This window comes from Adiantum capillus-veneris, chromosome 25 (genome assembly GCF_014529385.1).
Source record: "Adiantum capillus-veneris isolate H3 chromosome 25, ASM1452938v2, whole genome shotgun sequence".
Taxonomy (NCBI): Eukaryota; Viridiplantae; Streptophyta; class Polypodiopsida; order Polypodiales; family Pteridaceae; genus Adiantum; species Adiantum capillus-veneris.
Genome location: NC_140955.1, coordinates 50,154,335 through 50,226,423, shown reverse-complemented (window position 1 = coordinate 50,226,423; position 72,089 = coordinate 50,154,335). Strand labels below are relative to the sequence as shown.

At 42.9% G+C, this 72,089-nt stretch overlaps 2 protein-coding genes and 1 pseudogene across 2 annotated transcripts; all 3 read left to right on the top strand.

Moving 5' to 3' along the window:
• Positions 1-25,391: 25,391 nt before the first annotated feature.
• LOC147424856 (proteasome subunit alpha type-4-like) lies at positions 25,392-25,948 on the top strand (annotated as a pseudogene).
• Positions 25,949-31,964: 6,016 nt separating this feature from the next.
• On the top strand, positions 31,965-35,572 carry LOC147424855 (uncharacterized). Its single transcript, XM_086500259.1, has 2 exons — positions 31,965-32,103; positions 32,769-35,572. The coding sequence occupies exon 2, from the start codon at positions 32,890-32,892 to the stop codon at positions 33,466-33,468; it is 579 nt and encodes a 192-aa protein (XP_086356385.1). The 5' UTR covers positions 31,965-32,103; positions 32,769-32,889; the 3' UTR covers positions 33,469-35,572.
• Positions 35,573-44,050: 8,478 nt separating this feature from the next.
• LOC147424854 (uncharacterized) lies at positions 44,051-44,774 on the top strand. The gene is made up of 3 exons (XM_086500260.1): positions 44,051-44,284; positions 44,378-44,479; positions 44,581-44,774. Exons 1-3 carry the CDS (start codon positions 44,057-44,059, stop codon positions 44,623-44,625), a joined length of 375 nt encoding a protein of 124 aa, XP_086356386.1. The 5' UTR covers positions 44,051-44,056; the 3' UTR covers positions 44,626-44,774.
• Positions 44,775-72,089: the final 27,315 nt, after the last annotated feature.

Genomic DNA, 72,089 nt, shown 5'->3' with positions numbered 1-72,089 from the left:
TGATATTGTACCCCCAAAGAATGTGAAAACATAGCCTCTAGTGGACCTTCTATTGTCCACATTCTAGCATCCATGTATCCTTTTACACATGCCTCCTTGTTTCCAAAGCATAAGTGTTTGTCCTTTGTACCGCTTAAATATCTCATCACTCCTTTCACTATGTCCCATTTCTTCTTACTACGATAAGACATATATCTACTATTTACTCCCACTGCAAATGCAATGATTGGACATGTAGCCATCATGGCGTATATCAAGCTACCAATAGCAGATGCATCAGGAACTTTGGCCAATTTACCATTTTCCTCCTCTGATTTAGGACAATCAATTTGGCTTAATTTTACATATGGAGATAGCCAGCTTCTGGATACCTTTTCCCTCTCAATATTAAAACGTTAAACCTTAGCAAAGCATTTTCTTGCTCCTATCTCTAAAAATCCGCATACCAAGAAATTGATTGGCTTCTCCTATATCCTTCATATCAAAATTCTTGTGCAAATTTAATTTCAATGCATCCATCTCACTAGTACTTTGCAAGATCAATATCAAAAGACTAATATCAATAGCCCTTTTTTTATGTGGAGGTCATGATCTTTGCCACTCCTTTTGAAACCTTGAGACCTCATAGAAGCATCAAACTTATGATACCATTGATGGGATCCTTGTTTTGTGCTATAGAAAGTCTTTCTAAGTTTGCAAACCATATTTTTTATTGCCTTCAATAACAAACCCATTTGGTTGTTGCATATAAACATCTTTATGAAGATCGAGTGAAGATCCCCATGCAAGAATGCCATCTTGACATACATTTGGACAAGTTCCATATCCTCAATGGCTACCAATGCAATCACTAAGTGAAGAGTGGTCATCTTCACAGCTCGTGAAAAGATTTCATCAAAATCAACACCCTTTTGTTGCTTAAAACCCTTGGCAACCAGTCTAGCCTTGTACTTTGGCTTATCATCAATGGAACGGATCTTCATTTTGTAGACCCATTTGCAAGGAAGAGCGTTCATGCCTCTTTCAAAGGTACTAAGTCCCAACTTTTATTCAAATTCAAAGAATTCATCCTAGATTGCATAGCCAATTGCCGCTTAAGCTTATCATTTGTCGACATAGCTTCCTCATAGCATGAAGACTCACTGCAATTTGACAACATTACATAGTCAAGAGATAGAACAAAACGTTCACGAGGACGCAAAATCCTAGTAGATCTCCTTAACTCATGCAACTTAGGTTGTTCCACTCTTTCCTCTAACACAAGAGGGTTTTCCATATGTTGTGGTTGTTGTTTAGGCATAGTATGTTCTCTGTTATTCACTATCCCATCAACTTGAACCACCACATGTCGAATATCAACAATAGGTATAGGTTTCTTATCCATCTTTTGCTCATTGAAGTACACATCATTAATTTTGAACAATCTTATTGGCTTTGTGATCCCAAAGAGGATTTCCCATCTCTCTAGACTCACCATAACCCAAGAATATACATTTTCTTGACTTGGGGTCAAACTTATTATGCTTATTCTTAGGACCATAATAAAATGCATCATAGCCAAAAACTCAAAGATGTTCATGATGAACCTTTTTAGATCAAAGCATATCTGGAACCTTCTTGTCTAGCACACAATTAGGTGACCTATTGATCAGATGAACTTTTGTAGCAACTGTCTCTGCCCAAAACCCTTTGGGTAGGTTGGCACTAGACAACATAAATCTGACTTTCTCTAGTATTGTTTTGTTCATCCTCTCTACCAATTTGTGAAGGACTGTAAGGAGTATTCAAATCACCTTTGATTCCCTTTGAATCACAAAAGTCTGGAAAAGACTTTGAAACATACTCTCCACTATTGCAAGTGCGTAAGCACTTAACCTTCTTTCCACTCTACTTTTCAACTAATCAAATTTATTTTTGAATGTATCAAGCATTTGATCCTTGTGTTTAAGAGGATAAACCCAAACTTTGCAAGAATAGTCATCTATGAATGTGGCCAAATAATAAGCACACCCAATGAGACACTAGTCATATGGCCACAAATGTCACTATGTATCAACTCGAAGCACTCACTTCTTCTATTATAACTTTCTTTGTGAGGACTTTGTGTTTGTTTACCATACAAACAATGCTCACACACCAAGGTAGAATAATAAAGACCTAGTAAATAACCCAAATGAGACAATGATTTTATACCCTCTTCACTCATAAGATTTAGCCGATAATGCCACAAAGAGGTAATTGACTGCTCAGCTAAACATATAACATTTTTCTTAGTACTAGCTGTTATGGAATTGATATCTTATTATTTATTGCAGCTGTGACAGGTGGAAAAGGCTTGACCAAGCTAGGCTATTGCAAAAGGATATCATATTTTATGTACATTTTATTATTCAAGTGCTCTTTATGAGCTTAGGCCATTTATGACCGGCCGGCCAGTTTGTAACCAATTTGAGCTTAGGCCATTTATGACCGGCCGGCCAGTTTGTAACCAATTTGACCATTCAAGAAATCTATATAACAAATACGTGCAAGAGGGAAAGGGTCACTCTTGCACGGGGGGAGATTGCACCCAGTGCTTGTGTACTTCTTTCCTCTCCCCTCTTCTCTCTCGCCGTGCTGGCGTAGCACTCCGCTCTAGGAGGTGTGCCTACACGCGTTCTGTCACTCTCTCCTGCTCTCTATCTCTCTTTGTCCGTGTATATTGTCGATTATGCGTCTATGTGGCTGCCTGGTATGTCGATTAGTCTATTCTATGGTTTATAGTATGCTATTTCGGGTATTTTGCAGGGAACTCCATGCTTCCGGCTGTAGCAGTGGTATCAGAGCATAGGCTACAGTCAGATGTCTACAGTAATCATCACAACGACCAGAGCTAAGTCTTTTTGTTTTCTTCTTGATATTTATACTTGTATATGAGATGCACAAGCATGGCTTGATTGTTTATATATTTTTGTACTAATAATTGCATGTGTATTTATGTTAATTAGTTTTAATCATTTTAACCATATTGTAAATTATATATATAATAAAGAAAAGAGATCCTTTAGAGTGAAAGTGCTATCAAACGCACAAAAGGTGGTGAACTTAAAATTTTGTGGCTACTTCTTGTCGTAAGAAACAATCGCTTGAGAATCTTAATAAACATGTTTTACGAATAGTCAAAAGAGATCTTTGACGTCAAATCATTGAAAAAACTTATCCTGGTGAGAAACTACGCCAATAAATTATTTGTGGCTCAAGTTTACTGTGTCAAGGGATTAATGTTGGTCTGGTCCAAGTAGACGATGTTGACCAAGAATGATTGCCATGATGGGTGACGACACTGTGCATACCTGCAATTGCAAGAATAAGTGCCGAGTTTCCTTTTTGCATGTGCATCGCCTTCAAGAAGTGGTGATGAAGGTGATAAATCAATAGGATGAGAAGCATCCAGATAGTGGATATACTCGTCTGCATGACTGAACTGAGTTTCGAGGCCATATAACGAGTGTATTGTCACCGAGTGATCGAGTGAGCAATCGCTGCCAGTGAGAACCATTTAGTACTGGAAGAAATCAGTCCTATCCAAAAGGGCAAGCTCAACCACGACTAAATGCGTGTGAGACTTTCCGATGCATGTACTGAGAAGGTCATTTTGCTTACAGACGAAGCTAAGCTAGTGATAAAGGCATAGCATGACAAACCGCTAAGCTAGTGATGCAGCACAGAACCAAGGAGGAGTGCCAGTTACAAGATTAGTTGAGGGCGGCATGCATCAGCCCAGCCTCACACACATTCTTTAAATATATACATATATATAGTGTTCTCAGCCAGTTATTCCGACAAGCTGCACCTGCATATCTCTCTCTCTCTCTCTCTCTCTCTCTCTCTCTCTCTCTCTCTCTCTCTCTCTCTCTCTCTCTCTCTCTCTCTCTCTCGCACGACGGTGCCAATCTGTTGTAAATCATTGCTACCCGCACCTTTCTGGACGCAAATGCCCACCCTTACCACCTCATGCCACCAAAGCATGCTTTAGCTGCCTTCATGACCACGAGCTTCGGGACACCCACAGTCGTACACCACTTTCAGTCCTCCAACTGCCCCCTCCATCCCTTACGCATGCAGAACAGTAGCCTCACTCTCTCCCTCTCCTCGGCTAGTTACCATGCAGCATGCAGTTGTGGCCGTGCATTAATGAGCAACTCTCGTCACCTCACAGCCACACGTAGGTGCATTCAAACTCTCTCTCTCTCTCTCTCTCTCTCTCTCGGTCGCTTCCTCAGCCTGTAACCTCTCTCTGTCTCAGTTGTTGGACACACCCGCACCCCACGTTACTCTCTCCCTCCTCAGTTGCTGGATGCCAACACTGGGCTGTGCATCACCCCGCCATCATCCAAACTGAGGTCTGCACCTTGCTTTGCTCATGGCACCCACAACCACACACCCACAAAGGGCATGCAGGCGGCTAGTTGCCATTTTTTTTGTCTCTCACACACTCTCTCTTTTGCTGCGGCCGCCACACGCTTTCAGCTCTTGACCCCTTCTTCCAGCTTTTCTTTTGACAACCACCAGTTCTCCCTCTCTCTCTCTCTCATGTGTTCGCATGGAGCCATCCATCTTTCTTCCTCTCATCTTCAACCATCCCCCGCCCCACTTCTCATCACTCGGTGGCCGCATGCAGTCTCCAACCACTCCATTGTGGCTATGATCATCTGCCAACCCACCCTTATCGTCCCGCTTCTCTCCCTCAATTGATGCAACCACTCTCTCTCTGAACGAGTCAGCCAGATCCACACGAGCTCTCTGCTCTCCTTGTTGGCAACAAGGAATGGGCAGCACCACCTTTGCTAGTTCCTACCATCGAGAAACATACGAACTACTTACAATATTGTTATCACTGTGGCAGCAAGCCTTCCATGGCGCGCGCTGATCGGCTATAAGATCGACGCAGCGTAAGTACGTGTGACCACCAGAGACGTAGCACCAAGCCAGGGCACCTCAGATTCGCACGCCTCGTCCACTAGCCGCTAGTGCTCATTCGACAGCTCCGACAGTAAAATCATGGCCTGGACCACTCTCTATTACTACAAAATGCATGGCTTGGTGCTCCAAGGGTTTCTTGTACATGCAGCAGTGTGCGCTCCGAAGCTCGATCTAATTTTTTCTTTGAGAAGCCCTTTGTTGTTGATCTTGCTCTCGAAGAACTTTTACAAGTTGCCCAAGTTTCTGAATCCTTGCGGGTTCCTCAATCCTTCCTATTCCACCACAGGTGATCCTCTCGAATGTATTGATCATGATGTTTATGTCCAGCGGTTCCCTTGCGGCAATTGGCCCTACACCTACGGGGCTACACTCCGAGAGTACTTGCCACACTGGCCTTGTCATCATGAATTCTCCCTCCCTTGTTGAGACCCTATGGATGTGGAACGCTGGGCAGAAATGTTCCCTTCCATTATCTCTGGAGTTCACCCTGTTGAGATCCTTTCTACTTATGGCGCCATTCAGCTGATGTACTCAGAGTTTCAGCTGCATACCCAATTGGTTTCCACTCGGGAAAACTACTTCTTGAGATATTCGAAGCGCGTAGGCCATCTATGGGTTGTTGCAGATGTTTCGATCGATAGTCTATGTGGGAACCCGCCCACGTGCAGAAAGCGCTCTTCTGGCTCTGTTATTGAGGAGATGCCCAGTGGATATTCCAAGGTCACGTGGGTAGATCATGTGGAAGCTGATTCTAGAGGGGCTCACAATTTGTACCAATCGTTTGTTAACTGCAATATGGGATTTGGTGCTCAACAGTGGCTATGCACATTGCAAAGGCAGTATGAGAGAATTGGAAGTATCTTAGCAAATAATGTACCAACTGGAGATATCAATGGCCATGTGTGGAATACACTAGTCATAACTGCTTCACTTATTTAAGAATGTGTTCATTGACTAACAATCGAGGTATTTCTATAAGCACTCTGAAACCTATTGCTAACAATTTCGTGCAACTACTTCTTGCGTAATCAAAACAATACCACTCACAAAAGAAAAATCTCATTCTATCAGCAATATCGGTCAGTATTTCATTTAAATTGAATGATTTTTGAAACTGGCTAAGCAAAACCAAGGGTGTTTGATGTTGACGCTTCTGCATTTTCCTACGATGTCCCATCTTTTCCCCTATTCTCTAAATTTACACCGTGTCTCACAAAATATTGAACGACATTATTGGTTTGTCCAAGCTAATATATATTCTTTGTAAAATCATCTACAAATGCACCCACATTCACTACTCTATTCACTCCAAATTCACTCCAAGTCCTTACAGGGACACGATACTTCATAAGAAGCTAATAATTAGCCTTCTATCATGTTTGCAAGACTTTTTTAGATATGTAGGTCAGTTGTTGTCACTCTTCCTGTTGTAATTTTTCAACCGTTGTATAAGGCTCGCAACGCTAACAATTGACAGCTAGGTATTCTCATTTAGGACCTTCATTATTCTCCTTTTTGTAGTTAAACTCTCCCACTTTCAATCCTAACTTTGCATCCGTTTTACTATTATCAACTTTGACAATATGAATGTGTGGTTTACTTATTTTTGGCACCTTGTCTTTTAGTAATACTTTTGCAGATAACGTTCAACTACATTTCTACAATCAGAGAACCTCAAGGTATGAATTATGACTACGTCCCTCTAGATAAATTCTCCCTGGTAAGTAAGCTCCCTCCCTATATAACTTTCCTTTGAATGCAATATTACCTAATTCCCCACCCCAGTCCTTATTCCACGTACTTTCTTATTCAGGCATCAAAAAAAAAAAAAAAATCACCTTTTCCTTCATCTCCTTATCTAACAATCCTCCAGTATAATTTAGATTGAACAAAATTTATACTTTTTCAAGTTAATGTCTTTTGAGGGATCACTTTTACAGATATTATCATACCCACCCACCTTTACAACAAGTAACTTGGGTATCATCAGACAATTTTTGACAACAGAGCTCTTCACTTATTTCAATTCTGTTACAAGTTTTCAATGTACTTATATTCATTGGAACGTCATATATTGACATAACTGATCAGACAGCTACTTAAATCAGTCCTGTTGTTTTGGGATATTGTTTTCATTTGGTTTAAACACTACAGTCTACTCCAATTTGATATCAAGCAGGTAATTTATGATGTTGTTTTTTTATGCTTGGTCTAGTCCATTGGTCACGTACACACAGATCCGCCGATTTAGGCAATGTGAAAATGCTCATCCTGGTGCAGATTCGCCGATCTAGGCAGCACAACAAAAAACTATAGATTTACACCTTTTAAGCAATACCAAATGCAGATTCGCCGATTTAGGCAACATTAGTGCAGATTCGCCGATTTAGGAAACACCAATCACAAAATCATACTGCAGTGGCTGGCCACTACTGAAACTGGTATGATTTTGTTACCCGGGTACATAATGAAAGTGCTTTTGGATTTGGATATTTGGATTTTGGATTTGAAACGGATATATGTTGGTAAATATTTGGACTTGAATTTTTGTGAATTGTCGCGACAATATTTATGGAATTGGATTGAGATTGATGCGAATTGATTATGATGAGTGTGACCAATGATATCCTGATTCATCAGGGTATGACATATACTGCTTATTCTAGTGGTATGGGACACCAGAATAGGTAGTATGTGGATGACGACAGGCATAAGCTAATGTTGTTTAGTTTCATAAATTTTTCTTTTATTATATGATGTTTTTGACACAACATACTAATCACTGTTTTTGACAAGTATTGTTTGTATATTTTTATCTTCGCAACTGAGGACAGTTGCTTTCCAACGGAGAGGTATTTTATGGAATTGATATCTTATTATTTATTGCAGCTGTGACAGGTGGAAAAGGCTTGACCGAGCTAGGCTATTGCAAAAGGATATCATATTTTATGTACATTTTATTATTCAAGTGCTCTTTATGAGCTTAGGCCATTTATGACCGGCCGGCCAGTTTGTAACCAATTTGACCATTCAAGAAATCTATATAACAAATACGTACAAGAGGGAAAGGGTCACTCTTGCACGGGGGGAGATTGCACCCAGTGCCTGTGTACTTCTTTCCTCTCCCCTCTTCTCTCTCGCCGTGCTAGCGTAGCACTCCGCTCTAGGAGGTGCACCTACACGCATTTTGTCACTCTCTCTGCTCTCTATCTCTCTTTGTCCGTGTATATTGTCGATTATGCATCTATGTGGCTGCCAGGTATGTCGATTAGTCTATTCTATGGTTTGTAGTATGCTATTTCAGGTATTTTGCAGAGAACTTCATGCTTCCGGCTGTAGCAGTAGCAACATGTAGAATGTAGAGAATTCCATGTTTGAAACCATTTTCCACAATCAAATAACCCTTACAATTTCCAAGAAGCATCTTCAAAAGAGGTATGATAACCTTCATCATTATGTTTCCTAGTGCTAATCAAACTTTTGTCAACTTTGGAACATGTCTCACATTCTTCAAAGTGAAGTTACAACCATTAGCAACCACTACAACTGCACATCATCAGTTCTAGCTATGTCACACACATAAATGTTTCCAAGATGGACCACACACTTTCCTTAAAGCATCATAGCTACAAAACCATTCTGTACATGGAGTAACATGAAATGATACACTAGAATCAATGATCAAGTTTTGAAAGGTAGTAGTGGAACTTGCAACTAGAACATCATAGTCAAGAGATGATAAGAACAACACATCTCCATGTGATTCCATTGTGTTTGATTTTTCAACCTTCATAGACTAATCTTTCTATTCGCCTCTGTCTTGAACTTGCTTACCTTTATCTTTCCTTTTATCTCTCTTCCATCTAAAACAATCCTTTTGTATATGACTAGGCTTATTCAAATGGTAACACTTTATGCCATGACAATAATGAGATTTTCTTCTTGATTTTTCTCTTTGTACGGAGTCCTTTCTTGATTGTGATCTAACACAAACATTAAGAGGAATAGAATATTTTTCACCGTCATTGTTTTTCTTATTCATCTCTTCAGTCAACAAAGAACTAACCACCTTTTCCATGGTGGGTTCATAATTGTAAGACTATTACCAATTGTGGAAAGGAAAGTATCTTAACTTTTTGGAAAACTGATCAATAGAAACATAGCTTTTAGGCTATCAATAAGAGGAACCTTCTATGAAATCAACCAGCAAAAAAAAGTATTAAACTTGTTTAAGTGATCTGACATTGAACTTCCTACTTTTATGTGACAATCAACAATCTTCTTTAGCCAATAGACTTGTGATGCAGCACCAATCTGATCATAAATATTTCACAAACGCTACCATAATGCATAAGCACCTCCTTCAACATATTCCACATTGTAGTACATAGCCATAGATGATGATAATTGAATGGTAGGATTCGCTAGCTCATTTGACTTTTCCCATTCTTCCACATCCATGTTCTTGGGTTTGACATCTTAAAACTTGATGAGCTTAACTTGCTTCTTTTAAATCATGACATTCATGATTTGCTTCTTTGAATAAGAAAAGTTGTTTTCATCAAACTTTTCAATGTTAAGCAAAACAAAATTCAAAAAATAAGAATCCATAATACTACTAAACAACAAGAATAATCCTGACCAAAGTTAGCGGAGTTTCAACTATAAATTAGGTGAAATCTCAACCAACAAAACCAATAAAAGCTGAAGAGAAAAAACGGCAAGGTAAAGTGATGTTTAAGCAATCACACCCATGAAATTCAGAGAAAAGTTTGGAAGAATTTTTTGGGTTTGTGGCCTTTGGCCTAGCATCGACAGCTTGTGTGAGAACCATCTCTTGTACGGTAAGCAGTCGAATAAGCATGTAAGCATGTGAGGGCACATGGCTTAACACATGTGGTAGATCAATTGCACAAGAGTCCAAATGCCACCCCAGCCAGCATGGCTTTTCCATATTTTATGGAGCCACTTATGACCTTTGGAAAGTTGTCCCTTGACCCATGGGAAAATGTACCTGTGCCCTTGATAGGTGCATCTAGCCATATGAGCTACTATATAAGTAGCAAGCTCTTGTACACACTTTACAACCTCAAACCTCAACCCAATTATCATTTTTCTAGTGTAATTATTAATGCTATCAAGATGAATGTTAGCCTTGTTGATCCACCTTAGCCCAACAAGTGGTATCAAAGATTATGACTTCATTAGCATTCTCTAATTGTTTTCCCCTAATTGTACGTCTCTAATTAGTACTCTAATTATTTTCTAATCCAACGAGTTTGGGCACGTTCATGGCCTTTTCATAAATCCACTACCCTTCTTGACAGTGTTGGAAGAATTAGTGTATGCTTGCATAATTAGTATGCTTCCATCTTTGATTTCCCATCTAATAAGCTCTCTAATTGAGCATCATCAATTAGGCTACTACTTTTGTATTTAGGTTGCATTTTGTGTGTGGTTTGCTTCTTCAATTAATTTCATCAAACTATTTTTCTCCTTGCATCACCGACATCGTTTTGAAGTGCTCCTTGATAGCTTCCCATAGAGCCCTCTAGCTCTGCAATCCGAACCTGGGAGCCCCCTCATCTCTATCCCCTATGTTTTACTTAAAAAAGGGTGTGCGAGAATTTTTTTGGGTGTGCATTCCTTGCTAAGCCGAGGATATAAGGATTTTTTTTGGCATCCTTGAATGAGCAAGTGAGTTGGTCCACTTAGCTAACCCATCGAAAATAGAGCATGCTATTGAAAGGGGGAGGCACAACTCAAAACTCCCATTTTTAGATTGGGGAATGTGGATGGACGTAAATTTGGTGCACAATTTAAGTGAAGAGATCCATTGGGTCTGCAAGAGGGGCTCACACAATGAAACGTGCCCAACCACCTTTTGACATGTGCCCAAACTTAAGACTCATCAAATCGGGCTCTAGGTCTTTTTTTGGCTCCGCTAGTAGCCATTCCCGCCGCCTGCTACTCCTGTGGCACTGTAAAGCCAAGGAATCCCTTTGCCTCCAACCTCTTGTGAGGAGGGCAATCTCACGGCCAGTTTTTTGGCTTATAGGAGGCATATTGCATGCATCCTATCACACCAGGATCTCGTCAAGGGGTTCTTCAAACATACAAAGAAAGAATTTCTAAAGGAAAGTAAAACTTTAGAAGCTTCAAGGCAAGGCATCAAAGAAGGAAATTTCCATACCGAGCATCCAAAAAGGCTAACATGAAGCTAAATCTTTTCCAAGCCTTTATATCTTGAGCAAAGCTCCAACAAGGGACTTCAAGGCTTCCCAAAGAACTAATTGAGTTTACAAAGAAGCTTCATCAAAGGGATCAAGAATTCAATGTTTTCTCAAGCTTCAAAGAAAAGAATTTTCTCGCTCTCAAATTCTCTCTAAATTATTGTAATTCAAAGATAGATTTTACAAACCGAGCACAATAATAAAAACATTGTATGTCTACACATCCATCATCAAATATATCATCATGTGCATTTGTAGGGATCATGGAGTTCAAACACTAGCTTTTGGATCAATATCCAAACCCTAAAACCAGTCCAAGGCACAATGGGAGAGGAAAAGGGAAGATTCACTTTAAGGGGAGGAGTGGCAGTGACATTGAAAACTTGTAGGAAAATCATGGGAGAGCCCCCATTTTGGACTCATCTCGGTGGATAGCTGTATCTATGCCATGTCCTGGTAGACTTATGTTCAAGGGGAGGCATCTTTAGCCTTCATGGTACCATAGTCCAACGAGTCATTACAACATATGTGGTTTGGTCTTCATGTCAATTGATCTCTTTCTAGTTGGTCACTTGTCTAGTCCAATTAATTTCCAAGAGGAGGTTTGTTGGGTTTGTGGTCTTTGGACTAGCCTCAGCCTCTAGCCTCAGCCTAACACCGACAACTGGTGTGAGAACCACTCTTGTACAACAAGTAATCTAGTAAGCATGTGAGGGCACATGGATTAGCACATGTGGAATGTGAGTTAAAGAAGATTCCAAATGCCATCCCACTCAACATGGAATTTTTACTATTTACGGAGCCACTCTTGACCTTTGGAGAGTTGTCCCTTGACCCTTTGGAAAAGATACCCGTGAGAGTGCATCTAGCCATATGAACTACTATAAAGTAGGAAGCTCTTGTACACACTTTCCAACCTCAAACCTACCCCAATTATCATGTATGCATCCTGTCATTTTATCATTAAATCATGTTATGATTTGAGTCTACACACATACTCTCTCTCTCTCTCTCTCTCTCTCTCTCTCTCTCTCTCTCTCTCTCTCTCTCTCTCTCTCTCTCTCTCTCTCTCTCTCTCTCTCTCTCTCTCTCTCTCTCTAGTTACTAGTGTAATAAATTATCAATGCTATGGAGGTGAATAATAGTCTTGTCGATCTACCCATCCCAATAGAATTTTCCTTATACAAGGAATAGAATCTCAAATCCCAAATGTCATAATTCACCAGAATCAGGAGTATCTGCTAGTATCTTAGCAAGAAGAGTCAAGAATCACTACATCTCTTGATGCATACATATCATGAACACATATGTCAAGCACCTATCTCCACTATCATACATGTCCTATGGTGAAGCCATGATAAGAAAAACTCAGCGACCTAATCCTTCTTGCATTGGGTGACCCGGCCCCCAATGTTTGGCTTCAAAAAACCTCACACACCACCCTCACAAAAAGCTAAGCCAATGACATGACTATAGTCAAGTTTCAAAAATGACTACCTTTTAAGAGCCAAGTTTCAAAATTGGATGGGATTGCCAAACTAGCCAAGCTGGCTCCACAAATGCGTACATGAGTAGTGTCTAGAAGACCATGCATCAAAGTAATCGACAATGTGCATTAGCAAGCAGAAAATTGCAAGATGAGCTATCAACCATAGATGTGCTCAATAAACATAATTTGAGCGCACATGTTTCTTTCAAAAGACACATATAGATTTTTGGCATGTATGATCAAAATCTTCAAGAAAATCAGCCACGATTTGAACAAATGAAGTATGCAATAAGCATCTCACTTCCCAAAAACTCCTTACAGAAGTATCTGCAACTTTTAGAAAACCCTACAACTGGTCAATGGATATATATCAAACCGTATAGAATTTGCAGAAATTTCCTTTGGCAAAGCTGTAGATCACAAAAAGCGGTCATATATTGTTGGAGTGGGCATGAAACAAGCTATTTTTACATGTCAAAATAGATCTATCAAAATCTGCCAGCTGTCTACCCACGACCTGCAAGCAATATCAAATGTACATTAAAATCGATGTAGAATTTGGAAAAAAATTTAACTGGAAAGTTATAGATCACAATGTTTCCAATAAGGATGGAGGGAGCCAAGTAGAAAGTTACCTTTTTACTCAATCATTTTTTTGCCGCACAACAGAGCTAGAAATTTTGCATCTTCACTGCATTCTCTGTCGCTTCAATGATGCAATGCCTTCATTTCGGCTCTGATACAAGTTGTTGATGAGTTCATAATGTAGAAGGGATGCAAGGGATACAAGATTAGGGTTTTGAGAAGAGAGAGAGAGAGAGAGAGAGAGAGAGAGAGAGAGAGAGAGAGATACGCTTTGGTGGAGTTTCTTCTCACATTATATGTGAGCTCCTTATTGTTCTATATTATCAATGACAAAGAATGCGATTAGGGCTAGTGAGTGGTTATTATGTGATAGTATTGGCCTAATGGCATTTATACCCAATATACACGAGGCCTTTGTGTTGTATTTTGATGAGAATCTTGGTAATATGCTGGTTGTGGCCAAGGATCTGACTATTTGCTGGGGGCTTCCTCTAGTAAACTCTAGCTTTCATTCGATAAGCTTGTATCTGACCACAGCATGGTCCATAAGTTCTTGGAGGAATCCTAAACCGCGATCGAGTTTCACGAGCAATCCTAAAAGCTGAGAAAACCAAGGAAAAGTAATACTTAGAAAATTACGAAGCATTGAGAGTAATTTCACTACTTGTGAGCACTAAATTGAGTGGGTGAAAATTCGTGTTTCTATATTGAAACATCATACTTTCACATTATAATTTCAATCGTGCCATTAGATTGTGTATGAAGCTTTGCACTAATAGTTTACGTTGTAACATCAAATTCTAGTAGGCCTAATATTTTACAATGTAACATCTTCTTCTTTTTATGCTCTCTCTCTCTCTCTCTCTCTCTCTCTCTCTCTCTCTCTCTCTCTCAAATAAAATCTTGAAATCATTAGGAAGAGAATTGGGTCTAAGGGGGCCTCTTTATTTTCCATGGGATTAAAAAGGAGATTATGGAAGGGTAAATGGGTGGATGCCATGTGGACTAAAATGGTGGGTATGGTAGGGCCTAAAAGTAAGTGGTCAAACTTCCACTCTTTTATATAATATAAAGAGAAAATCTCTTATAAATTCAAAAAACTGAACTTTTCTCTAAATATCCGGGTAAAAACCAATCCTTTATCTCTCTAGTGGCTGCCAGTTTCTCCCCCCTCTCTCCTAAAAGGGGGTCCCTCCAACAACGTGCTGATTATCCCTCCCTCTCTCTCTATTGTACAATCCCTCACTTCTCTTCACTTCACCTTGCAACTTGCTTCTCTTTCCTTCCTTACACTTTTCCCTCCCAAACACTATGTAGTTTGAATCTCCTTTCTATCCTCAAGCTTACTACATTATGCTCAAGTTGAATCTCTTTATTTCTCCATGAGTATCACTAAACACCTCTACCTAAAGCTGAAGATCTGCAACATATCCTTCTGCGAGATCATCCCTCTTTCTGTCCTCAACAATTTTCCTTCTCCTTCTCCATTAATCTCTATAGAGAGGATCTACTTCCCTCTCAAGCGTTGCATCATTATCTTCCCCATTAAGCCAACAAGTAGGTGGATAAGTATAACAGTAAGTGGCATCAATCGTCTTTGTGTACCATCAAGAATCTTGTTCTCTATACAACTGAGAACATGGATTGTGCAATTTCTAATCATAAGTGCTTGTTTGTAGGTTGTGCCACTATTCCACATGGCATCATTAGGTAGTCGATGATCTAGGAGTATCATCGACTCCATGCAACAATGTACAAGATGATAGTGGATGTTGGGTGATGATGGAGTTCAAATAAATGATGTGGGGTGACAATGCAATCCAGCTCAAGAGGTGCACACAAGGTCTCAAGGAGACATATGGCTTCTCGACAACACCATTGGAAGGGAAAAATCATGGAGTTCAAGCAAACAAAAGACGAAAAGAGGCTTGCGAAGATGAAACATGTGTATGCTACTTCACAAACTGAAGCTAGAGGCAGTAGTGGCTCCATCAAGGTTTCTTGCAAAGTATAATTTTACTCCTCTAATTTTAAGTTTTTAGATTGTCTAATTTGGTATTTCTGCCATGTACATTACTTTTGATGACTATAAGATCTCCATTGCTTGTTCATGTTTGCAGATGTTTTTCCATCCAATTTTGTAGAGTGGGAGCCAATAGAGTCCTTCACAGGAACTTTTGAGGCTATCCCACGCTGACCTTGGCAAGTTGCTCTATGCTATCTATCCATCCTTTGAGCTTGCCTGGTGTGATTTTTTTTTTATAATCATACTTATGTCACACCTAGGTGAAATGGGTATGGTAATCTTTCTCCGGTTCACTCCTCAACCTTGGAGAGTTTGGAGTGGCCTAAGCTAGACAGCTCCTTGAGTGCAGCAACAACCAAAAGGAGAATCAAGGTGAATGTGAAAGCAACAATGAAGTGCGCCTATGGTTCTCGCGTATGGTTCCCACAAAGCCACGATAACATGGTTTATGTCTCTTCATGTGTTTGTGTTTATCTTTTGACTTCAGAGTATTCATAGGACACCAACAATGTAGACTTGCAAAGGGGAAAGTGCTATCAAAGGATTCCTTGTAGTTGGATGCAAGACTAAGGTGGTCAACCACAAGGGAAATAGAATCAAGAGCTATGTAGTTGCTGAAAATGTGGTGTTCAGATATGATATTGTGAAGCAAATCTTGTCAGTGGTCTTTCCTTATAGAAGATGGAAGCTGACAATGGGAGAATGGGAGGCACTAAACTCTGATGTTGTTGGCTAGAGAATCAATTCACCTGAAAATATGCCTCCATGAGGATGTAGTGCATGACATTGAAGTGAATAACAACTAGCACCTCAATCACCTTTGCGAGTATCTTAGTCTCAAATATATGTTGTCACGAGTTTTTTGGATCAAGGGATTGCACATATGTACATACACATGCATGGTGCATCCAATCAAGGATTGCCCATTTTCCATAGCCAGGTGGTTACGTGGGGCCCACATGTGTACAGGTGGGATAGCATGTACATAGTGCATCGATTTTCATCGTCACCAGTACCAGTGTGTTTTTCCTACAATAATGAGGAGTTGGTAGCGTGTAAAAATTCTCGATGAAGCTATCCGCGGGCCGACGACGTGAGGTAAGCAGGTGCGTCAGATGACATCTAGTGGCGTATGGAGGTCGAATGGGGTCAATACTTGCACGTGGATGAGTACAGACACAACGTGGATGTTTTCTTGTGATAATTATGTAAAAAAGTCATCATGAGGACCATATTTTGGGGCCACTACACATGGTGGCGAGATAAATTATTGAAAAAATTCAAGTGCCAGGTGTGCGTATGGATGCAGCAGGGTGACAACTATGCACTGCGAGGTCAGTTTTTGGCCTGTTCGGGGTCCGTTTGAGGTCATCTAAAAGGCCAAGGGTGCCCAACAAATAAATCTAAGTGTGGGAACTTAAAAATCAGAGAGAAGACCAGAAAAAATGTGGGGAAGAGAGGAGGAACAGCCGCAACTGTGTTTTTACTCATTTTGGAGCCTGTTTTGGCCGTAAACTGGTCATCCGAGGTCGGATTTGAGCACTTTGACATTGTAGACTGGGGTTTTGGCCCGTTCCGCACACGATGGCGCTGTACATTTTTCCAAATTTCTCCCTCTTTTTCTGTTGTTTTTGCTGTGTAAGTCTCTCCTACGAGCGAAGCTTCTGTTGCAATTTGTGATTGTATTTGGCATATTTTACCCATATTGTGTGAGCTATTTGCCCCATTGGTGTCGGCCCAAGGTCATTTGTATCTAAATATCAAAAGTTCTCCTCTTTTGAGCTGAGTTTTTTTTTGTGTGTGTGTGTGTGTCTCTGTGTGGAGTGGGAAAGTGGATAGTCTCGCTCCATCGGTGTGTTCTCTGTCTCGGCCAGGTGGATTGTGTAAGCCGAGTGGTGCCCCATAGTGTGTGTGTGTGTGTATCATTCCAAGAGTGTGTGTCGAGTCATTATAGAGGCATTGTGTGTGTTCCCATCCCGCTCACATTCGAGTACCTTCTGCTTCGAGCTTTAAGATTCGAGATTCGGGATTACAGGTTGCACGCTACAGGTTACAAGTTACAGGGACAGGTACAGGTACAAGTAGAGGTGATTCACACAAGTACAGGTAGCTGGAGTACAGTGATATACTAGCAGTGATGTTACTTGCAGTTGTTGTGGGTATGCATCACTTGGCGCCTGTTTGAGCGCATTGTCTGCTGGATTGTACGTTACTTGTGGAAACTGCCATTGTACGCATTTGTGGAGCCATACTTGGTTTTATTTGGCAGTCCCATCCATTTCTGGGACTTGGTTTGGAAGATAGTCATTTCTGAGACTTGACTATACGCGATTTGCATTAGCCTTCGTGTGAGGATCGATAGCGTGAGGTTTTATTGAGCTGGGGGATTCTCAAATGTGGAGATCGTTTCGGTGATACAGGTAGCTGGATCACCCTTTTCGTGACCTCGCATAGGCTATGTACTACTGATCTTACTTGATGCTCGAGTTCTATTGTTGGCAGTTTATACATAAATATACAGTCTATATTTTGGGTTCTCACTACTCTACTTTTGGGGAAACTCTGTCAAAATTTTTCCAAGTTATGATGGCTGGTTTTTTGGTCTTTTAAGCCATTTATGCTGTTATGCTGCTGAAATTTTGGCAAAATTAGAGGATAAGATAGGTGTGCTTTCTTGGGAGCTGCATGGTTGACTTTAATGGATGATCAAAATGGCCCTCAATTCACTCCTTTTCATTTAACTCAAAGAATCCAGATAAATGTTCATGTGTCCATGAAGATTTTTTTTCAGCAGCGCATAGTCTTTATGTTCGGGCCAAGAAGATTATGAGAGAGATCCTGGAATGTCCTTTGCCTGTTGTAATTCCAATGATTTACTATGAAAACTCATTTGATGTGCGTGTGTTTGTTCTTATCTAAAGCTGAGCTCTATTGAAGTTTCTGGGGATTGGGTAGTGAAAAGTTTCGGGTTCTTGCACGTGTGTTCGAAGGGGTTCTCAAAGCATTGAAACTTGGGTAGCCATGGATTTCTCTTATCCGGAGTTTCATGGAAGAAGTGATGAAGATGTGGAAGACTTTTTGGAAAAGATGGAGGTTGCCTGCATTAGCAACCAGATTCATGACCGTGAGCAGATGTTACGTCTTCTACAAATTTGTTTGAAGAGTGATGCACGAGTCTGGTCCGAAACATTTGAAGAGGAGTTGCGTGCGGCAGATCCACCTGTAAGGTTGAGTTGGGACAATATACGGCATGGGTTGGAAGTGGAGTTTGTGAAGATAGAAGATCCTGACAAAGTGTGGCAAGAAGTACAGGCTTTAGTGCAAAAGGAAGGTGAGCCAGTAGATGCGTACATACGTAAGTTTTCATTGGCATGGGAGAGGATGTGCAAGGCCTTAGCACCACAAGTACCCCCGCCTAACATGATGAAGAAGGACAGGTTCTTGGCTGGTCTTTGGGAGAATATACGTTGGAGAGTGGAGCTAAAAAAGCCTAGGACATATGAAGATGCACTAGAGGTGGCAAGGAACAAAGAGTGGAAGCTGAGAAAAATGAGCCAGCTAGGCATAGAGTCTTTGCCAATGAGGTCTGAATTTCAGCCTATGGATTCTTTGCAAGGTCGCATGCCAGGGGTTCATCATGAACCAGTGGTTTCGGTTACTCCTCAGGTTATGCCAACAGTGGTCACTACAAGAGTGCAAGATGATGGGCTAAGGCAAGACATGACACAAGTCGTAGATTTAATGAAGAATCTCAGCCTAAACATGCTAGGTCAAGTGGGAAATAATCGAGGTCGAGAGAGGTTTGCAAATCAGCCAAGAGGTGAAGAAAGACCCAGGAATGGTGTTGGACAATGTAATGGTAGGTTCTGGAGGCAGACGCCCACATGTTATAATTGTGGAGAGTTGGGCCACATCAACCCGCAATGTGATAAGCCACCAAGGATGGGGGGAGACATGTATCCATTGCCAAGACAGGTGTTAACTAGGTCAAATGATTATGGAATTGAAATTAAGGGAGACGAAGGAACCACTGGATTAACCCAGAAGGAAAATGGAAAGACAAAAGTGTTAAGTGTGGTTACCTTGGAGAAGGCATCAAAGCTAGAGGATACATTAGTGATGCCTATTGGGAAGAGGACCACAGAGGAAAAGGAGGAAAGAAGTGCCCCAGGTCCTAATAAGAAGAAGGGAAAGAGCCATGAAGGCGAGGATGTCAAGGCCAAGAGGAAAAGGAGGGCTCGTCACAAGTTTCATGTTTCAGATTTTCCACTAGGGGATGGGCAATTAAGCTATGACTTGAAGGAGGATCTGACTGTTAAGTATGGAGCCTGATTTACCCTTGTAATTTTCTGTGGTAAAAGCGCACATTTGTAAGGCCCCCATTATGAGGAGAAGCCATCGTGCGTGAAGGAAAATCACTCACCGGAAACCAAAATTTTCACAGTAAAAAATCAGGGGCAACTTTTTTTTTCCCTCGTCAGAATATTCCTTTTCACCGGAATATTATGGCCGAATGGCGGCCCGAAAGTAGTCGGAAAACAACCGGTCGGTTGGCCGATGGCCGGTAGTCAATGGCCGGTGGCCAGTGGTTGGAAGTCAATGGCCGCGAGGTTGGGAGCATATCCTATTATACTGGGCAGACCATGGTTACGTGCAGTGGGAGCTGTTCAAGATTAGCGACGTGGTACGATAAGTCTCTATGGAAAGACAAGTGCCAAGAAGCTATATAATATGGACACAAGGAAACGATTGGAGGAGCTTTATGAAGATGATGATGAGTCTAGTGATGAAGACTATTCCACGGTGACAGACGAGGACAGTGATAGCACTACCAGTAGTGATGAGGATGCTGATGTTGCATTTCTTTTGATGGATAAAGAAATCGAGGAGTCTGGTTTAGTTGCATTTGCGAATGAAGTTGAAGATGAAAGTGAAGGGCCTTATGAAGTGATTGAATGGCTGATGCAAACCAAAGTTGAGTTGTCAAAGAAGCAGGAATTGATGACACAAATGATCAGTGGAGACCTCTCAGCTATGGAGAAGGAGATATATTTGCACATGCTAGCTAGTTTTCCTGATTTGTTCATTACTTCATATGAAGAGATCAGAGGGTTCAAGGGCAAAGAGATGCATATAGAGCTGAAAGAAGGTGCTAAGCCAGTGAAGCAAAGGCTAAGAAGGATGGGTCAAGAGTAAATGGAAGTCTTCCGAGAAGAGGTGGACAAGTTATTGAAGGCAGCGTTCATAGTCCCTATGGAGACCACAGAATGGGTGAGTTCGGTAGTAGTCAGTCCAAAGAAGGATGGAAAGTGGAGGATTTGTGTAGATTTTAAACCCTTAAATGCAGCCACTAATAAGAACCCATATCCTCTTCCATTCATTGATCAGATCTTGGATTCAGTGCAGGTTATGAGAGGTACAGTGTGTGTGATGGTTTTTCATGCTATTTTCAATTGAAGATTGCTCTTAAAGACCGCACAGAGACAACTTTTATTACACCATGGGGCTGCTATTGCTACATGGTATTGCCATTTGGGTTGTCAAATGGACCATCTTTCTATCAAGAGAGAGCAAATTGGGTATTGGCACCATTCATTGGTAGTTGTGTTAAAGCTTTTATGGACGACTTCTATGTCTACAACAGTAGAGTTGAGCACCATGAGAAGCTGCAGATGGTATTGGCTCGATATGATGAATGTGGAGGACAACTAAATCCAAAGAAATGTCATCTAGAATAGCCAAGGGTGAAGTTATTGGGCCACATGGTGTCAGAAAATGGCATTGAGGCTGATCCAGACAAGGTTAAGTCTATTATTCTTCTTCCATCACCTACGAGTACAAAGCAATTCGCAACCTTTATACACAAAGTGAAGTACATGGCACGGCTTATTCCATTGTCTTCACAGCTTCTTTATCCATTACAGCAAGTGGCAAAGCATGATCCATTGCAATGGGATGACAAGTGTGAAGAAGTGTTTTAAGAGGTGAAAGAGGTGTTAGGGGGGTTGTCAGCCATGCAGGCTCCTGATTGGGAGCAAGTATTTTATGTAAATCCATCATTAGGGGATGATGCCATTGGGACCATGCTATTGCAAAAGGGGAAGGGCAGCCATTATATGAGGCCAGTGTATTGTACAAGCCGAGTGAAGTTGGTATCAGAGAGAAAGTTCTCGGAAGTAGAGCTAGTGATGGCTAACGTAATATTTGCTTGTCGACGATTTCGTCATTACTTGCTACCAGGACCTTTTGTTTTCTTGACGAGTTATGCCTTTTTGCCACAGCTAATTAATGGTATTAACATGTCAAATGTGGTGAAGAAATGGGTAATTGAGCTGCAAGAGTTTGAGTTCTCTTTTCTAGTGGAAGACAGTACATGCTACAGACGAAAACGTCGCGAGCCCTGCAAAATAGAAAAAACAATATACTACAAGCCATGAAACGAAAACATCTGCATACCTCGAATCACACAACGCATAATCCAAGTTGTACACGAACAGAGAGAGACAAAGAGCAAGACAGCGCACGTGTAGGCGCACCTCCTAGAGCGGAGTGCTACGCCTGGCATGGAGAGAGAGAGGAGAGGAGAGATGAGAAGAGCAACGCAGACACTGGGTGCAATCTCCCCCCGTGCAAGAGTGACCCTTTTCCCTCTTGCACGTATTTCATTTATAGATTTCTTGAATGGTCAATGTGAGTACAAACTGGCCGGCCGGTCATAAATGGCCAAAGCTCATAAAAGAGCACTTGAATAATAACATGTACATAAAATATAATATCCTTTTGCAATAGCCTAGCTCGGTCAAGCCTTTTCCACCTGTCAGATGCAATAAATAGTAAAATGTCAATTCCATAACATACCTCTCCGTTGGAAAGCAACTGTCCTCAGTTGCAAAGATAAAAATCTGCAAGCAATACGTGTCAAAAACAATGATTAGAAATTTGTATCAAATAGTAACAAAATTCATAAAATTAGACAATAGTGCTTATGCCTGCCGTCATCCACATACTACCTATTCTAGTGTCCCATACCACTAGAATAAGCAGTATATGTCATACCCTGATGAATCAGGATATCACAGGTCACACTCATCATCAATCTTACATTGTAAAGTCTCATCACATGAACACTATCGTGATAAAATCATCAAATACCAAATCCCAATCCAATTCCAATTCCACAACATAAGTCCAAATCACTTTCATTATGTACCCGGGTAACAAAATCATTCCAGTTGCAGTGGTGGCCAGCCACTGCAGCATGACTTTGTGATTGGTGTTACCTCAACCGGCGAGTCTACACCAAGAAGTCGTGCTGCCTAACTCGGCCAATCTGCACTAATGCTGCCTAAATCGGCGAATCTGCATTTGCGATAAGTTTAACAATCATGAAGCTGCAATTTATCAATGTGCTGCCTAAATCGGCGGATCGGCACAGATAATTGGTGTTGCCTAAATTGGCAAATCTACACCAAGACGAGCACTTACACACTGCCTAAATCGGCGAATCTGTGTGTATGTGACCAATGGACTAGACAGGGCATAAAAACATAAAAAATGTACTACCTGTTTCACACCACGTTGGAGTAAGATTGAGTAACAAAGTACTGACAAATCGGTATTTAACGGAAAGCACCGCGAGGCACGTGAGTAGCTACATATCTCTGAGTGGAATGATCGCAATAGCAATTTCGTTTAATACAAGTATTGGCACAGTGTTAGAGAATGCACGTAATTAAAAGAGCCATGCATTCTTTCAAGAAATAAATGGTAATCAAGCTAATAAGTGTGCTAGAGGTGGTGAATTTATGTAACGTTGTTGTTCTCTCTGGAATGGTATTAGGAAATATGTGTAGGACTATGAGTATCTGAGAGAGTGTTATCAGTGTATAATTACTTAAGATTTTTCAAAACCCAAAATGAAAATGCGGAGAGAACTTACCTTTTTGGTGTCTGTAAATCATTAGACTCTGGATGATGTACTGCATCTGAAATATGTACCAGACTGTGCATGGGGAAAGAGAGACAAGTAGGAGAGAGCTGCAATTAGCAAAAGTCATTTACAATGATGAGCCTCGGATTAATCGGAAAGTGAGATGGAATCAATGTATTGTAGATTGTTTTTGTTTGAATAAATGGAGTATGTGCCTACGATTTTGATAAAATCGCTGGATGGGAATCTTGTAAGATCCTCTGGTCAAACCTGTCACACGCGAGGCAAGAAGGACAGGGAAGGCAAGTGACCCTGGCAGGTGGGACAGAAGGCAGCGCATACGAGCAGTAGACTGCTCTACGAGCAGTAGACTGCGCGGTGCGAGGCGAAGGGAGGGCCTGAGGCGAGCGAAGAAAGGCGGTTGCAGCAGCTGGATAAGGTTTGGGGAAGGGGTTGCAGAGGTCAGCCTTTTATAAAATAAAAGCGGAAGTCTTCCTGACAAGCACTGCAGTTGGTTGACGTGGTTAGCGGAAGAACCGCTTAGTGGATCGAGTCGAGCTCAAATCGTAATAATTATTTTGGTGCTTGGTGTACCTCATTTCTAGCATACAAATCTGGGTATTTGGGAAGATTCGAAAGCAATATAATAAGCAATCAACGGAGTAGTCTCCTTGATATCGCAAACTGTTGTCTCTAAAGTGCTTAATATTGTAAAAAAATTTAATAGCAGATATTTGTTTAAAGGGAATTGATCCATGACTAGTGGTTAGTTATGATATCATGAGCATAATAGTGTCTAGTCATGATATCACGAGCATACAGCGTGTAAAGGACATACTATAAACAGTAGATTGGTCCAACAAATAAAGAAAACAATGAAAGATTGATTTGACCTTAGTTGCTCTTTCAGACATTACTAGTCAGACGTCAAACTATGTAAAAGAATATGCATCAAGAAAATGCATGGCAAGACCAAAAACGTAAGCTTCCCTTTTTTTCTTTTTTTTAATAAACTTGTACTAGGTATGTAATATGAGAGTCTGCAGCTTATACCAATTACCTATAAGATCAAACTAATACAATCCTTATGGATCTATTCCAGTGCCTGGGTATTAAAATGAAGTGAAAGATTGAAATCATTAGTTTAAATACATCATGATCATCGTCAGTGCACGTGGATGCCTAAAAGCAAGCATTGTTTGAGAAAGTATTGCATTGATCGCCGAAGAACTTTGTCGATGTCTGATGCTTCCCAGCCATCGACCATCGACCAAAGGAAAGGGGGATAGGGGGAGAAAGAGAGAGAGAGATGAAATGAAATGTTATAGTAACCGTCTTTAAAATGCAAAATTTACCTACGAAAATAAAGTGAGAGAATCCTTGTGGATCTAATACGATGTCTAGGTACGAAAATAGATTAAAATCGTCGTCGTCGTCGTCAGGTCTCGTGGATGCTTGGCAAGGGGCATTTATCTGAGAAAGTATTGCAATGGTCATCGAGGAGCTTCCTCAATGTCTGTCATGGTAAGGAATCCTGGTGGGATGGGGAAGAGAGATAGAGACATGAAATGAAATTTTATCATACTCATTGTCCAAATGAGTATGGGATCAAAAGTTGACCCTCTCCACACAATCGCTTTGCCTGACGCCTCAAACTATCGGAGCCCCTTCTTCAACTGCCACGCCCTTTGCAATATTGGTAAGAAATGAAATGAAGTGTGACATTAACTAGGTTGAAAAGGTGAAAAGTACATCTGAGGCTGGATGTGATACAATGTCTGGGTACAAAATTAAATGAAGTACAATATTTAAAGACTCAAAGAAGCAAAAAAATAAAAATAAATAAATAAATAAATCGTCAACTCGTCAATGTCCAAGTATGCTCTGCATCGAGCATCGCTTGAGAAGGTATTGCAGCGACTCTGCAGAGCGTCGTCAACGGTTGGCACGGAAGAGCTTTGGCAATGGAAACGACTACAGAAGGGTGCAATAGATGGAAGCTACAACATTAACAAGGGTATTAGTGCTTAAGGTGGTTATGCAGTCTCTTGGTGAAGGAAGCGACTTTGCATCGCAGCAGAAGTAACAGCAGCAATGTTTCGCCTATATGATAGCAGGACCACGATCTTCTCTCTAGAGGGGCACTTGTAACAGGTAGAGCATGCCATGGAGGCCATAGGAAATGCAGGGGTAGCCATTTGGGTGCTTGCCAAAGATGGCGTCGTTCTGGCAGGAGAGAAGCGGGTAACCTCCAAGCTTCTCGCAGATTCAAAGTCTACAGAGAAAACGTAAAAGATAGACGACCATGTTGCTTGTGCTGTCGTGGGCATCACTGCGGATGCCAACATGCTGATTAACACAGCTCGTCTGCAAGCTCAAAGGTACACTTTCTCTTATCAAGAGCCCATTCCTATGGAACAACTTGTCCAGTCTCTTTGAGACCCAAACAGGGCTACACACAGTTTGGTGGCCTCCGCCCCTTTGGGGTCTCCTTCCTTTTCGCTGGATATGACAAGAACTTTGCCTTCCAAATTTATGGTGGTTGGAAGGCTGCCGCTATTGGGGCCAACAATAAGGCTACACAATCCATGCTCAAACAGGATTATAAAGATGACATTACACGTGAGGAAGCAGTGCAACTTGCCCTTAAAGTGCTCAACAAGACTATGGATAGCACCAGCCTCTCATCAGAGAAGCTTGAAGTTGTCGAGGTAAGCTTGTAGAGGTGTTTCTACCTTGCTAGTGCCAATCGTGCACACCGGATCGTAAGCAATCACAACGTTGTCCCAGCTCGGCACCGCATCAATAATGCTTTCAATTGCTCAAAGCAAATAGTAAAAACGTCTTTCCAGCTTCATGCTCTTCCACTTTCTTCTCACCCATGCACAAGCAATAACCTTAAGGTTTTGTGATAATGCAGAAACAGCCTTGTGTTACCAATAAACTCATTTGTTTTGCCAAGAACGTTCTGCGCTCATAATGGCCAAGAATTACCCATTCACAACCAGTGTCCTTTAGTTGTTCAGCACTGATTTCTCCAGTAAAGGCTCCATGAGATAATAATCGGGTATTACATGAAGAACACAGGTTATCCCCATCTTAGTGCATTGTCAATAACAAAGAGCGAAAGCCAGTCTCAAAACAAGCGGTACAAGGATCAAGGACCTAGGGGTGACGATGTAGTACATCGCCTCTATGCTAGATATTCTCTAGCTCCTATACAAGTCATGTTTAATGAGTTATCAACATTGTTTTTGGTCTAGATGAGATGATTATCCAACACACATCAAGGTAGTGTAGTTGGTCATCACTCTTCTGACCGACCATGGCTACTAGGGAGAACACAAACCCTGCTCATCAGCCAGGGAAGCTTCTTCCGAGGAAAGAGCTATGGAAGGAACTTCTGCAGGACATGTTTTGAGCAATGCAGAGGGAAAACAAGAAGGTGAGCAATGCAGGGGGTAAGTGAAAGTGGTTTGAAACTGCAGTGTTGTGAGGGGTCCATGCAGTGGTTGGTACTGCTCTGCATGGCTGAGAGTGGTAGGCCAAGAAGCTCATGTGCTGCATGGTGGGTGAATGAGGTGAGAGAGAGATTACGGCAGCAGCCAGTGCATGCACGCATGCTGGGAATTGAGGTGGTGGGTGAAAGTGAGTCGGAACTGGAGAGCAGAATGCCTACGACTGTGTGTGTGTGTGTGTGTGTGTGTGTGTGTGTGTGTGTGTGTGTGTGTGAGAGAGAGAGAGAGAGAGAGCAACGGTTGGGAGTAGAGAAGAATACCCCAACAATGTAGGGTCTGGACTCCGCATGCTTTTGTGCCGCCAGTTGGGGGAAAAAAATAGAGGCGCTACTGCTCTTTCTGCATGCGGGCAAGTTGTCGAACGGACTCCCCTTTTTTAAAAGAAAATAAATTATTTGTGATGCAAGAGTTGCTTGCTGGTAGTGCATAGCGGCTTGTGTGGCTGAGGAGAGAAAGACATAGAGTGGGATGGGCATGCGATGGTAGGGAGAAAGAGTGAGAGAGTGCCATTTTTTCCCCTTTTCTGTCGACTGGGAAGCTGGGCGACGACTGTCATTTGAATGAGAGAGAGAGAGATAGAGAGAGACCATATGGGTGGTAGGAAACGGAGAAAATATTCCATGTCGCATGACTATTGTGAGTAGGAAAGAGAGAAAATATACCATGTCGCATGACTATCGTGAGTCGTGAGACCATATCATGGGTGGTAGGAGAGAGAGAAAATCTCCCACTGTTGCATGGCTAGTCGTGAGTGGTGTTGGACTGCAGTAGAACATCAAGGCTGCAAGTGGGCTTGCAAAATCTTTCACCACGTGCTTTGTAAGAAGCTCATGAGCAGCTGCAGGTCTCTGAAAGAGTATGGTGGCCCGAGTAGGAGCATTGCTCGGCACTGATTTAAGCTTGCTTGGGGTCATCTCCTATGAGATGGAAGCGAGAATGGAGGACATAACGGAGGGTGACTTGCACATAAGTCGTGGTCAGTTTGGTCGTTTATCTACAACGCAATCGCAAGGATTTTGGGATGCCTTTTTTAGGTTGTCGTTATAGTGTTAATGCTTCATCAACACCGTTCCCCTTTTCTTTCTTCCACTTCACAAAAACAATTGGCAAGAAAATTGTATATGCCTTCTTCTTCTGCTTTTTGTATGATGGTTTCTTGGGAGTCAAGTGTGTTTCAATATAATCAATTTCTACTTCTTATATTATACACACCCTTTGTCACATGTGCGTCATTACCAAGCTATATCAATATTTTACCAAAATATCATGCTTTCTATATCCTATTTAGATCCTTTTGTTAATTACAAATTAATGAAGGATTAACTTTACATATCCAAATATTTGCAAGAAACGATCGATATTAAAGAGGAATAAAGCGATAAATTTTGATAAACCCAAAGAAAACAAGAATTATGTAAGTGCACTTACCTCTGGTGCATAGTCATGCATATCCTTGCTCATATGCGAAAAGAAAATTTGGATCTCTTTGACTGATTGTTACCAAGAGCGTAGCCTTGCGCTCTGATACCACTGCTACAGACAAAAACGTCGCAAGCCCTGCAAAATAGTAAAAACAATATACTACAAGCCATGAAACGAACAAATCTGCATACCTCGAATCACACAACGCATAATCCAAGTTGTACACGAACAGGGAGAGACAAAGAGCAAGAGAGCGCACATGCAGGCGCACCTCCTAGAGCGGAGTGCTACGCCTGGCACGACGAGAGAGAAGAGAGGAGAGATGAGAAGAACAACGCAGACACTGGGTGCAATCTCCCCCCGTGCAAGAGTGACCCTTTTCCCTCTTGCACGTATTTCATTTATAGATTTCTTGAATGGTCAATGTGAGTACAAACTGGCCGGCCGGTCATAAATGGCCAAAGCTCATAAAAGAGCACTTGAATAATAACATGTACATAAAATATAATATCCTTTTGCAATAGCCTAGCTCGGTCAAGCCTTTTCCACCTGTCAGATGCAATAAATAGTAAAATGTGAATTCCATAACAGTACAAGGGCTACCCTAGCTGATTTGTTGACCTACAAGGAGAATCCCCTTATTGTTAAGGAAGAGGTGGTGAGAAAGGTAGTTGAAGAAGTGCCACAGATCAGAAATGAACATGTGTTGCTCTTTGATGGTTCATACAGAAAGAGCCATGATGCAGCTTCAGGGGGTATAGGACTTTATGATCTAGAGGGGAAGCTAGTATGCAAGAGAGGGTTCAAATTGGATGCTCATAGTAACAATGAGGCTGAGTATGCTACTCTGGAAGCCAGATTACACATTTGTTTGAAGCATGGGGTTTGAAGGTTGAGCATAAAAGGTGATGCCTTGTTAGTTGTGAAGCAAGTGTTGGGTGTGTGAAAGAGCAAGAACACCTCATTGAAGGAAATGTGTTTCAGAATTAAAGGCCTGTTAAAAAATTTTGCAGCATGGAGCATCATACATATTGAACGTGCTCTAAATGGAGAGGCACATGAAGCAGCTCAAAGCATGATTGGGGAGCTATTTGTGTTGAGGACCACTTTACCTCTTTATCATGGTCGGGAAAGTTTGGCTCAAGAAGAGGAGTTTTTGCTAAGAGGATTCATTCCAAAGGAGATTCACAAGTCTAAGAAGTATGGTTTTGTGCGTAGATCATACATGTACAAATTGATTGGTGATGTCTTATACATGAAAGGGACTGATCTCGTGTTGAGACGTGTACCTTGGAGGGAGGAGCTTTACAGAGTGTTGGAAGAGAATCATGAAGGTGCATGCGGTGGCCATTTTACTCTAAAGATCACTTTGCATAAGATCTTGCAAGAGGGGTATGTATGGCCTAGTTTGCACAAGGATGTTCACCATTGGTGTAGGTCTTGCAATAGGTGTCAAGCATTTGGGAAAAGAGTGTTGAAGCTAGAGCTACGAAAAACCATTATGGCGTTTGATGTGTTTGAAAAGTGGGGGATTGATGCAATCGGCCCGTTACATATCACAAGTAGGGGCAAAAGCTATATTTTGACTGCAGTGGACTATCTCTCTAGATGGGCAGAGGCTATAGCAATAAAATAGATCACTGCAAAGGATGTGGCAAAATTTGTGTATGATGAAATATGTTGTAAGTTTGGGGTGCCACTAGAGCTACTTTCAGATAAGAGGCCAGGATTTAGAGCTAAACTGCTAAATTTTTTATGCGCGAAGATGAAGATTAGGCACTAGCATACCACTCCTTATTACCCACAGTGTAATGGCTTAAATGAAAGATTCAATGGTGAGTTGGTACAGATTCTTTCGAAAGTGATAGAGCACCAAGGAAAGAATTGGGATTTGAAAAATTGCCTAGTGCATTATGGGCTTATCGTACTTCGGTGAAGATAGGTACAGGGTTTACTCCATTTCATTTGGTATATGGAAAGGAAGCACTATTGCCTATGGAAGTAGAGTTGCCTGCGCGGTCAAGATGTTAGAGAAGTTGCTTGGGCCGCCTAGTGATGCATTCAAAGAGAGGCTCTTGCAGTTACAAGAGGTTTAGTTGGATAGGATGAGTGCGTTGGAACATTATGGATAGATGCAGGATAGGGCTTTGGCAAAGATAAATGAAAAGGTCAAGAGTAAGGGTATCAAGAAGCATGACTTGGTTTTGCGCTACAACAGTAAGCTGGACAACACCTTCGTTTCAAATTAAGTGGGAAGGCCCTTTCAAGGTAGTGGAGTGTTTCCCGAATGGTACATATCAGTTGGCTAACTTGGATGGGGTTCTACATAAGTCAAGGGCAAATGGATTGCATCTTAAATTGTATCATGCCAGGTTAATGATGGTCGAGCAAGATGAGCTGCCTGTGGATCAAGCAGTGTTGGTGAAGGATGAAGAGACTTGTGATGCTGGTACAGCTAAGTTATGTCGGTCCAAGATAAAGGCTATAGCTTCGCTATGGAATCATGCAGGTACAGGTCAAAGCGGTGGAGTCGGTGCCAGATGCCGATAGCGGCAAGCTTGATCATGATGTGTCTGCTAAATGTGACTCGAAGTTGGTCGAAGGCCGTTTCAAAGCTATGCCAGGTTGGGAGGCTTCAAAGTGTTGAAGCTCGATGGAAAACGCCGCGAAGTGTTGCCGTGATATGTACGTCAAAGCCACCTTGTGCTTGAAGACCATTGTTAAACAGGGCCATAATTATGGCGGCTTATTTTTTGGGTGTTCGGTTTGCGGCCGTGCCGCCTTCTAAATGGAAACACTATTCACATCGACATGGCATTTTTTCAGCAAATGAAGGGGCGTTATGTGAACCTTCTTGGTCGTCGACATTGAGGCTCGGCCATGGGCTGTCAGAGGAGATTGGGTTGCCTCTCGTGGGAGTGACTTCCAAGTCACAAGTTAACTTGTTTTTTTAAAAGAATTGCCATGCGCACAACAAAGAAAAAGGTTGCGGGCTGCAGTGGTGGCTGCAGTTGCAGGGAGAAAGTTTGGCCACCTGGTAGGCAGGAGGGGATCATGCAGAGAGAGGAAGAGAGTTGCCCTTGCATGGGAAGAAGAGAAGGCCATCGACCAGGGCCTGGGGAAAAAAAGGTAGGAAGGGGGCGGCTGTGTTCAACGCGAACAGTAGAAAAGAATGGCCTGAGGCGTGGTGAAGTGGACAGAGGAGGGTGCCAGGGGCTCGGGGTTGCAGGAGGAGTAGAAGGCGTGCATGAGGGAGACCGCCAGGGGCTATCTGTGAAAGGCCGTCAGGGCTTCATCAAGGGGGCCATCTTGCATAGGGTGGCGGCCAAAGAAGACGAGGTGAAGCAGGCGCAGCCAAGGAAGGCGCCATCTTTGAGCAGTGAGGTGGCTAGGAGAAGCCAGGATTGCCAAATGGGAGGGCTCATCAGTTGTGACGATAGCAGATGCTATCTGCATGCCAGGGGATAGGCCGAGAGCTCCAGGTTGAGGATGGCCATGGACTGCAACAGCCGAGGGCAGGAGGTGAGTAAGCTGTCCTCTGCGCAACTTTCAAGGGTGGCGGGCTGAGCCCGTTTTATGCACGGCCGGCTTCAAGGGTGGTATGACAGAGCGCTTGAGAGCTGCAAGGGGAAGGGATCGGCCGCAAGGCTGGTATGGAGGAGCAAATGGAGGAGATGGTGGGGATGGCCGCCAGGGCTTGACGGGAAGTCGGTAGGCAGAGTGCCTTGCTATTATTGTTGCAAGCTATCTGTGGAAGGCCGTCAGCTGATGGGAAGTGGTGTGTGGCCAAGGGCCATTGCGAGAGGCCGCTAGGGGCTTGTGAAGCAGGTGTAGGTGTAGAAGGTCATCAAGGGATACGGGCTGCCAATAGCATAAAGTGGAGCATAAGGAGGATTGCATGCCAGGGTGTGGCCGTCATAACGAGCGCCGTCAATCAGGTTTGGAAGAGTCGCCGTGGATTGAGCAGTAGCCGCCAAGGGCCGCTATCATTGTATTGGATAATGTGTATGTGATAGAGAGTTGGTTTGTGTTTGTTGCTGAGTTCGCCATCAATCTCGTCTGCGTCTCGTCTTTGCCATAGTGTCCGTGGTAGCGGTGACTCCGGGTCTTTTGTGTGTGTGTGTGTGTGCAGAGAGAGAGCGAGAGATTGATTATGGTTGCAGATTGAATGTGATTTTGTGTGCGGTCGAGACGTGTGTCGTCTCCCGATGTGAGTATATTTACGGGATTTGGTGAGTGTATGCATCAATATATGGGATACGGGTGATGTTTTGTTGATGGGCTTGCTGTGCTGAGCTGTTTATGGTCGAGTGTGTGTAGCCGGTGATTGTTCGAAGGCAGTCTTTATTGTGAAGGTCGGCAGAAAGTGTGCGTATGTGTGTGATTTTGTGTGGCTTGGGGTGTTGGATACCCGTTGGACTATAGAGAGGCATCAAGTTTGTGTCCTGTGTGTTGTTCCATTTCCCCCATCCCATCAGTGCTACCCCCACGGAGGAGCTACTGATTGCTCGTTGGTGAAGTCGAAGACGGTGTTGCGGTGTTTCTAGGTTTAAAAAACAAGTGCTGCTAAGAAAGATGTGGTCGGGTTTTCCTACTTTTACAGGTGCCGAAGATGCTGAGGTTTGGCTGCAAGACTACGGCCTAATTCTGCTGGAAAGCGGCCTGTCAAGAGAAGAGGGAGTGGCCCAAGCTTTCCCGCTCCTGGTTCATGGCAAAGCAAAGGTATGGTAAAGCTTTCCCGCTCCTGGTTCATGGCAAAGCAAAGGTATGGTATGAGAGCTTGCAGGCTGAATAAAAGCTGGATTGGGGCACATTGGAAGTGGCATTCCGAAGCCGTTATGTGGTCAACCTGCAGTGGAGTAAAGTACCCGCAGTGGAGTGAAGTGAAGCAGATGATGGACAACCTAAAGCAAAGCCTTCACGGTGATTTCCGAGCATTCGTGTGGGAGTTCGAGACCACATCGAGCAAGTTGGTCAAGGTAACTGCTGTAGAGAATGCCGATTTTTTGAAGTTGACCAAGTTTATGTATTGCTTGCATGTCAAAGTGCGAGATAAAGTTGAGATGGATGGGCCGTGCACATACGAGGAGGCAGTAGCCTCCACGCAGAGCAAGACGAAGAAGATTTTAAAGAAGCAACATGCAAAACAGGTGCTGGCGAGTCCATTGGTGTCAAGGCCAATTGCTAGAGAAGAGGCTCAGGTAATTCGACCTTTTGTTGATGCACATGTGGTAACAGCGGATAGGCGTGATGACAGAGTAGAGACGATACCGTGTGGGTCTATGAGGCCTCAACAGCTGTAGAGAGGAGTCTATCGGGTACCATCTGATGTGCTTGACCATATGACTTCCGAAAAGCAAGCAGTCGAGAAGATAGTTGAAGTACCAAAGTCGGTGAGTTTGTGGAGAAATCCGAGTTGTGTTCGAGCTATAGCAGTGCCTTGGATATGGACAACACATGGGAAACGGAGTCTGCTTTCTCAAGGTATGAGACCTATGATGTTATGTATGTCGATAATTCGGTCAAAGAACAGTAGGTAGCACGTGAAGAGCCAGTTTGCAAAGACTAGGGGGGTTGGGCAACCCTCTCTCATGCCTTGTGGTAGTTAGACCATGCTGATTGAAGAGGAATGTCTTGATGAAGATGATTGAGGATTCGATGAGCCGGTGGTCGAGGTAGATGATGAGTCGCAGGTTTTGGTTGCTAAAGCTATGACAAGGTTACAGGATATGCGAGGCTATGTGCCTGCTCCAGTACCGTTTGAAGGGTCCACAGGTGAAGATATGCCAATGTTTGCTTTGGATGATCGAATGCCGCAGGTTGTGTTTTTCAAAGACAATGATGTTGTGGAGAGCTCTCTAGCCGTTGGCGGGGAGACATGTGATGAAAAAGCTTTCCAGGATGTGCAAGTTTGTTTTGGGCATGGAGATGGCTCATGCTTGCAATTTTTTTGAAGGGTTATGATGTCAAGAGCATGGATGACTTACACGGTTACTAATGCAAAGCATGGGTGGTGCGTATTTGTGTTACAAACGGATGGTGATGACCAATGCCATGTGTTTGATCCAGGTGGAGTTTACAACATGCTTGGGGGAGCCTCGATCTTTCCATTTGACCCAAGCGGGTGCTATGACAGACAATGAATCTCTCTCTCTCTATCTACTGCTATTTATCTAGCTCATGTACGTAGTATCTATCAGTTTCTTCTTATGCAATGATATATTCTCTAAATAATGCTATCGTTGAGCATGAATGCTCAACGAGGGGTTGGGCAATGATGGTACAGCTAAGTTATGTCGGTCCAGGATAAAGGCTATAGCCTCGCTATGGAATCATGCAGGTACAGGTCAAAGCGGTGGAGTCGGTGCCAGATGCCGATAGCGGCAAGGTTGATCATGATGTGTCTGCTAAATGTGGCTCGAAGTTGGTCGAAGGACGTTCCGAAGCTATGCCAGGTTGGGAGGCTTCAAAGTGCTGAAGCTCGATGGAAAACGCCACGAAGTGTTGTCGTGATATGTACGTCAAAGCCACCTTGTGCTTGAAGACCATTGTTAAACAGGGCCATAATTATGGCGGCTTATTTTTTGGGTGTTCGGTTTGCGGCCGTGCCACCTTCTCAATGAAACACTATTCACATCAACATGGCATTTTCTCAGCAAATGAAGGGGCGTTATGTGAACCTTCTTGGTCGTCGACATTGAGGCTCGGCCATGGGATGTCAGAGGAGATTGGGTTGCCTCTCGTGGGAGTGACCGCCAAGTCACAAGTTAACTTGTTTTTTTTTTAAGAATTGCAATGCTCACAAAAAAGAAAAAGGTTGGCGGGCTGCGAGGAGAAAGAGAAAGTTGCGCCACCTGGTAGGCAGGAGGGGATCATGCAGAGAGAGGAAGAGAGTCGCCCTTGCATGGGAAGAAGAGGAGGCCATCGACCAGGGCGGCCTGGGGAAAAAAAGGTAGGAAGGGGGCGGTTGTGTTCAAGGCGTCCAGTAGAGAAGAAGGGCCTGCGGCCTGGTGAAGTGGACAGAGGAGGGAGCCAGGGGCTCGGGGTTGCAGGAGGAGTAGAAGGCGTGCATGAGGGAGACAGCCAGGGGCTATCTGTGAAAGGCCGTTAGGGCTTCATCAAGGGAGCCAGCTTGCATAGGGTGGCGACCAAAGGGTGGCGGCCAAAGAAGACGAGGTGGAGCAGGCGCAGCCAAGGAAGGCGCCATCTTTGAGCAGTGAGGTGGCTAGGAGAAGCCAGGATTGCCAAATGGGAGGGCTCATCAGTTGTGAGGATAGCAGATGCTATCTGCATGCCAGGGGATAGGCCGAGAGCTCCAGGTTGAGGATGGCCATGGACTGCAACAGCCGAGGACAGGAGGGGAGTAAGCTGTCACCTGCGCAGCTTTCAAGGGTGGCGGGCTGAGCCCGTTATGCACGGCCGGCTTCAAGGGTGGTATGACAGAGCGCTTGAGAGCTGCAAGGGGAAGGGATCGGCCGCAAGGCTGGTATGGAGGAGAAAATGCAGGAGATGGTGGGGATGGCCGCCAGGGCTTGATGGGAAGTCGGTAGGCAGAGTGCCCTACTATTATTGTTGCAAGCTATCTGTGGAAGGCCGTCAGCTGATGGGCAGTTGTGTGTGGCCAAGGGCCATTGCGAGAGGCCGCTAGGGGCTTGTGAAGCAGGTGTAGGTGTAGAAGGTCATCAAGGGATAGGGGCTGCCAATAGCATAAAGTGAGGCACAAGGAGGATTGCAGGCCAGGGTGTGGCCATCATATCGAGCACCGTCAATCAGGTTTAGAAGGGTCGCCGTGGATTGAGCAGTAGCCGCCAAGGGCCGCTATCATTGCATTGGATAATGTGTATGTGATATAGAGTTGGTTTGTGTTTGTTGCTGAGTTTGCCATGAATCTCGTCTGCGTCTCGTCTTTGCCATAGTGCCCAAGGTAGCGGTGACTCTGGGTCTTTTGTGTGTGTGTGTGTGTGCGGAGAGAGAGCGAGAGATTGATTATGGTTGCAGATTGAATGTGATTTTGTGTGCGGTCGAGACGTGTGTCGTCTCCCGATGTGAGTATATTTACGGGATTTGGTGAGTGTATGCATCAATGTATGGGATACGGGTGATGTTTTGTTGATGGGCTTGTTGGGCTGAGCTGTTTATGGTCGAGTGTGTGTAGCCGGTGATTGTTTGAAGGCAGTCTTTATTGGCAGAAAGTGTGCGTATGTGTGTGATTCTGTGTGTCTTGGGGTGTTGGATACCCGCTGGGCTATAGAGAGGCATCAAGTTTGTGTTCTGTGTGTTGTTCCATTTTCCCATCCCAACGCTTCATATCGCTTTTTGTTGCTGCTGATCATGAATGATCTAGCAGGCTAGGGGATGGGCAAATTATGTCAGGAGTTTTTTGGAGCGAGGGATTGCGCATATGTATATACACATGCATGGTGCATCGAATCAAGGATTGCCCATTTTCCATAGCCAAGTGGTTACGTGGGGCCCACATGTGTACAGGTAGGACAGCATGTACATAGTGCATCGATTTTCATCGTCACCAGTACCAGTGTGTTTTTCCTACAATATTGAGGAGTTCGTAGCGCGTAAAACTTCTCGAGGAAGCTATCCGCGGGTCGACAATGTGAGGTAAGCAGGTGCGTCAGATGACATCTAGTGGCGTCAGGAGGTCGAATGGGGTCAATACTTGCACGTGGATGAGTACGGACACAACGTGGATGTTTTCTTGTGATAATTATGTAAAAATTCATCATGAGGACCATCTTTTGGGGCCACTACACGTGGTGGCGGGATGCATTATTGAAAAAAGTCGAGTGCCAGGTGTGCGTATGGATGCAGCAGGGTGACAATTATGCACTGCGAGGTCAGTTTTTGGCATGTTCGGGGTCCGTTTGAGGTCATCTAAAAGGCCAAGGGTGCCCAACTAATAAAGCTAAGTGTGGGAACTTGAAAATCAGAGAGAAGACCATAAAAAACGCGGAAAAGAGAGGAGGAACAGTCGCTACTGCATTTTTGCTCATTTTGGAGCCTGTTTTGGCCGTAAACTGCTCATCCGAGGTCGGATCACTACAAGAGGCTATTCATATTAGCGACGCTCAAAAAGAAAATCCCGACGTCGTTATAAGCGTCGCTATGAGCATCGCTATGAGCTGACTGGGCTAAAAAAATAACAGAGCGCGCCCAAAAACTCAAATCTCAGATCTGAGTTTTTCGGCGCCCTCAAGCAAGGAGCAGGTAACGCTCTCCCTCTCTCTCTCTCTCTCTCTCTCTCTCTCTCTCTCTCTCTTTCTTCTCCACACACACACACACACACAAACACACACACACACGAGGAGAGGAAGGAGAGCCAGGTATGCTCCTTCCCTCTCCTCACTCTCATGTTCCCTTCCCCTCTTTCTCTCTCCCTCTCTCTCTCTCTCACACACACATACACACACACACATAGTGTTTTTGAGAGAGAGAGAGAGAGAGAGAGTACAAACATAAACAAAAACGCACACACACATACATAAACAAAGAATGCACACACACATTGAGAGAGGAAAAGAGAGAGAGAGAGCATGCATAAACAAAAAACGCACGCATTGAGAGAGGAAAAGAGAGAGAGAACATGCATAAACAAAAAACGCACACATTGAAAGAGGAAAAGAGAGAGAAAACATGCATACGATCCAAAAAAACGCATACACATTGAGAGAGAAAGAGAGAGAAACTAATTTAACGTCGTAGGAAACTAATTAAAATTAAAAGACCTAAAGATCTAGCCGACGAGGAGTTGAACTCAAGACCTATTATTCAAGAGGGAAATGGCATAACCAATCTATCATACTTGGCATGGGTGATAGAAAGGTTATACCATTTATCTCTTTTTATTGGCACACACATCCACACACGCGCACACACACAAGAAGAAGAGAGTTATAACGTCGTAGGAAACTATCCTAAAAGACGTTAAAAATTAGGTTAGATGTAGACCTACGTTAAATTAGATTTAGGTTTATTTAAATTAAATTAGATTAGATTTAGGTTTATTTTTAATTAGATTTACGTTTATTTACGTTAGATTGAGATTTACGTTATATTAGATTAGATTTAGGTCTCCATAAACTGCGATGCCTGCATGAAGCGGGTGAAGAAAGCCCTCAATGGAATATAGGGTATTGCTGCCTTCACTCATGGTGGGCTCCGTCGATCCAAAAGTACTGGTAAAATGTCTTCAGAAGATAGGGAAGAAGGTGGATCTTCAGGGCGGCAAGAGTCACTACATCCCCGACACAATGACCATCTAGACAACCTCTAGTCATTCAACAGCAACTTCAAAGTTAGTAACAAGAGCAAGAACGGTCTAAAGGGCCAATTGCTGTCGTCAGATGTGGATGGAGATGAGGCAGCGTCACCGCCGGAAGTTAACTCTCACATCTTTAGTGATGAGAATGCCAACTCTTGCCGATTTATGTGAAAAATTATGTGTTAAATCAGTTTTAAGGTTCTTATAATCCCTGTTAGTTTAGTTCTTTGTTTTTAATATAACATAATTTACGTTAGATTTAGATTTATGTTATATTAGATTAGACTTAGGTTTATTTAGGTTTACCCACACACACACACAAGAAGAAGAGAGTTTTAACGTCGTAGGAAACTATCCCAAAAGACGTTAAAGATTAGGTTAGATGTAGACTTACGTTGAATTAGATTTAGGTTTATTTTTAGTTAGATTTACGTTTATTTAGATTTACGCTTATTTACGTTAGATCGAGTCCACGCAAGAATTACTTACGGTTTAGGGTTTAGAGTTAGACAAACAGTGAAAAGATCTACTGTGAAAAGATGTTAAGATGCTGTGAAGTGCTACAGCTAGAGAAGAGGCAAAGGGGTTTTGTCCACTACATGCAGTATCATGTAGACGTGGGTCTGTAGATTTCTTGTACCCACAAATATAGGTATTGACCAATAAAGACAAGATTATAACCCGGTGGTTTTGATCTCCGTGCACCTCTAGACCGAGGTGTGCGGGGATTGGACATGACTAGAGAATGTGAGGTAAAGAGAGAGAGAGAGAGAGAGAGAGAGAGAGAGAGAGAGAGAGAGAGAGAGAGAGAGAAGACGAAGAATGCCAATAGAATATTAAATTTGTTGTCCAGGTTATAAGATTTTTATCCTCATTATGAGTAGTGACGAGGATGTGGGACCGTCCAACCAAAACACCTATCTCTCAACGAGGGTCTTATGTCCTTGTAATCAATGCAAGCATACTGTGCGACGGACAAGACGTATTTCTTTGCATCACGTTCATGAATTTGGCGAGTTCGATCCATCTATTATAGATGGAGTTGTTGCCAATTATAACTCGTCGGACTCTGACGCTGGCCAACAAGCAGCAATCTTGCAACCCAATAGACGTGTTCGCAGGCGCTTTGGTCAAGCAGCATATGTGAGGTCACAAGATGTAGCCTCTGACAGCTCGGGGGATGATCATGCAGAGCACATTCCCAACGAGGCAATGTTTGAGCCCGAGATTGATGAAATGATCGAGACGATCATGGATTCAGAAAGGCTTATCTATGATGATATGAAAAGTGAAGCCGATACGCCATTGTATAATGGAGCACGTATGTTTAGATTGAAAGCACTCCTGGTTCTTCTCAACATGCAGGCAAAGTTTGGATGGAGTGACACTAGCGTCACAACGCTTTTCAGGTGATCTATTACAATTAGTTTACTTTAATAAAACTCTAAATGTATAATGATCTGATAGATTTTTACACGACTGTATCGTATTTTTATGTTGTGTAGATTTCTTAAAGAGCACATACTACCAGCTGACAATGTGATGCCAGATTCCCGAGATGAAGCAAGAAAGATTTTGCGAAACTTGGGGATGGATTACAATTCTATCCACGCTTGTCCTAATGACTGCATTCTTTTCAGAGGGGAATACATAGACATGGAGAAGTGTCCGAAATGCGATTTCGAAAGATATCGAGTAGATCTCCACGGGACAAAAATTCCACAAAAGGTTTTGCGACATTTTCCTCTGCTTCCTCGCATCAAGCATTTCTTCGAATGTAATTCCATGGCCGCCCTAGCATCATGGCATGAGGAGAATAAATCTTCGGATAGTGTGCTACGAATTCCTGCAGATTGCGCAGCCTGGAAACATATAGATGGAACATGGTCGGATTTTGCCAGGGAAGCTCGAAATTTGCGCTTAGGCCTGGCTATGGATGGCGTAAATCCATTTGGTCAAAGATCAACATCTTACAGTGTATGGCCCGTTGTCATCGTCAACTACAACATTCCCCCGTGGTTGACTACGAAGAAGGGGCACCTATGGCTAAGCTTGATTGTGCCAGGGCGATATAAAGTGGAGAATATGGATGTGTATCTTCGTCCACTATTGAAAGAGCTACAACAATTGTGGATTGGCATAGAGATGGTGTATATGAGCCGACACACAGGACGACGGAATGCTTTGATCAGAGGCATTCTAATGTGGACCATGCATGACTATCCCGGGCTAACAGAATGTTCAGGTGATCTATTGACACTCCTCACTCACACTGTAAATCTTGTTTTTTCCCATAGTTGATCTATTATCATGTGTATACATGCAGGGCTTCAAACAAGCGGATACAGAGCATGTGTCACATGTGGACCTAAACTGAATGCACGTAGGGTGCCCTCACTGAAGAAGCAAATCTACGAAGGTCATCAAGCGTATCTTCTAGAGAATCATGTGTTACGTGACGATTTTTGGGAAGAGAGCCACCAAGGATGTCTGCACAAGCATGGTTAGAGCAGAAGGAGATGTGCGATGACGGATTGCCTCCAGGGATGAAGAGACTATCTCTATGGTACGAGTTACCATACTGGCCCCGACTCATGATCAATCACTTGCTCGATCCAATGCACATATTCAAGAATGTGGGTAATCTACTATGGGACCATCTGACCGGCAAGAAAGATACTTTGGGAGCCAGAGTTGACCTTAGAAAGGTGGATCGTATGGAGCAATATTGGCCGTAAACAGCGTCTGATGGATCGATAAAACTCCTTAAAGCACCATGGATTTTCACAGGAGCCCAAGAACGCAAAGTAAAAGAGACCATTCGATCCTTGCGGACCCCCACTGGCGTAATGCACTCGCTCCGAACGTGTTTTACTAAAGAAGGAAAGCTTACCGGTTTGAAGTCACACGATTGGCATAAAATGTGTCAGGTACGTTCATAGTGGACTTTAATATCATTGCATAAAATGTGGACTTTAATATCATTGCTGCACATACTTTACAGTTTATTTTACCGGTTGCCATTGAGGGATGTTTGTCTCTCGACATCCGTAACACAATCTACAAACTTGCAAAGCTGGTGCAATGGATCTCACAAAAGGAGATCAACGTAGACTCCATACCATTCGCCAAACTAAATGCTGCGGAGCTTGTGTGCATGTTTGAGAAACATTTTCCTACTACCATGCTAACCATTCAGGTGCATCTTCTTGTTCACATAGTTGATGAGGTGGAAATAGCTGGCACAGTTCATTCCAGATGGATGTTCTTCTTAGAACGTTTCATGAAAACGCTTAAGGGATATGTGCGTCAAAAGGCACGTCCGGAGGGTAGCATGGCAGAAGGTTGGTTGGTATCAGAGTCCCTAGTGTACATTGGAGAGTGGCTAGACGGATTTGATAAAGCCCGGGACACGCTATGGCGAACCATAGATGATGAGCGCATATCTGGGATTGTCATGTGCAATCTCGGTGTTGAGAAGAAGATGACGGAAGATCTAGAGGCTAAAATCAACCGATTTTGCATGCTTCACAATCCAGTGATGCAAAAGTGGATTTCACAATATGAGGATGCAAAGCAAGAGCGACAAAGGGCACGAATCGAGTGGAGACGGGGAAGACGACCACCGATGCACTATCCGACGGGTCTGGAGAGCCTACCAACCTTCATGAGCTTAAGATGGTTGCACAACCAATTGAAAAGCGCACAACAATGCGGTGACGAAGTGACTGAGGAAGAGTGGGAGTACTCTCGGGGTTGCGCGACCAAGGTAAGTTTGCAATGTACGACTAGCTAGTGACTTTATTTCTAAACGTTTGAACGGCCACTCATAATCTTTGTTCGTTGTAGTATAAGTCATACACAGCAGCATGGTGTAAAGGTCGACATTTTAGGGTGGAACGGATCGACAAAAAGCGTTTTACTCAAGATTGTGGAATCATGGCAAAATTTGAACAGTCTAGTCGACGACGTTCCTCTGATGCAGATCCTGTGGTGGCGGAACTCACTTACTTCGGCACGCTGCAAGAGATTTTGAGGATCGATTACAGAGGATTTTTTGTCGACTTGTTCGACGTGCAATGGTTCAAGATAATCATGGAGGGTCGCAACGCTACTGTGCGTAGAGGAGAGTCTGGTTTTCTTGAGGTGGATTCTACTAAGAAATGGACTGACCTAAGAGACACTTTCGTACTACCCGAGCATTGTGAACAAGTAAGTATGTAAATAGTTAACATCCCCCTTTTACAAGTTATGTGCTTGAAAGCTCTCATGTAAGTTATGTGGCTCTGGCAGGTAATATTTCATCCTACAAAGTCTACATCAAACTGGTGGTACGTCATAGAGGTAGCCCCTCGTAGTGCAAGGACGTATGAAGGCTACCATGTGCCAATCACAACGGCATCAATGGAGGAGATCAGAGAAGATGCTCAATCAGAAGCCGCTGCGGTGGTGCCAGACGAGCATCAAGATGCTACTACTCTATATGGGGTGCATGCAGAGGAGCTACAAAATGAAACAGAGGATATGTGTTTAAACGGAGAGCTCTATATAGATATAGGAAGTTATGCTGAGTTATGCGAGGATGAGAGAGAGATCTCTTAAAGCCACAAATATTGTATTTGAACAATTTTGCTCCGTGTTGTAAAAGCTCTGGCTCTCTAAGTACCTTCCATGGTGTATAACGCTCTTTTCTACTCGCGCTCACATCTTTTGATTGAAAATTCTAAGTTTTCGACTTGCCTCTTCTATCACTCAATTCATTGCGTCATTCTATTTATATGCGTCATTACGTCATTGTATTTAATGGTCTTTGCGTCATTGTCTACTCTATTCATTCAATATTAAGTTTAAATATTCGTGTGTTTAATGCAGGTATGGATGATGAGGAGTTTCTTTCTTCTTTGTCACCGCAGCAGAGACAGTGGTACGTGGAGCGTCATCGCTCTGGCGCATCATCGCGCGTTCCTACTCCATCCGCATCTCCCTCTCTTTCGGAGCATTCGGCGCGCACCGAAGCTTCGGCGTCGACGAGACGATCTTCACACTCGTCTAGACACCGGCGCTCTAGTGGTGGCGGTGGCGGTTGTTATGGGGATTCCGCCGCCGATGCCTCCACACCGCCTCGTGTTCGACGAGGCTCTTTACCCTCCCCTTCTTTGCCCGCCCCCACACCAGCCACAGCATCGCCATCTACATCAGGTTTTGCGCGGCTGACTGTTCCTAGCAGCTACACACCTCTACCTACTCCACCAGGAGCCACCCCACTCGACACTCCTCGCTTCGTGGCCCAGACGCCGGTGGAGACACCTGACGTCTGTACCCCCATCGACACGCCGCTAGAGACCCCTGCCGGGACACCCAGGTTCACGTGTCACCGGCCAGAGGGCTTGCCTTACTCCGTCGACTTTAGCGGCGGCATCATCATGGATGATGACGGCAAGAAGGTGATCTCGTGCATGCGTGGTCTTTGCTCTCAGCAGTTTAGACACTACATACTAAACAAATGGAGCGAAGTACCAAGTGATTTAAAAAACAGAGTCATCAGCATAATTCATGATGAGTTTCCCGTTCCAACACGGGATCAGCGCTTCAATGAAGACCTGATGAAGATTTGAATGCGCGAATACTGCAAACACAAGCGTTCCGAAGTGCAAAAAGCAATCAAGAATGGGTGGAACAGGCCAGATTGGCTGGCCAAAAAAGATTGGAAGAATGCGAAGAAAGCAGCACGCGAGAATCCCGACAAGTGGAAGCAACAAAAGGATGCAGCCAGAGCACGAGTAGAGGCAGGGAGCTCGCACCACTTGGGGAGCTGTGGATGGGCATCATTTGAGGCCGATTTTGTAAGTGTTTTCGCATTGCTCTTTATGTTCGATAGTTTAGGGTTTATGAGTTTTTTAATTCTAACATAATGAAATCTTTGTATGTTTTGACAGTGGTCGATGACAGGACGTGATCCCACACCGTACGAGCGCGAGTACGCAGGCAGGAAGGGCTTAAACGCCCTGATGGACATTATCAGTTCTCACGGCGGCATGGTTAGTATTAGGGTTTACTCTTTTCTATTTTTTGTATTGTTTTATAAATGTCGTTATATGTTTATACTTACTGAAAACTGTCTTATTGTCTTTTTTTGCAGAATCCGACAGATACGCCGCTTCGACGCGATGAGATGTCTGACTAGACGACGTCAGTTTAGCCGTAGCTAGATAGCATTAGTTTAGGGTTTCTCATAGCTTATGTATCATGAGACGGATTTTATACGTCTTTTTGAACCATGTATATTATTACATTTGTCACCGCAATTCCTTTTGCCAATCAATTCTTTATGCCTATGATGTTGTACAATTGTCATTATTACATTTGCCAATCAATTCATTTTGCCTATGATGTGTACAATTGTCAATTTTACGCTAGTCAATTTTGCAAACAATGCGTCTTGTGGGTGACTATTTTGGGTCTATTATCTACCCTTGCACTTTTTTTAAAAAGTGAATCAAGTACAATATGGTTGATGGGTGACAGGGCATTCAATGCCCTGTCACCAAAAAAAATTTCTCTCGGGCGTCGCTATTTATGGCTCTGTAGCGTCGCTATGAGCGTCGCTATAGTCTTCTGTGTAAACGTCGCTATGAGCGTCTCTATATAGCGACGCCTATAGCGACGCTCGTAGCGACGGTTTTAGCGACGCCGGGGGTTATAAAAACCCAGTGTATTTCCGTCGCTAACAGCGTCACAAGAGCACACAACCTCTTGTAGTGGATTTGAGCACTTTGACATTGTAGACTGGGGTTTTGGGCCGTTCCGGACGCGATGGCGCTGTCCATTTTTCTAAATTCCTCACTCTTTTTCTGCTATTTTTGCTGTGTAAGTCTCTGCTATGAGCGAAGCTTCTGCTCCAGTTTGTGATTGTATCTGGCATATTTTACCCATATTGTGTGAGCTATTTGTCCCATTGGTGTCAGCCCAAGCTCATTTGTATCTAAATATCAGAAATTCTCCTCTTTTGAGCTGAGTTTTTTTTTTTGTGTGTGTGTGTGTGTGTCTCTGTGTGGAGTGGGAAAGTGGATAGTCTCTCTCCTCTCGCTCCATCGGTGTGTTCCTTGTCTCGGCCAGGTGGATTGTGTAAGCCGAGTGGTGCCCCATAGTGTGTGTGTATCATTCCAAGAGTGTGTGTCGGGTCATTATAGAGGCATTGTGTGTGTTTCCATCCCGCTCACAACGTTATCAAAGTAATATCTCTTTTTAATCATTGAAAAGGTTGTTCGCTCCAGAAAATACAAGATCATTATGTGTGAGAACATTCTTTTGTAAAAGCTTATAACTGACATGGATTTTTCTCCCATTAATACATACGCTGTTTTGAATCTTGTTTCTACACATACTTGTTTATTCTTAACTTGTTCAAGTTTTTGATTGAAATATGCAATTTCTTTGATGTGGAGGACAAATGTTTTCAATGTTGGTGTCTTTTAATGCTTTGTCGCGTGATTTTGTTTAAAATTATAGTTTGAAGTTATTGTGACGTTAATTTTAAGTGCTTTTTAAATAGTGACCTTGGGGGTATATAAGTGACTTTCTAAATTTTAAACTTCATTTCTCACATTCACAAAACTCTAGCTCTAAGCTCTCTTCGCATCTTCTTCACGAACGAACCCATGGCAATGTCTTCTGATGCACTTCTCACACAAATAGAAAAGGTAGGACTTGTGGATCAAGCACATGAACTACTCAGTGTGTTCGAGGGGACAATTGACATGCAAGCCACTATCAACCTTCATATAGAGGCATTCAAAATCTTTCTTGACTACATGGCGGAGCATATGCAAGAATATGTCATAGTCCTTAAGGGATCTGACATGGCATGGCCGCCGGTGGATTTCCTCAAACATCTCTATGCGGGACAATTTTTTTTTTCCAATTGTGGAGGTTTATTAAAGACCTCATGAAATGGGAATGTAGGACATAGGATGAGGATGATCTCATAGATTTTGGCATGACGTGCATAGGCCCAACTGCACCCATTGACTCTGCCATCTGTATCGCCTCGTCCTCCGGCACCCTGTCCTTTAGTCGCACTGCCATGACTACTTCTCTGTCTGGCTTGTCACTCGCCCCAAGGGGGCGACGAGTGACGAGGTCTACTATTTGCCGTCATGGTGGAAAAAGGTCTTCGATGTCCCAATGGGGATACAAGGTGATCGATATCTTTCAATGGCACATCGGACAGTCTGAACGCACGTGCATGTTGTAGACAATGTAGTAGAGGTGGAAATGATGGCCACAACCCAAAGAGTAGAAGTCGTTGTCGTTAAACAGGTCAAGACAAATGCAACACTCTACATGGTCTCCCAGTTTGGCTTGTACTCCCATCGAAAGCTTGCGCGTGTCCAAAACCCACATTAGGCATGTAAGGCTAGAGTGGTATCCAGGGCTGAACTCTGTGTGTGCTGGGGAAGTAGCTCAGGTAAGCATGCAGTTGTGTGAAGTTCTCCGCTTGGAAGTAAGCAATGCGACGCTCAATGGTGGAGTCCCCCAAAGCTGCTCTAGTGTCTCTAAGTGCCTTCTCAAACTCTCCAACCCTCTACTGTGCTGTGGCCAGCTCTCGCGTAAGCTCATGTACATGGCTGCGGAGCTCTAGAGAGGGGTCAACCTACAACAAACACAAAATTAAAAAATTAACTTTTCACTTTTTTTGAAATTATAAAAACCATAGATGAGTGAATGTACCTGAGAAGCTGTAAAGGCAGTACTAGGCGCTAGCTAGGTGGAAGATCTGTTCAATGGAGGTGGCTTCTCCGGTGGTGTAGAGAAAGCCACGTGATTGTGAAAAAACAAAAAGTCCATAATGATAAGAATAATAAATGACATTCATAACCAAAGATAAGGAAACATTGGAAAGGTTATATATACCGTGGAAGAAGTAGCGATAGAAATATGGTCATGTCTGTGTGGGCTATCATGCGGTGTAGTATGTAACGACACCGAGTATAAAAAAAAAGTATTACCCACCACTCTACCAATTAAATATTGGTAGGGGAAGACTACAGAAATGTACCTGAGAAGGGCCTCCTTGCTATGCAAACCGATCGACAAGGTGGCTGAGTGTGTCCCCCACAGAACGGACCTCCCGTCCAAGCTGTGTGTTGAGGCCTTGAACTAAGCTCCAAGGATCCATTGACTCTACTCGACGTCGACGAGCTCGATGACTTGTGAACTCGGTTATTTTGGGGAGCCTTTTTGCTGCTGCCCCAGTCTACCATAAAACTTATGTGGATAGAGATATTGATTCACCTGTACATGTAGTATGATCCATCCCATTGCCTTGATGCAGTGTTTCGAATAACTGTGAATTTCTTGGCTTGTTGTCTTAAGTGCTTTTGCAAGGAAAGAAGATTCCCTTGAGCTCTAGAATCTAGGAGTGCATGAGTCTCTACCTACTTATCTCCAAGTTTGACTTGTATTATTGGATCCATTGTATGCTCTTCGTCAAAATCCACCATATTGATGACATTGATCTGTAATGGCCGCCCATGATGTTGTTGTTGTCGTAGAAGCTTTTGTTTAGCAATTTGTTCCTTTGCTTTGTTTTAAGCTTCCTTGACTATTCGTTGTTTATCTTGAGATATTTTATTGTCCACGTGTATTTGGTGAAGCATATGTTGGGTTAGTGGCAAATAATACTTTTAAAGCCGACATCCGCTAATCTAGTTAGGCATTTCTTCACCATCCAATGTAGCAAGCTTGATGGCCCCGCTTGGTGATAAATCTTTGATCACAAGGGTCCAATCTCTCGCTTTTTAAGCTTCTTAGCATATTGTTTTAACGTATACACCAGGATATATTCTCCTTTAAAACTCTTTAGAGCATACATGTTTATCAAAAAACTCTTTTTGCCTTCTCTTTTGAGCGTAGATAGAAGCTACAACTTTTAGACGAAGCTTATCTGATTTTCAAGGTCATCGGCACAATCGCCAGTTTTTTACCATTGGGCCCTTAGCGAAGCCAAAACAAAACAATCGGCGATTGTGCCACCGTAGACCATCGAGACGAGAGCGGATGACCATGAAACATTGTAGGGGCAAGGAAAGCACCTAAATCCCTATCCCGTTGCAAAGGTTCATGGGCATCGCAATGGTCTACGATGGCACAATCGTCAGTTTTTTACCATTGGGCCCTTAGCGAAGCCAAAACAAAAAAATTGGCGATCGTGCCACCATAGACCAGCAATACTGGAGCGGATGGCAATGAAACATTGGAAGGGAAGAAAAAGAACATGAATCCCTACCCCTGCAAATTTTAATGGGCATCACAATCCATCTCGACGGTCTACGGTGGCACAATCGCCATTTTCTTACCATTGGGCCCTTAGCGAAGCCAAAACAAAAAAATTGGAGATTGTGCCACCCTAGACCACCGAGACGGGAGCAGATGGGCATAAAACATTGTAGGGGTAGGAAAAAAACCCAGATCCCTACCCTTGCAAAGTTTCATGGCCATAGCAATCCGTGTCAATGGTCTACGGTGACACAATCGTCGCCAGTGTTTTTCCATTCGGCCCTTAGTGAAGCCAAAACAAAAAAATTGGCGATTGTACCACTCTAGACCTACGAGACAGGAGCAGATGGCCATGAAACATTGCAAGGGCAGTGAAAGCACCTAAATACCAGCCCTTGCAAAGTTTCATGGGCATTGCAATCCGTCTCGATGGTCTACGGTGGCACAATCGCCAGTTTTTTACAATTGGGCCCTTAAGCGAAGCCAAAACGAAAAATTTGGCGCGGGAGCGGATGGCTATGAAACATTGCACAGGCAAGGAAAGAACCTAAATCCCTGTCCCTAAAAATTTTCATGGGTGTCGTAATCCGTCTCGATAGTCTACGGTGGCACAATTGTCAGTTTTTTTCTATTGGGCCCTTAGAGAAGCCAAAATAAAAAATTTGGCAATTGTGCCCCCCTAGACCAATGAGACAAGAGCGGATGGCCATGAAACATTGCAAGGTTAGAAAAAGCATGTAAATCCCCACCCTTGCAAAGTTTCATGGGCATCGCAATCAGTCTCGACGGTCTGCAATGGCAGAATCGTAAGTTTTTTGACCATAGGGCCCTTATTGAAGCCAAAACAAAAACATTGGCAATTGTGCTACTCTAGACCAACGAGACGGGAGGGGATGCCCATGAAACATTGCATGAGCATGGAAAGAACCTAAATCTCCGTCCTTGCAAAGTTTCATGGGCATCGTAATCCATCTCGATGGTCTACGGTTGCACATCGCCAATATTTTTCCATTGGGCCCAACGAGACGGGAACGGATGGACATGAAACATTACAAGGGTAGGGAAATCATGTAAATCCCTACCCCTAAAAAGTTTCATGAGCATCGCAATCCGTTTTGATGGTCTACGGTGGCACAATCGTCATTTTTTTACCATTGGGCCCTTAGCGAAGCCAAAACAAAAAAATGGCGATTGTGCCACCTTAGACCGACGAGACGGGCACTGATGGCCATGAAACTTTGTAGGGACAGGGAAAGCACCTAAATCCATACCCCTTCAAAGTTTCATGGGCATTGTAATCCGTCTCGACAGTCTGCAGTAAGACAGCAACGTAAGACCGTGAATCTTTAATAAAATTAGATGAATGGTAAACCAAAATAACAACTTATGAATCGTAATTTCAAAAATGAACATCAAATGAACAAGGGAAAGTACAACACCATAATATAGAATATCAATGAAGCAGAGTATAAAATAATAGAAATGATCGAAAGGGCCAAAAAGGTGGAATGGCAAATAACACGAATGTAGGGGTCATCTCTAACACTCATCATCACAAGTATCATCTACAGAAGCAACTCCAATATCATCTACAAGGTTTGCAAATGCACGGGGGAAGATTGCACACAGTGCTGGTGTCTATTATTCTCTCCTCTCCTCTCTTCTCTTTCGCCATGCCAATGTACAACTCCACTCTAGGAGGTGCATTCACACGTACCCTCTCACTCTCTCCAATCACGATTATGGTTATGCGTTTTGTCAGGTATGAAAATTCACGATTTTATTGCTTGTAGCATGTTGTTCTCGATATTTTACAGGGCCACCGCGTATAGTAGTGGTATTAGAGCCAAGGTCATGCTCTTGGTAACAAGCAAAACACTGGGAGTGTACAATTTGCATTTCAGCAAGATAGATCTTCGAGATTGTGCACAAAAGCTAAGTACAGTTACATTGTTCCAAATTGTTTTATTTAGTTCCTTCTTAATATTGTATAATCCTTCCAAAGCCCGGGATGTGTTATTGGTAATACTTCTTCGATTTTGATGAGGGAAAGTGACATGAATAAGATAGTAAGAATAATGATATTTTAGGAAAGCATAAAAACATTGTTAATATAGTAATTAATTCTTGTTAGCATCATTGTAATTATTAATGAGGTGGATATCAGGATGCATGCAATTATCAAAATTATTTTATTAGATCGGAGGTATATGTAAGAATAAGAAGCAAGAGGAATTGTAATAGCAGTTGATGAAGATGAAATTTTAATGCGTTTCCATCCATCCCATACCTATTGTCTCAGCTTGGCTGCTCTCTTTCTCTATCTTATCATGGGACATGACCCCAAGAGACCTTAGAAATTTATTTGTTCATTTAAAACGTCTGTCATTGTTTTTGGCTACTCGCCATTCTGAGTTGTCTATCTAGTCGTGTTACTACCCTCGTACGTTGTTGTCCATATCCAAGCCACCTTCTAGCTCCTATGGCTTATGGGTCTGCATTCTCGGCAACTTATTGAAAGAGCCATGTCATGATAACTAGCCTGGTTTCACACCCTTGACCAACCCCTCTACTCCCCACATGCAGCCTTTCAACGAGTAGTTGCAACTTGAACAAACCACTCTCGAAGTGCACATGTAGCCATTCGATACCATGAGCACAAAGAGCACTTGTCCCTAGTTGCACCGTTCAATCATTTTCATGGCGGCGTCTATCTCTCTCTTGCTCTCCTTATAACGGAAGTTGGCCGTCACTCTGCCACCATGAAAACTCTCAAAAAGAGCAGCTCTCTCTCTATTTTTCCCCACTCCTTGGTGGTTGTGGACTACCAACCCACAAGTACACAGAAGGGGCAGCCTCATCTGCAGTCCAACTAATTGTTGTCCTCTCATAATTGCACACACACACACACCCACTCTCAAGTTTGTCAACCATGCGGACTCGCTCTCTGCTACTACTGCAGTGGCCAAACTGGTGCCACCTAACTCTCTCTCTCTCTCTCTCTCTCTCTCTCTCTCTCTCTCTCTCTCTCTCTCTCTCTCTCTCTCTCTCTCTCTCTCTCTCTCTCTCTCTCTCTGTGTGTGGCCGACAACCACTAGCTTAAGTATAGCTGCATGCCAACACTCAGAGAGGTACACCTGTCCTCCAACTACCCATGGCCCTCCCTTGCGCATGCAGAACACTCACATCTCTCTCTCTCTTTTCCCACCAACTCGCCCTGTTCCTCTGTTACCATAGTTATCTCTCTCTCTCTCTCTCTCTCTCTCTCTCTCTCTCTCTCTCTCTCTCTCTCTCTCTCTCTCTCTCTCTCTCTCTCTCTCTCTCTCTCTCTCTCTCTCTCTCTCTCTCTCTCTCTCTCTCTCACCTACCACACAAGAGGCGGTGAGCACATCCCATATGCAGTCCAACTCAATCTTGCTCTCTTTGTTTTTCCCTCGTTGCTGTAGTATAAGTGCGCACACAGACTCTTGGTTGCCGAAACTGCCGCCAACCAACTGACCTTCACACGTGACCCATGCAAGAATTTTCCATAGCCGCAAAATTTACTGGTCCTACAGGGTTGCATGCCAAAGAGTTCTGCATGGACCTCTTGAGAGTTGCACCAACCAAACCACCTGCCCTTTATCTCTAGCATGGCGCCAGGTAGTAGGAGCCCACACTTCAACCACCTCTCGCTCTCCTCGCTTATCACCTTCTTAGGCTGCTAATTCATTCCAGCCTAACCCACTATGTCTGCCATGCGACCACTGGCGCTCCAACCTCTTTGGTAGGCCGCATGTGCCTTGCATTGATTGTGATTGCCAACTTTTGCCTAGCTCGACCTCTTCAGGTTATTCGCTACAGCCACCTTGGACGGCTTGACTCGCAAGTGGAAGGACAATTTAGTGAGCTCTATTTGCCCTGATTATACACACATCATGTTCTTGGCTTCGTTGACGTTGACATTAGACAGTTGGACGGCTCAGTTTGTTGATATGAGGGCATAACCGCTTGGTGTAATGGCAATCTATCGGCGGTATATGCTGGGAACTGTCATTTTGGCCCACATCAGTGGACAAAATGCTTTCACCTATATAGATTACCCTCGTGACTTTTTGGGCTCCTTCTCCACTGGTTGTTGTAATCGTGACTTCAGGTTTTCAAAACCCAGGTATGCCAAGAATATTGGCAAGAATGCACGTGGCATGACATTCTGTCGATAAAATTCTAGGTCACCATCATCGACATGAGACAAGGTACCTAAGGCAAGGCGACCGTGACAGTCTCCAAGAATATACAGAAAATCCTTGCCACAATGATGCTAATCAAGGAGTCCCAAGCAAAATTATCATTGCTATCATTATCATTTCAGTCATAAATTGCCATATCTATTTGTGAGAATCGCCCATGTCAACCAAGTTTCAGTTACAACTTGTCACTACCCATTTATTTATTTATTTTTACTCTGCCCACAAACGAGTTGATTGATGGTGATGTCCACTCACACCTATTCCCATTACATCAGGCATCCTCAGACATTGCCGATGATGATGACCTGACGACTTTAGGTTTTTAGTTGTAATCCTTTTTTTCACGTTATTTCATTTTATCTTGTACCCAAACATTGTACTAGAACCATAAGGATTGTATCAGTTTGGTCCCATAGACCTTTGCAAGACGCAAAACATAGCATTTCATGTCGCTCTCTCTCTCTCTCTCTCATTCTCCTCCCAATATGACTACTTTCAGCGGTGGACATTGATGAAGGTCTTCCATGACTAATGCGATACTCTTTGCGACAACGCCCAAGGTCGGGCATCCATGGGGCTTGACGATGATTTTAGTCTATTTTTGTACCTAAACATTGTATTAGAACCACAAGGACTATCTCACTTTGTTTTTGTAGGTTATTTTTGCATTTTAAAGATGGATACTATAACATCTCATTTATCTCTCTCTTTTCACCCCCCCCCCCCCCAAAAATTAAAAATGTATATATAGTTATTTCATAATAATAATAATAAAACATTAGAGAACACGCATCTACCTGGTACCTGAAAAATGCAACACGTAGGGCTCGTATATAATTTGGATGCTAGTGTTATACACCAACCACCCTCATACTTGTAGCTTATCCCGAGCAGCTTTGCTCATTTTAGTTGAACATGGTCACCGAGTTGAAAGTAGTTTTTCGATGAAACTTTTAACCAAAATTAAGTGCTTCAAAACTATTTGAGCACAAGCTACCCGGCCACTAGTCATACACTCGTAAGTTCTTGCTATTGGTATTAAAATGTTCATAATTGTGTTTCTGTTTATTTAGCATTCTTTTCAAATGAATCTACCTGAATTTTAAATACACACACTCTTTGTGCATTATATTTCCACTTTTAATGCCAATGGTAAATAATATATCACACATTCATGTCGACTTCTCATTGCTAACATGACATGCCCACTATATGTCTATCACTATGATTATTCCCATTTTGCAAAAATTCTCTCTCGAATTATTAGTTTTAAAATCAATAGACTCAAGATATTCCGTCTTTGGCCACATAAATTTAGTGTATGATTTGCTTGTTTTTTAATTTAACACAAAGTCGTTTTTAGTGCTTTGTTTTTTTAGAAAAGTTTTGTAGATAAATCTACATACAATGTTCTCATATCAAGCTCCAGGTATGAAATTCCCATCTCTTCTCTTATCTTGGCCCCTCGAAATTCCCCGACTCTTCACCACATATCCTTATGTACAAATCCTCTAGTTTAATAGTGGTTTGATAAATTAAATTTGATTTCTTTTAAGTGAGTTTTTTTATATTCTCACATCCCTATAAATACCCAAGCACCTTTGTAGCAGGCAAGATTTTTTTCCAAATGCTTTAAGACGACAGAGCTTCCTTACTTGTTTACATTATGTTTCCAACGTCCATTGTTTCTAATGTCATGACTTCTATTTTGTTTGATTGGACTCTTTCCTGAGATGACTTGTCATACCACTACTTGATACATGCTTCCACATTCCACTCTATTCCACTTTCATATCAAACATGTCATTTATTTTTCACTTTTATGCCTAGCCTAGTCCATTGGTCACATACACACAGATTCACCGGTGTAAATACTCATCTTAGTGCAGATTCGTCGATTTAAGCAACACATTTTGATAAAACAGAAGATTCATGATTTTAAAACAATATCCAATGCAGATTCGCCGATTTGGGCAGCATTACTACAAATTTGTCAATTTAGGCAGCACGTCGGGTGTAGATTCGCCAGTTTAGGCAACATCGACCACAAAATCATACTGAAGTGGGTTGGACACCACTATAACTGGTATGATTTTGTTACCTGGGTATAGAAAACGAAAGATATTTTGGATTTGGATTATATTTGGAACTAGAATTGAAGTTGGATTCTCTATATGATGATTTTCTGTCGCGACAATATTTATGGAATTGAAATTGACATTGATGAGAATTGACTAATTAAATGATGAATGTGACCAATAATATCCTAATTCATCAGGATATGACATATACTGCTTATTCTAGTGGTATGGGACACTAGAATAGGTAGTGACGGCTGGTTTTCAAAACCGCGACCGCGAGAACCACAACCTAAGAATGGGAAGGCTTATTACCAAAAGAAGAAAAAAATAACAAAAAAGGCTCTTTACCATTCACCACCCCCTTCTAAGCTTAACCACTAGCGGGGCGCCGCCAATTTGGCCACACCTCTCCATTATCGCGAGAAGATGAACTCTCTCTCTCTCCTACTGCTCGGCTCCGCCAATATTCTCTCTCTCACCTACTCTGCCGCTGCATCACCTGGCCCAGTGGGCGCATAAGATGCTGATACCTCTGTCACACCCTCTGGAGGGCTGCCACAGATATTGTATATACTCTCTCTCTCTTTCAAATATTCTTCCCCCCTCTCTCTCTTTGCTCATCCACACCCAAGCCCCGGCGGGCTGCCATATATTATTCGTACCCCCCTCCTGTTTCTTCCCCAACCCTGGCAGACCATCTCTTCCCCCACCCCCCCCCTTTCTTCACCTAGCTCTAGCTCATTCTCTCTCTCTCTCTCTCTCTCTCTCTCTCTCTCTCTCTCTCTCTCTCTCTCTCTCTCTCTCTCTCGGGAGAGGTCCCACCCACCATAGGGGATCCACTCTCTCTCTCTCTCTCTCTCTCTATCCACTCTCTCCCTCCCTCTCTCTCTCTCTCTCTCTCTCTCTCTCTCTCTCTCTCTCTCAATTCCCTTCTCTACCACTCACCCTATTCCCTATCTCCTCTCACCCCCCCCTCATCACCTCACACTTCCTCTCTCAGTCTTCTTATCCCATGGTGGGAACCCGCCATAGCTCTCTCTCTCTCTCTCTCTCTCTCTCTCTCTCTCTCTCTCTCTCTCTCTCTCTCTCTCTCTCTCTCTCTAATATACTCCCTCCCCCTTTTTCATTGACTGAGCATCCTTCCCCCCCCCCCCCATTCTACAGCCGCTGTCGGCACCGCCTGCGCTCTGTCTCGCTCACACTCTTGGACCCAGCCCTTGCGGGCACGCTTGATGCCACACACACCACCCCTATAACCCCCCCCCCCCCCCCCTTCACCACCTCCCTCTCCACACCCTCACGCTCGCGCGCATAGCAGGCCATGCACACCCGGCTCCCGGTGCACGCGCTCTCTCTCTCTCCATTAGCCCGTGTAGGCGCCGCCTTGAATCACACACCCACACACACACTCGCACCCACTCCATCTCTCCTCCCCTCCGCCTCTGCGTTGTAGCAGGTCCAAAAACCAAATCAAATATATATATATATATATATATATATACATACTTATATGTATATAATACCCACCCCCATTCCTACGCACGCATACACAGATACTTATATATATACACACACCCACGATTACGCATGTATATACTCATGTGCACATACACACACACACACGCATAAACGCACACACATAAATACCAAAAAAATTGGAGGATCCGACTATTATGACGACATCAACAAAGGAGGACAACCCCAACTACGCGACACCGACAACAAAAAGAAGAAAGGCGCCGAAGGCATGCCCCGATCGACCCTGAAAAGACGTATGCACTACACCGACGCACCGGCAAAGCTTCCATTCACCAGCATCACACGACCATGATGCCCTTTTCAGTAAATCGTAGGTTATTATCATCATTTTACAGTTTTCACCCAAGTCTTGTAAAAAGATCCCCAACTTGTAAATTTTCCTCTGTCTAGGTGATGCTCATAAAGGCCCACCTAGAGGTTTTCATTTAAATAACTCTCAAGACAAAGTAAAGGTCAACCACACCGGGCCCACCTCCTTGCTTTGTCTCCCCGATTAGCTTACCCTAATCAAGTCAGATTACCCTGATCTAAGTAGCCAAGAACCTATAAAAGAGCACTGAGAGGTCACTATCAGGGGGGGAGGGGCAGTTCATGAGAGTTCAGCACTTGGTAGAGTTTTAGTGGGAGGAATTGACACTATTGGAACCATGGGGAGGGGATAGAGAGACGAAGAAGAATCACCTCATATGGCTATACATGCATGTGAACATCCCCAGATTCCTCGATCGTAGGACATGTAGTGGGATCTTGAAGCAATATACACGTAATCTTGATCTAGAGATTATTTTCTCGAGCTTTGTGTTGATTTTTTTCCGTATGGTCAATTGCTTCTGCATCCCGAACTTTGTGGACGGGGTCTTTGTGTTGTCTATCTTGCTTTCAATACCTTCGTGATTGTGAACCCATGCTTATGTAAAAAAATGAATGTTAGAGAAGTTAGTGATTGAATGAAAAGAGCATAAATGCTCCAAACTCACAAACTCACTCACCCTCAAACTCTCAAAGGAAGTGCACTTCAAAAAAAAGGGTTTATATAGATTGTCTCCCTAATGTAATCTAACAAGAGATAAAATCACTAGGCCTCCAATGCCACTAAATGGGTACAACTACAAGGCCCACTTGAAGTTTGGCCGAGGAGGAAACTCAATGTTTTTTTTTTTCCAAAACTCAACATTGTGAGTGGACGTAATAGATTTTGAAAAATGCAGAAGATAACCTCAAGCTCCTTCCTAGAAGAGGGAAGCTCAATAGTAAATTACTAAAGCCAGCACTTTAATCATGTAAAAAAAACGATGATCTAAACATATCATAAAGAGACTATAAAATTAAGCACTTTATCATGCTCGTAGTAAAATAAATCTAAACATCTTAATTTTATCTTAGCTAACATACATCTGACATCTTATGTTCGTCAATAAGAGATGTGTATGCATAGTAGACACAATTACTCCTAGATCTATCTGGAAAAATATAACTTAATAAAATTATAAGTATAGCACTATTGATTGCTTTGTTGAAATGTATAAGCAAATATGCAAACAAAATAACACATATTTATACCAATTAAGAGAAAATGGAAGGTGACTTCATAGTTCTCGAAAATAGAGTATCAAGGAGCTTGCCTAAATTTAATTTTTGTTTCCACTTTTCAATCACAACATGATTAAATTATCAACACAAAAGTTTTTACACGTGCCTCTTGCTTGGCTCCTACATGGCATGTTGCTTGGGTGTTGCACCGTCTATTACATTTCAAGCATCGACCACCCATTGCATGCCACTATTCCTTCCTCTTTCATAAACACCTCATTTTTCCATCTTCGATCCCCTCCCTCTTCATTTTCTTCACTCCCAACTTTCATTTGCTTTCATTTGTCTATGTATGTTCACATGACACAACCCAAGATTCTAGAAGTGTCATTTTTATGATGGTCAAGCCCAAGTACATGTGATTATCTCTAACGGATTTGAACAACGCTCAAGAAGCAAAACTTGTGGAAAGGGCTTTTGGCCCCCATTAATGGCTTGTATGGTGGTGCATCATTCGGCTTCCAGTCTCAAGGTATCCGCAACACTCGTGTTGTTGCTCCTGATTGGCTTGTATCTATTTGTCTATTAGTTCTATTGACGGACTTTTTGTGTTCTGTTTGGATCATGTTGGTGGAGGATGGGGCATGCATCTATTTGGTGGCAACAGGTGTTGCATGGTGGCACCCTCTCCCTCTAAGGTTTGGGGACTTGATGGTCAGTGAATCAACATGTATGTTCAGGCTATGCCTGCAAGGTGTACATGGAAGTTGGGGAGGAAACTCGACAACCATGGTGGCATCTGCCTTGTAGGTAATTTTTATGTATACTTCCAAATATACTTAGTTGTAGTCAGTTCACTATGGTGTGTATGGGTGGCTCCCTGTAAAGCTGAACTCTACTCGTGTTGTACTATGATCTGGTGATTGTGGAAATTCTTTTTTAATGCCTCCATGGCCCATGTTGGGCATGGAGGCTTGTAATGTTTTGTTTTGATGATCTTTCTTGACTCCCTCCAGTTGGAGACACTACTTTAAAAAAAAGATGTATATGCAAAAGGACTAAGGCGAGATACCAAGAATGGCATGCATGTTGATACATGAGAGAGAGAGATAGATAGATAGAGAGAGAGAGAGAGAGAGAGAGAGAGAGAGAGAGAGAGAGAGAGAGAGAGAGAGAGAGAGAGAGAGAGAGAGAGAACATGTGGGCCTTCGATATCTAGATCTATAAAGAGCGTTTTGACTTGGGAGTAATTTTTGAAAAAAAGAGAACAATATTTGGGATGACTATGATAACTCATCAGCTATCAAGTTCTAAGACCCTTGTAGGAAGAAATGAAAGCCATGGAAAAACTCCATACATGGGGTAATAGATAAATATCGACATGTTGGGCATGCTATAGGTAAGGGTGACTGGTAGGGCTAGTCACTCAATTTTTTGAGTGGGCTTACAACAAGTGTTTGGCTACAATTAGTGGCATGCATTGGATCATCAATGTACACATGCAGGTAGAGTCTTAGAGCACTAGATTTCTCATGAATTCAAGGTGTAGGGTTCAATCCTACCTGGTCCACTCTGCATTGAACTTTTTAAAGCATGATCATGCGAGGCAATGATCTGGAGTGTGGCAAGATGACCTCAAACTGTCTGCAGCTGAAGTTGCCCAGGATGTAATGACCTTCGGTGGAAATGCGGTGCATTGAATGGGCTTTAGAGAGAGCTTAGATTTACAAGGTAGGGATTCATGGCAGGATGATTTGCGGTGGGCAAGTCTTCTTAGTGATGGGAGGCCAATACTGAGTGACAAGTGGGTTTGAAAAGCTAACTAGGCGAGGCTCACTGGATGAGCTTACATGAGAATTTTTAGACGTTGCAGCACGCATGAGGTCTTCTGGCATGATGGGAGGCGCTAGTTTTGACTGACCAAATAATTGGCAAGCACCTCATGGTGGAAACCGCTCAATTTGTGGGGAGATGCAGGTCGTGGCTGCTCATTTGGGAGGTAACAATCATCTGTGAGATTCAGAATCAGTACTTTAGCTAACAAGAGAACACCAAATTATGGCACCATGGAGGGGCATTCACAGAACCATCCCATACATAATATACATCCGCTGATGCATGGACCCATGCATCTATCCATACCAGAACTTTTGGTACTTGGCTACTCCTATCCTCCATATCCTAGGAATCCATACATAATGTACATCCGCTGATGCATGGACCTATGCATCTATCCATACCAGGACTTTCGATACCTACTTACTCCTATCCTCCATATCCTGGGAATCCATATATGGGTCATGCATATGCGAAAACTAATGGTTGGTAGTTTGCTTTACCTGTGGCTCCACCTTTCTGGCCACACCAATATTCAATAACAATGTTGTCATCGAAAAATGAACAAGGAGAGGTAGCACTTCCAACAACTGAAAAACATGATGCTACTCACAATACACTTCACAATAATGAGGTGCATGGAGAGATACATCTCCCTCCACAAAAGTCAACCAGGGAGCTATCTAATACAGATGGAAATCGCCCTACTTCCACACAAGGTTTAGCTAGGGAGATATCTGATATGGGTAAGTCTCGTGGAAATCCCCCTAGTTTCACCCAAAACCTAGCTAATGGTCAACCACCAGTTCATGAGATTCGTGGAGAGACACATGTTTCTACAGCTGGTGGTCTATCTGTTAATGAGCCATCTACTTTCAAAGAAGAGCCAATGGGTAAGCTTCATGTAGTGTCTACTAAAAAACTAGCCAACGATCTTCCAGTTAATGAAGAGACCGTGGTTACTCAAAATCACCTACCTAACAAGAATGAACAAGAGGAAGAGAGTACCATTTATTCTTTTGACAATGGGGATGGGGAGCCTTATGAAGAAAGGACAAGGAGACCGATTACCTATAAGAGCATCATCACCAAGCAGACGGTCAACCTCACCATTAGAAGAGTTCAGTTTGGACATTCAAGCTCTAGAAGGGCTATCCGCAATGAAATTTCTACCATCCTTGAAGCCATGAAATTTTATGTTAGATGCCAAGTACACAAAAAGCGTAGACAACTAAAAGAAAAGAAGCAAAATTTGTGCATTATACTACATGCATGTGCACAAAGTATTTCACATCTTCAAAAGAGGTAGCAAGGGGTTGAAAAGGAACTGACATCCCTGATCGCACTCCAATATTACCAACTCGATCATCTCTGAAGCTTTCATTATGAACAATTTTTCTTGTCACATGCTCCATCTATAGTTGATCATGTGCATCAGATTTTGTTTTTTAGACATTCTGCAAACCATCTCAGAAAATATGTTAAAGGTTACTCCGTACAAACACTAATTTTGGAAGTGGATGGACAGAATGGCAAAGGGTTTCTCCTTGAACGCCTTTTTGAGGACTCCATTAGTAGCACTTCACCTCCATCATCAGTTGTGTCCATCTCAGCAAGTGCTTCCTCCAAAATTGCCTGAGGCTTTCCAATTGCTGCATTAACATTGCACAAACTCAGACTTTGCAAAAACTTTTGAAATTGTGACACCAAAAATTTGATAAACTCACGGCCCAAGCAGGACAAAAACCACTGTGAATAGGAGGTTAAATAAGGCAATAAATCCAATCAAGGCACCAATGCCAATCCAGATACCTGGATGATTTAGAAAAAATTCCCCTGCCTCTCAAGCACAAAAACACCAGCCATGGTGGTTCCATTGACTATGGTGTTTTGTATCAAATACATAGCAAAAAGCATCATGTTACTAACCCTATAATAACCAAATACATGTCACAAATGAAGATGATTATTACCCATCTAGAAGCAAGAAACTCATTCACTCCGCTTGCTGTTAGCCCATACTGAAGGGGTGAGGACCACAAACCCCATCTCCACCATGCATGAATTTTTGCTGAGAAGTACAGAAAAGCTCATGAACTTAAGTTCCCCTTACAAGCTGGCAGTGTTATCATCCTGCAATTGTTTTGGGTCCTTCATTTTTGCCTAATCAATTAGATAGAAGTAACTACACATACCTCTTAGAATAATGAATCCTCCTAGCATAAATATTAACACACCGATGTCCATGGGAACACAAGTTCTTGATTGTGGTGAACCTAGCTAATAATTATACCTTCACCCTACTCTTGCCAATACATGGTGAAGGTTGAGAAGCAACAAAAAGCTTCACCAATTCTTCACAATCCCTAGAGTAGAGTAGAGCTCGTGTAGCAATACACATGGTTCCTACTGCACCATGAAGTTAGCTATTCTTAGGCTGATGGTTGAAGTGCAGTGATGGAACGAAATTACTCCCAAGCAAGTCGAGATGATTGTGAAAAAAGTTACAAAAATAAATAGAGCGAAATCCAAAGTTGAGATCAACATCATATAAGAAAAAGTAAGGTGTGGTTACCTAGCCTGCAGTTGAGCATCTCCAACGCCAGCTCTGCTTGCCCAAATCTCTCCTGCTTGTGCCACCCCCTTGGGTTGCAAGGCTTGGGAGCATGGAGTTGCAAGCTACTGGGCTACATGGCCATCGATATAGTGACTCAGACACACAACCCACGCAATGCAATAGAGAAGCGGGAGAGAGTTTTTTCCTCCAAATGATGGTTGCTATCCATCCATTCACGTTGTGCCCTATTGTGTTGGTCATGAAGCTTTGGAAATCCCCTTGCAAGCTGGAATGTCGAGAGAGAGAGAGAGAGAGAGAGAGAGAGAGAGAGAGAGAGAGAGAGAGAGAGAGAGAGAGAGAGAGAGAGCATCCTCTCACATACACATAGGAGGAGAGAGAACTCCCACTCTCTGTTTTGTGCTATGGCCCCCACCTTGAGCACACAGACCGTGAGGCCATGCTCCGACATGAGGCGAGAGAGAGAGAGAGTGTAATATTTAATGGCCTAATAACTTATGTGTAGCGGAAATTAGCATGAACATAGTGGGCATTTCATTAGAATAGATTCCTAATGAGAATTACAAGAGTGCTTGGGTGGAGAAAGCAACAAAAATCATAACACCTAGTTAGATAGCATCAACAATACTTTCAAAAGAGAGAGAAATTAAGCTATTGACAACAATTGAGGACCGGATTTTCATGGAGCCGGTCCCCCCTCCAAAAGGCTTTGTATTATGGTTTCTCCTATCAAGAGAGACATTGTACAATACAATTCTTTGTGTTCCTTCAGGACTAGCTAGTGCAATGAAGATGAAAGATTCATGCACTAAGAAAAACACTTAGCAAAGACAACTTTAATTATCCCCGTTCTCAGACCCAAGACCTCACATGTCATAAAATCTAATATCTAACTAACCCAAATGATTTTCTCATATTAAATTGATCACTTAATGTGGGAGAATAAACGGGAACAAGTGTTAAGATATAGGTATGTGCTTATAGATCTATCTCAACACGGGGCCAATGGTAAAGGGGCCCAAAAGGGAGATGGTCTATCAAAGAGCAAGGCTAACCAATGGAGCATAAGACCTTAGGGTTAGCTTCATTGAAGACCTCCAATAAATGTGTGTAAAAGTCCTTTGACCTTAAGTAAGCTAGGGCTGAGCTTGAGGTGGGAACCCGGCCCAAGCTCGAGGTGCTTGTCATGCTTGAGGTGCTTGTCATGCTTGAGGTGTTTTTCATGCTTGAGGTGCTTGATTAAGATGCTTGACGTGCTTGACTGGCTCCATGCTTGAGGTGCTTGACTTGCTGCATGATTAAAGTACTTGAAGTGCCTTGAGAAGCTTGCCTGAGATGCTTGTGGGAACACCCCCTAGTTCAAGTGCTTTGTCATGCTTGGTGAGTAAGGTGCTTGATCACCTAAAAGTCAAAAGCATTCCTACAAGAGGGGGGGCGAGCCCTTTTCCTAGGGGCTAGAGAGAGAACACCCACTCACACACACAAGGGAAGCCCAACTTGAAGAGGCAGCAAGGACACATGTCAGGCCCCTACCCATGTTACCTTCATGTGTTGCTTGAAGCCTATTGGCTAGGCTTCAAAGGGGTCCAATGATAAATTACATGAATTATCTAATTGTTTTAGCATTTATCAAGTCCTCTCTCTCAAAGGGGAAAGGGGGACACTTGTCCCAAGGCTACCCATGTTGCTTGTAATGGCTCTTGCTTGTGATTGGCTAGGCCTGGAAGGGTCCAATGAGCTTCAGGCATGAGCTACAAGGGGGGGTCGACCCAAGCAAGCTAGGGGGGTGCCTAGGGGGTATACTCACCCACACACACTCACAAGCACTCTCATTGTGTGATATGCAAAGTGCAAGAGCTCCCTCTCCAAGCAAGTAGAGGTTGAGAGCCTACACCAACACTCTTGGCTATGGAGTGCAAATCCAACCAAGAGCCATGCTTCAATGCTTAAGCTTGCCATATCCTTCTTCTTCATTACTATGCTATTATGTATGCTAGCAACAAGAGTATGATAAGTGAGGAACTAATTCTTTCTCCTACGAAATGTTTCTTCTTCCTCTTCCCTACCCTCATTCCCTGCTAGCTCTCTCCACCTTCGAAGGTGTTTGAGGTCTTGGGACTGAGGCTTGGGATAGTTAAAGCTTTCTTCAAGTTTATGTTATGTTTGTGGTGCATGAAGCCTTCCATCTTCATGGCATCACCTAGGTCACAAGGAACACAAAGACTGTATTGTAACAAGTCTCTCTTTATGGGAGAAATCATAATACAAATGCCTATTGGAGGGGGGACCGGCTCCACATAAATCCGGTCCTCAATTGTTGTCATGTTCTCTAAACTCTCTCTCTTGCAAAAGTATTGTCTATGCCAAGTTAACTAATTGCTATGATTATGTTGCTATCTTCAATTATGTCTACCCGCTATGCTCACAAAATCATTTCTTGAAAGTACTCCCATTAAATTCCGCTATTCTCAAATTGAATAGGCAAATTCCATTACATTGGTATCATAGCATTTGGTTTCTCTTTTCTTGCTTAAGAAGAGAGGTCCTTAAGTAGCCTATAAATGGTTGATGTTGTTAATTATAATAGAGTAAGTGGAACTGGGATCTAATACCGGTTTTGTTAAGCCCACTATGTGGGGGATGGTGCACACCTCGGGAGCTTTGGACTTAATAATGGAGTCTTTTTAGACTTGCCTACGGATTTACCATTATTGAGCCATAAGAAGTCCGAAAGGAGCTAACCCTTGGCAACTCTGCTATGTTAGACCTACTCCTCTACTCTCTATAATTAACCACTTTGAGCCGTGGGTGTAGATACTTAAGAGCCGATTTTGAAAGGCTAAGAGGAGTGGCAACTAAGGTTTTGAATTGCCAAAGCATACACTAAGTACATACATAAAATTTTGTTAACATGGCTGACAATAATCAAGAGAGTAGAATGAACATTGATAGCTTTGATTTTGCACATGAAGGTGCTAATGATGATGCTCCCATGTTTGTGAATTATCTTGTGACTAGGTTGCAACAAGCTATGGGCAACCCTACCTTGCAAGCCGAAGTTACTCAACAACTTCGTGCCTATGGAATTTCCCTTCCTCTCCAAGAGGAGAGAGAGCTTAGGAGGCCTCTTGAAGAGACCCCCAAAAGAAGACTCTCTCCCATTCGAGAGGAGGAATCCAAAGAGAAAGAAAGCAATGAAAGTCTAAGTTCTTCTGAAGATGTGGCTCCACGAAGAAGGCGGTCTAGACGATCGCCTACTCCTCCCAAGAGGAAAAGAGCAACCCATAGTCCTTCTCCTCATCACTCTCAAAGGCAAGAGAGGAAACAAAGGAAGAAAAGGGCTAGGAAGAGGTCACCCTCTTCTCCTTCTTCTTCACCTTCCTTCTCTTCCGATGAAAGTTATGGCTATTCTCCTAGAGAATACAAGAGGGGAGGGCATTGCAAATCATTTCCTACATGGCGAAGGTCACAAAAGCTAAAGAAGTTCAAGGAGGGAGGAAAGAGTATCTCTTTTCTCACCTACGATGGCACCTTTGGTGCTACCGACAAAGTGTTGGCCTTCATCCAGCAATTTGATGCGGCCTTTGGGGACGAGGGCTTCACAGAGTCCTCCAAGCTACGCCATGTAGCTATGCACTTCCAAAAATCAGCTCGTCAATGGTGGGCTAGCCTTCGTGGCAATGGAGAAGCCCCAAAGACATGGAAAACTCTACGAGTTTCCATCATGAAGCAATTTCTTCCAAGCGATACTAAAGATAAAGTTCTTACCGAATGGCGCGGCTTGAAGCTCCTCTCTCATGAGTCTATCAACAAGTATGTAGATAAGTTTTGGGATTTACATCTCAAAGCTACTGTCTTTCAAAAGATAGAATTTGCCGAGCAAAGACAGCAATTCTGTGCGGGATTACCTGAAGAGATGGCCGAATATATCAACTCTCAACGGCCCGGTACTATTACCGAAGTAATCCACCACACCATGGTTGCTTCACGCATCAATTTCCATCAAGGGGCTAGACGTAATGTCAAGCCCATGGAAAACAAAGATAAAAATGATGCAAAGGGGAAATCCAATGCTCAAAATAATTCCCAAGCCACTTCCAACAACAACAACAACAATCGGTCCAAGGAGAAGGGAGTTTACAAAGGTAAAAACAAACTCTCTCCTGAAGAGCTTGAAGCTTTTCGCAAGGACCATAAGTGTTTCAAGTGTGGGGAGCAAGGACATGGCTATCGTTCTTGCCCCAAGAAGAATACTCGCAATGAGACTCCTAGGGCTGCCACCATCGAAGCTCCAAAAGAGGATGCTCATTGCAAAGGATCATCACTCTCCTATGCTTGGGGAAAGGTACGAGAGCATGATGCCTTCATCTTGTTTGACCCTGGCTCTACTCTCAACTTCATATCAATAGAGTTGGCCACCAAGTTGGGCATTCAAGCTTTTGAGATGGGAGATATAGTAACAGCTGATGCAGCTTTCAAGGGACAACAAGCCTCCGTTACTCCCTTGATTGGGAAGTTGAGGCTTCATGTCCAAAGCTATGTCAACAAAGAAGACTTCTTCATCTCTCCCCTCCAACATCAGGATGTTATCCTAGGGGCACCATGGTTTGATCGCATGGCTGCCAACATGAAGTTCCCTGAAAGGAGAATTTACTTCACCTATAGGGGAAAGAACATGTATGTAGATGCTAGTGAGCGTGGTCGCACTATTCCACTTGTAGATCCTCTTTCTTTTGATAAATCAATGAAGAGCTCAGTTTCTGCGTACATGATTTATGTCAAAGAGTCTCTAAAAGCTAATAATGTTTCATCAAATGAAAATGATAGGAATCAAGAAGAGTTAGACTTGTCTACTTTTCTAAAAGGATTCCAAGATGTGTTCATCGATGATATCCCTATGGACCTACCTCCAAAACGAGGGGATGATGACCATCGTATTGAGCTCCTTCCAGGAAGCTCACCGCCTAACAAACCTCCTTATCGAGTCTCACAAGCTCAACAAGAGGAGATCATGAGGCAAGTACAAGAGCTGGTAGACAAAGGGATGGTGAGGCCTAGTTCCTCTCCCTTTTGTTCTCCAGTCCTTTTAGTGCAAAAGAAAGATGGTACATACCGTATGTGTGTGGACTATCGAGCACTAAACCATATCACTATTAAAAACAGATTTCCCGTACCTCGGGTAGAAGATCTGTTTGATAAGCTACAAGGCTCTACCTACTTCAGTAGGATTGACCTTAAGAGTGGCTATCATCAAATAAGGATAGTGGATGAGGATATCTTAAAGACCACGTTTCGCACAACATTTGGTCTTTATGAATATCTAGTCATGCCTTTTGGCTTGACTAATGCACCAGCTACGTTCAATCGTTTGATGGAGAAAATTTTTAGACCATATCGAAAACTCACTGGAGTGTTCTTCGATGATATCATCATCTACTCCAAGTCTTTGGAGGAACATAAGCAACATCTCCAAGTGAGTTTTCAAGCCTTGAGGGAGAACAAACTTTTTCTCAACCAAAAGAAAAGTGAATTCTTCCTTCAAGAGATTCAATATCTAGGCCATATTATCTCTCACGATGGTATTCGTATGGATCCATCAAAGTTAGAGGTAATAAAATCATGGCCTAACCCAAGGAATCTACATGAGCTAAGAAGCTTTATTGGTATGTGTGCATACTATAGACGCTTCATAGCAAAATTCTCTCAAGTGGCAGGACCACTACACGACTTAACCAAGAAGAACGTTAAGTTTGTATGGACTGCTAAGGAGCAAAATGCTTTTGAAAAACTCAAAGAGAATCTTACTTCCCAACCAGTCCTCGTGCTTCCGGATCTCTCAAAGCCCTTTGAGGTCCAATGTGATGCTTGTGGTGATTGCCTTGGAGCGGTTTTGCTTCAAGAAGGGCATGCCATAGCATATGAGAACCGAAGGCTCAATCGTGATGAACGAGTCTTGGGCATTTATGAGAAAGAGCTTTTAGCTGTTCTACATGCCCTAGACACATGGAAGCACTACCTATTGGGGACTCCATTTATCCTACGAACCGACCACCAAAGTCTCAAGTATTTCATGACGCAAACCAATCTTTCTGACAAACAAATGAGGTGGGAAAATTTTCTTTCGCAATTTAATTTTCATATTGCTCACATAGCTGGTAAGCACAATCAAGTTGCCGATGCACTTTCACGACGACCAAAAGTTAATGCGGTGTCTATAGCTACTCACAATGATCTATCCTCTATGATAGATGAGTATGCTACTAACCCTGACTTTAGAGACATAATGTCAACCCTTGCTTTGGGGAAGAAAGAGGAACCATTCACCTTGCAGGATGGTTATCTTCTTCACGGCAATAGGCTATGTGTTACCCATTCCCTTCGTGAGAAGGTTATGTATGAATCCCATGCTCCTCCATATGCAGGGCATAGAGGTATTCAACCTACTCTCCAAGGAGTAGAGACGTATTTCTATTGGCCTACCATGAAAGTGGACATACAAGAGTATGTTTCAAAATGTGTAGTATGCCAAAAGACCAAGTATGATAGAGGGAAGCAACCTGGATTACTCCAGCCATTGCCTATTCCAAATTCACCATGGGAGAGTATATCCATGGATTTCATCTTTGGATTACCCAAGTCTATCCATGGGAATACAGGAATATGGACAATAGTCTACAGGTTTAGCAAACAAGCACATTTTATTCCTGTCAAAAAGACTATTAAGGCACATCAAATGGCAACTCTCTTCATATCTCAGATTTTCAAACACCATGGATTACCCACATCCATCGTGTCAGATAGAGATCCTAGAATGACCAGTAATTTCTGGAAAGGTCTCTTTAAAAATCTAGGAACAAGATTGAATTTCTCTTCGGCCTATCACCCACAAACGGATGGCCAAAGTGAGATAGCCAATCTTACGATACTCGATCTACTCAAGACTTATGTTACTGAAGTAGATCAACGCTCACAATGGGAAAAGTATTTACCGCTAGTAGAGTATGCCTACAATAATACTGTACATACTTCTACGGGCAAAGCACCTTTCGAGATCATAGAAGGAAGACCTAAAAGTCCCTTGCTACTGAAAGTACATGGGAAAATCTTCGCCGCCGATGAGTATAGCCGTGACCTACAAGAATCTTTTCAAAAGATTAGGGAGGCTATAGCCATCTCTCAACAAAGGCAAAAAGCTGTTGTTGATAAGCACAGAAGAGCCTTAATGTTCAAAGAAAATGATTGGGTCTTCCTCAAGTTTCCTAAGGCTCGATTAAGGCAAACGACGGGCAAAAATCCTACGGGCCATCAAAAGTATTATGCTAAACTAGCAAAAAGATACTATGGTCCTTTCCAAATCTTGAAGCCTATCAATGAGACAGCTTATCAACTCAAGTTGCCCAACCATTGGCTTATACACAATGCCTTTCATGTAAGCTTACTTAAGCCCTACAAAGGAGAGCCACCAATTGAACCAATTATTGAAGACCCTCCCGAAGTTGAAGACCAAGAAGAGGTGCTACAACCCGAAGCTATCCTTCGGCATGAAGACAAGGTACTACGACATGGTAAGATTATCCGACGGTATCTTATTAAGTTCAAAAATTATCCTTTTGAAGATGCTAAATGGATGCAAGGAGTACAACTTAAGGATAGTATGAACCTTGTCAATGCTTACAATGCTACATTAGAATAAGCAAATGTACAAATTTCTTTTAAATAACTCATGTTTTTGTCTTATATGACTAGTCCTCTTTTTAATTGTGCACAAAATTTAACTAGTATGCATGCTTAGAATCATGTTTGTGATGACGACGTCTCTCAAACACCAAGTAGAATTTGTCACTCTACTTTGGGAGAATAAAATGGACTAAAGAGCAGACATGCTTGCGGCAGCTATGTCTCCCAAGCACCAAATGGATTAGTCATCCATCTTGGAAAGATGTCATAGGGTAAAAAGGGATCCTTTACCCGCTAAGTACGATTGACTAATGACTAAGACTTTATCTTTTCTACCTCATAGTCGAGGACGACTATGATTTCAAGAGAGAGGTAATGTCATAAAATCTAATATCTAACTAACCCAAATGATTTTCTCATATTAAATTGATCACTTAATGTGGGAGAATAAACGGGAACAAGTGTTAAGATATAGGTATGTGCTTATAGATCTATCTCAACACGGGGCCAATGGTAAAGGGGCCCAAAAGGGAGATGGTCTATCAAAGAGCAAGGCTAACCAATGGAGCATAAGACCTTAGGGTTAGCTTCATTGAAGACCTCCAATAAATGTGTGTAAAAGTCCTTTGACCTTAAGTAAGCTAGGGCTGAGCTTGAGGTGGGAACCCGGCCCAAGCTCGAGGTGCTTGTCATGCTTGAGGTGCTTGTCATGCTTGAGGTGTTTTTCATGCTTGAGGTGCTTGATTAAGATGCTTGAGGTGCTTGACTGGCTCCATGCTTGAGGTGCTTGACTTGCTGCATGATTAAAGTACTTGAAGTGCCTTGAGAAGCTTGCCTGAGATGCTTGTGGGAACACCCCCTAGTTCAAGTGCTTTGTCATGCTTGGTGAGTAAGGTGCTTGATCACCTAAAAGTCAAAAGCATTCCTACAAGAGGGGGGGCGAGCCCTTTTCCTAGGGGCTAGAGAGAGAACACCCACTCACACACACAAGGGAAGCCCAACTTGAAGAGGCAGCAAGGACACATGTCAGGCCCCTACCCATGTTACCTTCATGTGTTGCTTGAAGCCTATTGGCTAGGCTTCAAAGGGGTCCAATGATAAATTACATGAATTATCTAATTTTTTTAGCATTTATCAAGTCCTCTCTCTCAAAGGGGAAAGGGGGACACTTGTCCCAAGGCTACCCATGTTGCTTGTAATGGCTCTTGCTTGTGATTGGCTAGGCCTGGAAGGGTCCAATGAGCTTCGGGCATGAGCTACAAGGGGGGGTCGACCCAAGCAAGCTAGGGGGGTGCCTAGGGGGTATACTCACCCACACACACTCACAAGCACTCTCATTGTGTGATATGCAAAGTGCAAGAGCTCCCTCTCCAAGCAAGTAGAGGTTGAGAGCCTACACCAACACTCTTGGCTATGGAGTGCAAATCCAACCAAGAGCCATGCTTCAATGCTTAAGCTTGCCATATCCTTCTTCTTCATTACTATGCTATTATGTATGCTAGCAACAAGAGTATGATAAGTGAGGAACTAATTCTTTCTCCTACGAAATGTTTCTTCTTCCTCTTCCCTACCCTCATTCCCTGCTAGCTCTCTCCACCTTCGAAGGTGTTTGAGGTCTTGGGACTGAGGCTTGGGATAGTTAAAGCTTTCTTCAAGTTTATGTTATGTTTGTGGTGCATGAAGCCTTCCATCTTCATGGCATCACCTAGGTCACAAGGAACACAAAGACTGTATTGTAACAAGTCTCTCTTTATGGGAGAAATCATAATACAAATGCCTATTGGAGGGGGGACCAGCTCCACATAAATCCGGTCCTCAATTGTTGTCATGTTCTCTAAACTCTCTCTCTTGCAAAAGTATTGTCTATGCCAAGTTAACTAATTGCTATGATTATGTTGCTATC

Excerpts from the sequence above, each read along its gene's own strand:
- LOC147424854 (XM_086500260.1), top strand. The coding sequence starts at position 44,057 with ATGCGCGAATACTGCAAACACAAGCGTTCCGAAGTGCAAAAAGCAATC. Across the intron at positions 44,285-44,377 it reads CATCATTTGAGGCCGATTTT|TGGTCGATGACAGGACGTGA; the intron begins GTAAGTGTTTTC and ends ATGTTTTGACAG. Across the intron at positions 44,480-44,580 it reads TCAGTTCTCACGGCGGCATG|AATCCGACAGATACGCCGCT; the intron begins GTTAGTATTAGG and ends CTTTTTTTGCAG.
- LOC147424855 (XM_086500259.1), top strand. The coding sequence starts at position 32,890 with ATGGTAAAGCTTTCCCGCTCCTGGTTCATGGCAAAGCAAAGGTATGGT.